The sequence below is a fragment of the Protopterus annectens genome, chromosome 5.part0 (assembly GCF_019279795.1).
Source record: "Protopterus annectens isolate FY-2018-M chromosome 5.part0, PAN1.0, whole genome shotgun sequence".
Lineage (NCBI taxonomy): Eukaryota > Metazoa > Chordata > Ceratodontiformes > Protopteridae > Protopterus > Protopterus annectens.
In genome coordinates this window covers 1,756,607,028-1,756,679,116 of record NC_056735.1, presented here as the reverse complement: position 1 = coordinate 1,756,679,116, position 72,089 = coordinate 1,756,607,028, and positions in this window count along the sequence as shown.

Sequence of the window (72,089 nt, the reverse complement as noted above, 5' to 3'; positions counted from 1 at the left end):
CTACAGATAACCCCTCCATGACCCAGGACCCCCACTCTGCCTTTCTGGAGACACTGGAAAACATGAAGGTCCTACCGAACACCCTGATACTGGGCAATTTCAATTACCCAACTTTAACTGGGAAAACTACTCAAGTACAAACTCCCAGGTCCAGCGCTTCCTGGAATTTATCAACTCAAATGCCCTTGATCAGCTGGTAAACTCCCCTACCAGAGGTGAAAACATATTGGGCCTGGTCATCACCAACATGGGCGACAGGTGTTCTGCACTGGAGGTCAACCCGTCACTGGTTAGATCAGACTATAAACTAATCACTCTGGATGCCCACACCACCACCCCCAACCAAGGAAACCACAATAAAAAACTTTTCTATAGCAAACTTCACCTTACTTAAGACAGAGTTGTTAAGTTTCACAGCCCCCCATGCTAAAGGATAACAGTGCCCAAGATGCAGGAACCTTTAAAAATGCACTCTATGAGCACCTACAAGGATGTATGGATTGTGCTATCCCTAGCAAAACCAAGACTCACTCCCCTAAGAGAAGGAACCAGTTTGGTGGATCCCTGCCATAAACAGGGTATAAAATAGAAGGAGGAAAATAGTTCAGAAAAAAAGCAAATCCCAAGAAGGAAAGACATCCCTGATCAGTATCAGTAAGAAACTAGGATCCCTCATAAAATCACCCAAGGCTAACTTCAAAAGAAAAATAGCCAAGGATTCGAAAGATAACCACAAAGCCTTCCTTAGCTATGTCAAGAATCTAAATGGCAACTCGCAGATATGCTCTGAGCTAGTGCAAAATAGTACAAATTATACTGAACCTACTGATATTACCAACATCCTGGCAGATAGATTCAGTGCAAACTTCACACCCCCCCCCTCACCACCAAAAGGGCCCTCAACAATACCAGGAAAGTGTAGTGTCCCAGAAATAACAGACACACAGGTGAAAACAGCCCTTTCAAAAGCCAAAAGCACAGCGTCAATGGGGCCAGATGGTGTCGCAGACTGCGTCTTGCATGAACTACAGAACAGACTAACCCTCCACCTAAACACACTGTTCAACCTCAGCCTCTCCACAGGCTATGTGCCCATAGAATGGTGCACAGCAACGGTTATTCTGCTCCACAAAGAAGGGGCCACAACTCACCCTGGTAACTATTGCCCCATAAGCCTGACTAGCCTGGTCTGCAAGGCTGTAGCACACATCATCATGGAACTGATTAACAAAGACATTGAGAACCTCCAAAAACTTGACCTGACCCAGTTCAGCTTTGTTAAGGGCAGATCATGCCTACTAAACCTGGTTGACTTCTTTGAGACAGTCACCAAGGTTATAGATGAGGGGAAGGTGGTTCACACAGCCTACCTTGACCTTGCCAAGGCTTTTGACACCATTCCCCACTCGGGAATTATAGAAAAACTCACCAGCCTGAACATAAACCCCTACGTCACGAGATGGGTTGCCAACTGGCTTACAGACAGAGCTCACACGGTAAGAATAGCGGGCTCCAGGTCTGACTAAACCTGTCACAAGTGGTGTCCTACAAGACTATGGCTAACCAAGTTCGCTGGTGACTGCAAACTGGGAGCCATAATTGACTCTCCAGCTGACATGGACATTCTCCAAAAGGGCCTTACTGAGATGGACACCTGGTGTCAAAGTCATGGTCTCAAGCTAAATGCCAAGAAAATGCATAGTCATCCCATTTGGGAAAAACAAAACATCCATATATTACCACATAGGTGGCAACCCCCTTAATACAGAAGAGGAAAGAAGACATCTGGGGACCCAGGTAGATAGTAATCTCTCCTTTGACAATCATATTGCCAAAGTAGTTAGGATATCCTTCTATGTAGCCCATTTAATTACTAAAGGATTTACATCTAGAAATAAAGAGGTTATAGTGCCCCTCTACATCACTCATCAGACCCATCATAGAGTACAATGCCCCATTTGGGATGTATCTCACAAGACACTTCCAACAGCTGGAAAGACCACAAAAGTACCTCACCAAGAGGATTACTGGCCTCAAACATATGCCCTATGCAGCCCGACTGGAAAAACGCCGGCTGTACTCAGTGGCATATCGCTTACTCAGAGGTGCTCTCTGCCTGACTTACAAAGCCATGTCCAACTCAGAATTGATGGGCATGCTCCACCTAAAGAAATCCAAGTCACTGTGAGCCACTCGCTCTAGTGAGCTAAACCTCACCAAAACAATAAATAGAGCATGTTGGAGGGATAGATTCCTGTCACAGAGACTCCCCATGCTTTGGAACAAAATTCCTAACTACATTAGGCAAAGCTCCTCACTAACACTCTTCAAGAGAAACCTTGACAAGTGGATGGGTAACAGAAAATACACCCCTGGGATCACTTCATTGGCTCTTCTTGACAGAGGCTCAGTTAATTAATCAATGGGGCGGTGAAACCTGACACACTCTGGGTAGGCTGATAAATGCCATTGGGCAGATAGCCTAGTACCTACCTATGAACCTATGAACCTATGAACTCAACCTGGCAACCATAATAATGCCTTTCTTTTACATCATCAGAAATACACAATCAACATCATGTAATTCAAAAAGAAAAAAAAAAACTCAACTGAACACCAAACACAGTCACCATCTTACACAGCTATACAGAAAAGCAGGGTGAAGGGATTCCATCTAATTTCAAATACAAGCACGTGGGCATCAAAGCATCCTTAACAGAAACATATAAAGAAATTGCTTATGAGTAGATTTTTTTAATTTTCTCTATGCGCAATTAAAATGAGTACATGTGCTGCAGTTAGAGATGCAGAGTAAAGTTAGGAACATAATAGCCAAGTGGACATGGGGACCATAAGAAGCCAAGCAACATAACACTTTTAAGTCGACACATTTAAAAGTTATTCTCATAATTTTCAAGCACTTAATAGTGGTCACCTTCCAAACCAAACAGAGCCATATACTACAAATTTCTTATACCTTCTAAAATGACAGCTATCTGTAGCTTAGAGAAGTAACTGTACAGGAGAATTTTACTTCATGACTCAGACTTGAAGAAGCTAGTAATGTTTTGCATTTTCATTGAGAAAAAACAGCACAAGTTCTGTTATAAACAAAAAGTTAAGAGGGATTCATGTTAACCCATCAAATGAACTTTCATCAATGTAAATACTGTAAAATGAAACTTCTGAAAGGAATTTTTCAGTGATCCCCTCTCTGTTTCTATCTATGTATGTCTACATCTCTATCCATAAGGATATATATATATATATATATATATATATATATATATATATATATATATATATATATATATTCATTTGTGTATATATATATATATATATATATATATATATATATATATATATATTGTATATATATATATATATATATATATATATATATATATATGTGTGTGTGTGTGTGTGTGTGTATGTCTATATATATAGGGTCTATATTAAATTCTCGAAAGCCGACAATGTCGAATCTGACATTGTCAACACGAGAATAGCGAAACTGCAGAACATCGAACAAGTAAATGGAAATCTCCCCAGTGGGAGATTTCCATTTACTTCAATGTAGTGTGGTCTCGGAGTTGGTATATTTAAGTAGTGGGGGGTGTGGGGGTGCAGGGGGGCTTGCTCCCCTCCCTACACTGTTTAGTTTTGTTTTTGTTGTTTTTTTTTTGTTTTTTTCTGAACATTTGATGTTTTAACAGTTTGATCACTAAAGGTTGACCTTTAGTGATTTGAACTGTTAAATATTTGATGTTCTAATATAGACCCATATATATATATATATATATATATATATATATATATATATATATATATATATATATATCTGCATTTAGTGCCACTCAGTGGATGACAAACACTTCAAACTACAATATATTCATCTTTTCATAAGTTTTTAGGTTCACAGATGTACACTAAGTTAATGACCAATAGGGGCCTTATAAGCCTACCCGTGCAACCCAATTGTGACCACAAATTTGATTTATATAGGGGATGATTTATTGATTGCCTCGGTCTATCAGTGAAATAGGTGCCAGATCAGGTGTGAACTTCCAATTACCTATGCAGTGATACACATTGTGCCCATACCAACATTATCATACCACCAAGTAAAATATGACTTAGTAAGAAATATGTTGAAATGGGCTTTGATTCATGGCTGTTTTCTACATATAGCATTATGTATCCATCTGTTTACTGAATACACTCACACACACACACACACACACACACACACACACACACACACACACACAGACACACACCATTTGCATGCATACATTCTTGCTACTCTCCCCATATACTTAACAAATGTATTAATCAACGTATTATGTTTTAATGGTCTCACCAGCAGCCTGGCATCACTCAGTTAAAACATTCCAATGCAGTTTAGTATTTAATGTTTCTTGATGAAAACATAGCATTAAGCAACCTTTTTGTTCCTTTCTAGCAATATAGGTTCTACATACAACAACTGAAAAATATTCAGACAAGTATTACTATGTCATAAAACAGCATTTATACCACTTCAGAGACTACATCTTATAGGATCTACAGAATATTTTTAGTTTCCAATACCATCTGCTTTGGTCCTATTGACATCCAGTAGTAATCCTAAAACATGAAGATAGAAATTATCCTGTCCTCCAAATTCCACTTACTGATCTTAAGTAATGCAGACTTTATTCGCAAGGGAAATGTAATTGTAAAAATCTACCCATTGATTACCAGGACTTGAATAAGTTCTGCCTGGAACTGTAGTACATATATTTTTAGATTGAAACACACACATTGTAAGAAAAAAAGAACTTTTTGTAGGGTACAACCTCCCCCTGCTGCTCCCCCACCCCCCACACACCATCTGCTACTTATATATGCCAACTTCAAGATCACACAACAGCAGCGAAAGGGAAAATTTCAAATCTCTGCTGTACTGTGACCTCCCAAGACATTATTTATTTATCTGTTTATTTATTTATTTATTTATAATACATACATAATACAGACATTCTTTGGTCAAAGCCATTTTTGATCACTTAGGCTGATGTTCAAAATGTTTGAAGAACTTCCTGGTAACTCTATTGCATTGTGGAAATCGGCAATTCATAGCAGAGCCCACAGTTACAATATTAAATAAATATTTTAATATTTGTTTATTTATTTATTTAAATGTATTTTCCATAGTAGTGCCAGAAATTCTCAAAAAAGATTAGATAAACTTTTACAAGAATAAAAAATATGCACAACAGAATAGAAGAAATTATGTACATTGATTTGAAAATATGTACAATAACAATGAAAACATGCATAATTTATACTGTAAATGAACTTCACAAATATAAAATAATTTAAAAACATTCTATATAATGGAGAAAACAGATGTGGAGTGGTGTGGACAGAATTTATATAGTAATTCTGGGGAAGTCGGCAATGAAGAGGAAATGCAAAAAACTGCAGGTGAGAGAGGGGATAGGCAGATGGTCTTAATAGTATGCGCTTATGTTATGTGTCCTGGGGGGTGGGGGTGGGGGAGGCAGGCACTTGCAGGCTGATTTATGGAAGATAAATCCCAGAGTCTTCATATCCATGCCCAGATTATTATTCTTGTTATTTATAACTAGAACCTTGTGTTACAACATTATCTAAGTACCATGTTTAGATTCCACCAAAGCTTTACATACAGAAAGTGAAAATAAAAACAGTCACCAAGACGTTTTTCAGTATATATGGCTACAAATCTAAGTCTGACAGTACAGACAGATCCACTGACGCAAATAGCTTTAGCCATTTTAGCTAGCATCCATACATTTGTTATGGAACGTAACAAAATGTATGTAAATCATGAACATTATATTATAAAATATGGTATGCACGCAATTGGTCAGCCGGTGAATGGCTGCCCGGAAAATGTTCGAAAGCCAGTGCGGTGACTTTGCATAACTGCGAATGCAATTATGTTGAAACACAAAACATACCCCCCTTTTTGACCTATGGTAGCTCTTGTTTAGGTGGTAGAACAGTCGGGAATGTCGAATTCTGAGTTTTTTACGACATTCCGACCATTCGGCATTTTGAAATTCAACATTTTGGTTCGGAAAAACAGACATCTGGCAGTTGGTCACGTGACCAAATGCATGTATTTCATTATTTATATATATATATATATATATATATATATATATATATATATATGCATATGGGTTCACTTCAAAATCCTGAAAGCTCAAAGTCCTGAATCTCAAAATCCTGAACTCAAAATCCTGAAAGCTCAAAATACTGGAAACTCATAATACTGAATCTCATAATACTGAAAAACAGACAGGGCACCAACACTGACTGTATTGCAGCAGAAATATATACAGAAACATATTACTCATCTACAATTATAGATGAGGTGCACCCCCCCACACCCTCTGCTACTTAAATATATCAACTCTGAGATCGCACTTCACAGAAGAAAATGGCAAACATACCATTACATGCTTCATGACTGCCTGTTGTAACCTTAGTCATGTTCCCTTTTAATATACTATACTACAACATAACTCATCTTAGTGTAGTGAAGTGCAATCTCAGAGTTGATCTATTTAAGTAGATGGGGAGTGGGGGGTGCAGGTGGGCTTGGCCCCCTGCTTATACTTGGTTTAGACTGATATGGCTTATCTTTTCTTTGTTTCTGCAATAGAGTGATTGTGTGTGTTTGTGTGGTGGATGGTGTGTGTGTGTGTGTGTGTGTGTGTGTGTGTGTGTGTGTGTGTGTGTGTGTGTGTGTGTGTGTGTAGTAAAACCATGAAATTCAAAACTTCCGGTATTCGAGGTTTTGAATTTCAACGTTTTTAGTTTTTGTTGTTTTGTGGATTCCACTTCAGTATTTCGAGCTTCTGAAGTGAATCCATATATATATATATATATATATATATATATATATATATATATATATATATATATATGGGTCTACTACCATAGAACGAAATTACACAACAACGAAAATGAAAAGTAACTGCCCACTAGCATGAAACCCCACCTGAATGAAACTACATTTGATGGAATTACACTACATCGAAATATTTCAAGGGGAGTAAGTTAACCAAAACCCTAAGTGATAAAACTACAGTCATGTCAGCTCTGACCAGCAGCAGCAGCTGCCTATAACACATCCAACATGATTTTACGTGCTGCACATTTAGCAATGGTATGCAGCGAAAAGTGATTTTTCAAGTGCTGTACAGTAAACAACAGTACTTTCTGCTCTTTCTACACTTTTCAAGGTAGTACACAAATCCACCCGCAACTAATAGCTGCTTTCCTTTTCTTGATGTTATAGTTTCATATACTTTTCCTAGGATTCCTGCTGGGGAGGTTACCATATTCGTCATATTGCTGAGATTGTACGTTGTACTTGGTATTACTAGCGTTTCCATTTTTAAAGGTTCCTGCATTTTATTGTTCGCACAAATGTTTTTCATTCAAGTGAATTTTCGTTCAGGTGTGGTTTCGTGCTAGTGGGCAGTTGCTTTTCATTTTCGTTGTAATGTAGTTTCGTTTTATGGTAGCAGAACCATATATATATATATATATATATATATATATATATATATATATATATATATATATATTATAAATATAGCATATATGGGTCTACTTCAAATGATCGAATGAACAACACATCATCGAGGATGAGATGATCGATGTTGTACAACATTGGACATTAAAGTAGAACAAATTGAAAAGACAAAAGTCTTCTTGTAAGTATTTGCAGGTGGGCAAGCCACCCTGCATGCCCCACACCCCCTGCTACTTAAATATACCAACTTCAATATTGCACTACAGTGAAGAAAACAGTAAATGTCCCATTCTGTGCTGTACGGTATCATTCTCTTCACTGTAGTGCAATCTCAGTGTTGGTATATTTAAGAAGCAGGGGATGTGATGGGTGCAGAGGGGCTTGCTCCCCTGCAAAAACATGAAACAAGAAGTTTTCCATTTTAATTTTTTTTTTCTTTTTGAGTTTGATATTGTAGACCTTCGATCCTCTGGTCCTCGATGATCAGAGAGTTGATGTTCTGCAATTTCAATACTCTGAAGAGGATCCATAGATATACATGCATATAGATAGCTAGATAGATAGATAGATAGATAGATAGATAGATAGATAGATAGATAGATAGAGATATAGATATATAGTATCAGTTTACTTCCTTTGCTCAAGTGAGGTTTAAGTCGACATCTACTTTGTTGGCACTCATTGGTCAACAAATCAGATGGTTGACAAAATACGTAAGATCAACAGTTCTGGGGGGTTAGGGAATATGCCTTTTACCTGGGGATTGTGCAATCTTGACGTTAGGATATATAATTAGCATGGAGTTCGGGGGTGCAGGGTCTTTCCCTTAGGGATAGCGGTGTTGATTTGGTTGACATGTTATTGGACTTGCATGCATTTGTTAGGAGTGTGGAACTTAAAAGCATTTTAATCAGTCATGTAGTTTGGATATGACTTCGTTTAAGAGGCCTACTATTTTTGTTCCATCTCATACCCCCCTTTTTACATCTGTCTGAGAAAGATCTAAGGGATTTTTCTCAAAACAGCATTTAGGTAAGAAATATTATAATTTAACACCAGATAAATTAAAGGTTTTACATATTTTACAGAATAATAATTAAACAAGCAGGTAAAGGGGAGGTATAGCAATATTTAATAAGTAAGACTATATTGAACCTACAAATAATATGGTGATGGACAGAAATGTATATAAAGAAATATTCAAATTTATCTTTCGGCTTTTCCCGGTTAGGGGTCACCACTCCGGTCCGCTAATGATTGGCAGTGGATTTTTATGGTGCCCAGTTGCCAGCCCGATGCCCAATCTTCAAAGAAGGCACACCCATTCATGCACACATCTACCTACATATCTTTAAACGTCACTCAGTAATAATTTATTACAGATTTTGAAGTCAAATATATATGAATTGTACATGTCAGGTATGTTGAAATCTGAATTTTTTGAATATATTCTGTAAGTGAGTCAATTCTATCTTCTGTCTATGGTCTTCATAAAAAAAATAAAAATGAAGAGAAACCATCATTGAGACCTATAGTATCAGGGCACAGATGAGCCACACAGTCCATCTGTTCACATCTTTAATAAACAGACTGTTAAATAATGTTCATAGATTAATATTTTAGGGTCTACTTTAGAAAATGCTGTATAGTATCAGTTATGAACAAGACAGATTTTAAACTTCAGCACTGAATCAGGTAATTCAGAAGCACATAGATCGGGGATGAGAAGCACATTTATTTCCCAATAATACCAGTATTTCTGAACTTTGCAACTATTCTCACAAAGGTCAGAGCTTTTGATATATATAGTTGACTGTACCTTGATCCACCCTGATACATTGTGCAATTCTTAAAATAGCCACACAGAGAAGAATAATGAAACTATTCATATGAGAGTCTGTCATTATTTATGGTCATGTTGTATACTTTTATATTTTATCTTTCATTTATAATTTCTGTAAAGAAATTCAGATATGTTTTTTTTTAATTAACTCTGCTTCTTTATATCATGCCATCCTATCAGTATGTCCCCTTACAGCCAATATCATGCATACAAGGGGTGTATATCACGTTGTCGAACCTTTAAATGTTCAAACGTCATATGGTTGACGCCATATGATTGAACTATTAAAAGTTTTAATATTTCAACAGAGATCTCCATACAGTGAGGAATGGGAAGATTTCCCTTTCTGCACTGTAGTGCAATCTCGGAGTTGGCATATTAAAGAGCTGGGGGTGTGGGGTTGCAGGGGGGCTTGCCCCCTGGCTTAAACCATTAGGGTAGGGGTTTTTTTGGTTTATTCTTTTATTACATTTTTGAACTTTTAAAAGTTTGATCATATGGTGTTGACCATATGACATTCAAACTTTTAACAGTTCGATAAGGACCGTAATCGCGAATACAAAAAGAGAGACCTGTATTGTGTGAAATACTGAAATGCCGAATATCCAAAAGAGTGCAAATTTAAATGTCAAAGTGTAATGGTTGACCCATCAGCTTTATAGCTCCGTAAGTTAAGTGTGCGATACATAGGACTTTATAGTTAGGATGTAGGTTAAGGTAAATGAATAGACAGGTAATGTATGTAAGATTTAGTGTAGTGTTAGAAGCAGGGTTTTATTTAACTGTATGTATGTGTATTATTTATTTATTTTGGGTGTATGTCTGTAGGGGAATTGTGCAGTAGTTACGGACCTTAGGGTTAGGAAGGGGTTAAGGATAATGCATAGATAGTTGTGTATATGGGGTTTAGTGTAGTGTTGTAAGTAGGGTTTGTTAAATGTATGTATGTGTATTATTTTTTTTTTTTGGTGTATGTCTGTAGGGGACATGTGTGGTAGTTACAGACCTTAAGGTTAGGGAGGGGTTAAGGATAGTGCATAGTTAGTTGTGTATGTGGGGTTTAGTGTAGGGTTAGAAGTAGGGTTTTGGTGCTTTACTTTAGGTTAGAAGTAGGGTTTGGTTACTGTATGTATGTGGTTTATTTATTTTGTTTGAGTAGATAGTATGTAGTGGGTGGTGGGGTTGGCCAACTACGACAGTTTGATATTTGATTTTTCGCTGTTTAGTGCATTTGGGATTTTCGCAGTTCGCGTTATAGGTGTCGACATTTAGGTATTCATGTAAAGGGTTTTTCGATTTGCTAATATAGACCCGACAGCATTGGGGGTCTTAACCTTTCTTTTAATAACCTTTCCAACTTTTCAGCCTCATATCTAGCAGCAGCAGTTTCAGACTGATTGCCATTAGTCATATTATTAAAATTGTAAAGGAACTATAAATACATAAATCCTTTTAAATATCTTAGCTTAGTGATTTACAGTGTGGCACTCAGTTCACCAAAGAAAGAATGGCACTTCTTTTACACGGTGACATTTTGTTGCTTTAAGTAGCAGTACCATCAAACTGAGGTTTCACTCTTTCTATTATTATTTTATGTTGTCCCTACACAATATAACAACAGCAAGTTTTTATTTTAGTTACTGGTAATGCAGCTAGCTGAATACATTAAAACAATCTGAGAATCTGGGGTTTCCTGGAAAAATTCATTATTCTATCTTGCTATTGATCTGATACTCATCCTGTACATTTTTCCTATTACATCCCATACAGTTTTATTTTATTTTATTTTATTTTATTACATATTTTAATTGACTGCCTTGACAAGCTGTTTGATTTTGCTTGAGTTTGTTAGCTTTACATTCTTACAATATTACAGTAGCAAATGGAGCTACAGATGGCTCTAACTTAACTAGCTGCTACTTAGCCAGTTATATTTGCTATTCATTACAGCCCAAATAACCCTCAAAATGGCTGCATTTTAACTGCCAAGTTTACAGCAGGAGCTGGTAACAGCAGGCAGAATAGGCTACATGCCCATATAAGAGCAAACAGTTTTACTAGGGTATTTTATACATCATCAAAGTAGATAACAACTAACATGCCTTATCCATTTAATTCAAGAAACGTCAATTATATGGGATGTTTGCTTCTCAGTATGTAATCAAGAGCCTGCGAGTTAAAATCAGCAGCAGTTAGCACAGGTTGATTGAGTTAAACAAACAGAATTCTCAATGAAAAGCATCACAAATTAAACATAATAAAATATTTTTTAACAAAAAAAGTAGAGGGACTGAAGCCCAAGCACCAGTCACCTATGACTAAGAACTAATTAACATATTATAGAAGGTATGTGTTTGAACTGCTGCAATATTATGAGGTAAGAGCAAGTAATAATGGCTTCAGGAGGCTCATCGATAGAACAAATAATGATGCTGCTAATTATTTTAATGGAGATGATAAAACTGCAAATTTCTATCAACAGTATTCTTGGATTCTTAAGAAAAAAAATGAGTGTTCCTAAAACAACCCCATTGGAAGTTTCTATAAAAAGCAGTTACATAGCTTGGCAACTATACTATAGGAACTATCTTGGAAAATTGAACTATCTTGGAAAATTATTAAACTGAATAACAAATTGTATTTTACACAAGAAAATTGCAGCAAACAGAGTTCTTGAAAATATGGTACAGTAAACAGATATTCAGATTTCCAATAGTGAGGCAGCATTATATGAAATTTAACTTAAGCTGTGAGAAAAAGAATTTCAGTAAAACAGAGTAACTAACTATTACAAAAAATAAATAAGTTGGACAACAGAGAATAAATAATAATTAAGAATAAAAGAATAAAAAAAGAATAATCTCAGAATACATGGTGACAAATACACAGGAACTATATGTTAATTTTCTGACTTCTTAGTTATAAATAATTCTTAATTTACAAGAGTGTTAGACACACAGTATCAAAAGAGTACACCTATCTTTCACAAAACAACCAAGTAAACGAGTCTCCCACCAAGAATTATTATTGTTAAATTTATCTATATTTGGATTAACAACTTCTTCTGACAGTACCATCTTCAGACAACCAAATGTAGCATCAAACGTCATAAGATTTAATAATGACTATTCTTAATGCAAAAATGAAATTCATGATGAGCACTTATCAGATCTATGAGAAATATGGAATTAAAATAAGTACCATTTTTTCCAGCCACAGACAAAATACGTCTTGCTGAAAAACATAATACAGTTGACTGCTTAGAAGTAATTCCTTTTGTTAAGTTAAAGAGTACTATTAAAAGAATAGAAGAGACAATGAAAATGTTTGCCAGCTTCAAAAGACACACAGTCAGAATGAATGGAAATTAATAGTTTTCACAACTAAGCCATCTTTGACATGCACAGATTGTGATATAATGCAATATTTATCATACTGAAATAAAATAAAAAGTTTCATGCAGGAAACCAATGCATAGCATCAGCTTTAAAAGTAAGATGTTGGTCTCAAAAAAGTAACAAAGCTGTAAGTTTATTTTAACTTGTTTTAGAATGCAAGAGCTATTTTTCAGATAAGACATTCATATATGATTCTCTAGGAATTAGAAAGTGCATGCAATTTTATACAGCTAAACAATTTCTTAAAATCTATAAGAATTAAAATTGCCGGACTGGTTGAGAATTGAATCCCTCTAATCAATTACAATAATGTATCAACCTTGCACAAAGCCAGATGATAACTGTCAGTAAAATATACCAATAAAGGGTTATTACCAGGTTGCTATTAGTTTTGCATATAGCTTAACTAATGTGCTGATAAAGGAAATAGAATGTCAACAGGAGAATTTGATAGGCTGAAAGAAAACAGTTATGTCATGTTGATATTTACCATTCAAAAATGTAGGTAAACTTTTGTATAAATGCTCTGTGGTCCAATCTTGGAACAAACTCTCTATACATATTCACTCTATTACTCACCCACAACACTTAAAAGAGAACTTAAACTTCATCTTTTCAACGTCAAGACATGCCCCTGCCATGACCCAACCTAAACTCCATCTCTCAGTTGTTTCATACTCCCACCACTAGAACTTCCTTCAATCCCCCTATTATTATACTTCTATCTACTATGAGGTTCCTAGTTAACACATCTTCCTCACACTGTACACTGGTTCTAATGTGTTGAATAGTATTTGTTTAATCTCTTTCAACAAATTCTGTCCAGTTTATGTAAGATGTAATTGTTTGTTTTTCATTTTTTTGTGCTCTAACTTTTGCATGTTCCTGAAGTTTGTACTAACATACATACTGTAATGTTTCTGTATGTAAATTGTATTTTTTTAATATGAGACTCTATTTTGTAATCTTGTAGATCTTCCCCTCTGGTCTCCACATATAATGTAAATTGTTCTGGAGTGTGAATCTGAATTTTTAATTATTAACTTCTTTTTAATCTGGAGCTTTTCTCCTCGGGTCTCCACTGAAAATGGACTACTGGCTTAGTTGGATCAACCTGGTTAACAAATGTCAATAAATAAATAAATAAATAAAATAAAATGTGGGAAAGCTTAAAGGAGAGATGCCTACAGTAGTTGTAGCTTGAATGAATAATACCTCTCCCACTTGTGAATTGAAGTCTGGATGAGCTTATAGAAACCTATATTTATGCCACAGGGCCTGTAATCTTTTTTTTTTGATGGGTAAATTGAAGGGCTTTAGTCATTTTAAGGTCTATGATAAGACCTGTAGGGAAGAAAATAGCTTCTGCCTTATATTGTAGACGCTTGAACTTCCTGAGAATAAATGCAATGTTTTTGGTCCTGACTGTATTTCAGGAAAGCCAGGACCACAACAAACTATAGGTAGAAGTCCTTGAATGTATTGTTAGGAGATTTGTGTTTCTTAATTGAAGTGTTATTGTGAACTGGATAAATTATGATCCTAAAAGCTCTATATTTTTCAGGTAAAAGGATATGAACTAGTTCAGTCTGCCCTTTAGTGCTCAGGGTTTAAGGACAGAACACTCTAAAAAGCCGACAGATGACAAATCACATTTTAGCTTATGGTATTTAGCTAACACCATCATTCATTAAAAATGAGTTGCACAACATTCTTCATTCAACTTTCCTAATCAACATATCTTCTTTCCAAGGAAAGCTGCCCTTGCCAAAGGGCAGATAATATTTTCTTCCCAAACTGTGAGAGGTATAGAGCTATGTGCTTTGCAAGGTAAAATGGAGCAGGGTGGGTTCCAAGGTAAAAAGCTTTCAGCCAAAACTAGAGGATCTCCAACTTTTATGGTGAACTTGGGTATTTGGAACATGTGACATTTTCTTTTATAGATGTATTGAAGTCATTCAGAGGGTGGTTGTTGATCAGCAAATGCTATGAGGCAGTGGTTCCCAAACATTTTCAATTCTAGACTCCCTTGTTGAATCCAGGTTTTCCCAAGGCGCCCACCCCCCCATGTCAAATTCTAACAAGTATACTTTGCAAAATAGCTAAATAGGAAATAGAATATTTGTTTCTAGGTAGTTAATAATATTGCCTTGTGTGGTGAAAACACTGTATTCATACAGAGTAGAAAATGTCCATAATGATTTTAAAAGTTGTTTTTATGCTTTATTTTTCATTTTGGCATTTTCTATCCTTTTGTTTTTAAGAGTCATTAATTAACTTTGTTTTTTCTTATCATCTATCTTGGGGTCCTGTCAGTTCTTGAACTGTCTGACAGTGTACTTTGCCTTTGTTCACTCACCGGGCTGGAAAGCAGTTAACTGGAAGATCTGGGTGGAAATGGGGTGACTGCTGCTTCCCCATCATTTGGATGGACGTACAGAGGTAGAGAAGGCATTCTGTTCCTCTTACCATTCTGTTATATTCTTGACTTCTTACTGTTTTGGATGTTTGCATTTAATTCTTCTCAATACTTCCACATTGTAGAGGACTAAAAACAAAGTACTTGTATTTGTCCATCTACCATAAAAGACAAATATCATTGCATATCCATCCAAAAAGCTAAGATGCTCCCCTTTAATCTGAAAGCAAGTTTCCTTTTGAATTACTGCAAGAATCCTGTTATTCATACTCAGTAATTAAAAAAAAAAAACATTTTATTAGTCATTAGCCCTATTTTCACACTTGCTCTTTGGGAAAATGCATTTATCAAATTGCTTCCATCCCATGGAATTTGCTTCCAGAAGAAATTATGAAAATAAAGTTGCCTGTGTTCTGAAAGTAACTTGTCGATTAACTCCATGAACAATGATTGGTACTTGAAAATGTAGTCATAGACCTAGGAGTTTTGGTTTAATAACTCCCTCTGTTTTTTCAATAGTTGTCCAAAAATCCTTTTATTTAACACAGCTAATTGCCTAAGCAGCCGCAAAATAAACCATGAACCAATAAGCTGTAACTAAGCTTATTAGTTTGCAATTTATTTTGAGGCCACTTAGGCAATTAGCTGTGTTAAATAAAATAATTTCCAGACAACCATTGCAAAAAGAGAGGGAGTTATTACTTCCTCTCTTTTTGCAATGGTTGTCCAGAAATCCTTTTATTTAACACAGGTAATTGCCTGTCCTAGCCTAATCCTTATGCCACAACTATTATGTATCTATTTATAATAACACAATGCCACTTATATGGAATCAAGGCATAAGTTAATCCCTTCTCAAAATTTGCTAAGCCCTCCTATTCCAGTAATTTCAGTCTAGTTTACATTTTTCCATCCCTTGTGAAAAGTTTGTTTATTCTCAGTTGTCTACCCACATTCAAAAATATGAAATTATATTCCCTATCAGCATGAACTTTGGATAGGCAGATTTACACCAACAGCATTGTATAAGTTAGCAGACAATATTTTTCTGAATGCCAATAAAGGCAATTTAAGAGGTTCACTCTTCACTAAGTTTACAAAAGTCTTTGATCTAGTATAAGCGGCCACAAAATAAACCACAAACTAATAAGCTTAGTAACTAAGCATATTAGTTTGTGGTTTATTTTGTGGCTAAACTTATTAGTTCGCGGCGCCCCTGTGAGGAAGCTGCAGCTCCCCAGGGTTCCGCAGCGCACACTTTGGGAACCCATGCTATAAGGTCATTAAATATTTTCTTGTTTATATTGGGTAGTTGGTGTGATGGCAGCATTGCTATTATCTTGATTTGTAAGGGAAATTTCATTTTGGACATTATGTCCTTTGGGCAGTACAACAGGAATGGAGTCAGGCATGATGGTGTGCAATTGCTTTTACGTGGTTTCACATGGCGTGGGTTAAGTGTTTTCATGGTACATTTGGCAGGTATTGAACTGGGAATCATTGTGAAGTTACTACTGGTAGTTAGGTAAGTGAGAATTTAGCTAATATACAGAGGTTATGCTAGGTTATAAGGTTATGGTTTGTTATGTTAGCATTGGAGAAGGATCAGTAGTTTAATTTCCATTAGACAATTGGCTACTTTGGTTATTTAAGTGATAGGGCTTTGGGAGGTGATAACACAGATCTAGTTTGGTTAGAGACGATGGAGTACACCAAATGATATTTGGCTTAAAGCCTTTTAATGGGCAGTTAAGTTGTTGGAAGTTTGGTAGAAAAGAGGGGGAACGACCTGGTCAGGCTGGTGGGCAGAGAAAAGGTGCTGGTTTGCCTTCTTCTGTTCCGCCTCTGATGTTGGACGTTCATTTCAATGAGTTGGGAAAGGAATGTGAGCAGTTGGACACTGCTTGATAAGTAAACTAAGCGAGTGGAGGTAAGGACACTGCTTATTTGGTTGTATCTTTAATTGAATAAGTGGTAAATGAAGTGAATGGTAAGACGCTGCTTCATGAGTAAAGTAAGCGAGTGGCGGTATGGATACTGTTTACTGTTTCAGGATGAGTGAGGTCACGCTGTCCTAGTTAACACTGCATGGATTTTATGTTGTGATTAATATCAATTATACAATGACTGGCCATTAATATTCAAAAACGAGCATGCTGATTGGCCAGCCCAACCAGCATGCCCATTGTAAGTCCGAGAATATGCTAACGGAAAAAGGTCCGGTCACCCGGACTTTTTCCGTTAGTATATGTCCTGATTTTTTTTACTTTTTTTGCTATTCAGAGGTAGCAATGGAGAAAGGAAGATCTCCATTGCTTTTTTTTAAGATATCTCGCTATGTTATACGAGTTGAAGAGCATGTATAACATAGCGAGATATCTTAGAAAAAGCAACAGAGATCTTCCTTTCTACAGATAAAGAAAGATCTCCATTGCTTTTTTTAGGCTATATTGCTATGTTACATGAGTTGAAGAACTCATATAACATAGAGAGATATCTTAAAAAAAGAAATCTTCCTTTCTCCATTGCTACCTCTGCACAGCACTGATGTACTGGGTAAGCATGGGAACATAAGTCCCTTACGCATGCACAGTACATCAGAAATGCCCAGGATACCAGAAAACGGTGGAAAGGCAGCACAAAGGCATTATACAATGACATTATTTAAGAAAAGTAAGTATTTTTTTCTTAAATGATGTCATTGTATAATAGCAATAACCCACGGCTGGGTCTGGGCAGTGCTGGATTTACCCACGTTTGGCTTTGTTTGGTCACTCAAACTTTGCCCTCATGACCAAACCACACCAACCATGGGCAAATTCAGCATTACCCACAGCCAACAGTGGGTTATTGCTTAACTATACTATATGTCAGTTGTTCATAGGTTCATAGGTTCATAGGTAGGTACCAGGCTATCAGCCCTGGGGCATATACAGCCCAGCCATAAAGGTACCCTGGCTTTTGCCACCCAAGAAAATTATTTTCCTGTGCCACTGTCGAGCAGAGCCACAGAGGTGATCCCCGGGGTGAATTTCCTATTTCCCATCTAATCATCAAGATTTTTCTTGAAGAGTGCTAATGAGGAGCTTTGTTTGATATAGAAATGTAGTTTATTCCAGAGTATGGGAAGTCTCTGGGACAGGAATCTATCCCTCCAGCATGTTCTGTTTATTGTGGTGACAAGGTTTAGGTCCCTAGAGCGTGTAGCTTGGAGGGATTGGGATTTCTTTAAGTGGAGCATGTCCAACAGCTCAGAGTTTGACATAGCTTTGTATGTTAGGCAGAGATCACCTCTGAGTAGGTGATATGCGACGGAGTAAAGCTGGAGTTTTTTGAGACGGTCTGCATAGGGCAACTGTTTGAGGCTGGTAATCCTCTTTGTGAGATATTTCTGCGGCCTTTCCAGTTGTTGTAGATGTCTTGTGAGGTACATACCAAAAGGGGCGTTGTACTCTATAATGGGTCTAATGAGTGATGAGTAGAGGGGAACAATTACCTCTTTTTTTCTGGATGAGAAACCTTTTGTGATGAGGTGTGCCACATAGAAGGATTTCCTGACTACTGTGGCAATGTGATTATCAAAGGAGAGACTACTGTCCACCTGGGTCCCAAGGTCTCTTATCACACTTTTGGTGTTAAGTATACTACCGCCTATGTTGTAGTTCATGGGTACAGAGTTTTTACCAAAAGGTGAACAGTGCACTTTTTGGCATTGAGCTTGTGGCCATGGCTTTGACACCAGGCATCTGTCTCAGTGAGGCCCTTTTGTAGGATGTCCACATCGTTAGGAGTTTCGATCATGGCTCCTAGTTTCTAGTCATCTGCGAACTTCATTAGCCAAAGACCTTCTGTGTTAGCCTGTACTTCAGAGAAGTAGATACCAAACAGGAGAGGACCCAGGCCTGAACCCTGTGGTACTACACCTGTCACTGGTCTGAAGTCTGATTTGGAGTTTGTTACTTTCACAGTGTGGGTTCTGTCAGTGAGCCATTTGGCAACCCATCTTGTGACATAGGGATTTATACCTAGTTTAGTGAGTTTATCTATAATTCTACAGTGGGGGATGGTGTCAAAAGCCTTGGCAAGATCTAGATAGGCTGTGTGAACCACCTTACCCTTGTCTATGGCTTTGGTGACTGCTTCAAAAAAGTCTATCAGGTTTAGGAGACATGATCTGCCTTTTATAAACCCGAACTGGGTGGGGTCCAGAGTTTGGAGATTACCAATGTCTTTGTTTATAAGTTCCATGATGATACATTCCATGGCCTTGTAATTAATAAATATTGATTAACAAAGTTATGTTTATGGAGCTTTAATAAAGGTTGTCAAATGTCATTCGGTGTGATGTGTTTTTTGAAGGGGACCTAGACAAATGAGGTTTGGTAACAAACCAAGTTCTCCAGGGACATCTTCAGGTGAGGATTAAATAAATATAGTAGTGGGAATTAAGAGGGTGGGGGGTAAAAGGGTTAAATGGGAGTGAAGGATGACTAGGAGGAAATGAGCTAAGGGTAGGGAGGGCCTTAAGGTGTTTTTGCAAGTGTAGCTAGGTAAGCAATCGCATTTTGGCACAAACGTGCTATTCGCCCTCCCTCCTTTTTGGTGGAATAATGGGAATTGTTATTTTATCAGTGTGGGTAGAGTGGCAAAGAGGAGCAGGCTTGCCCCCTTCTGTTCCCCTTCTGGTGTTGGATGTTCATTTCAATGAGTTGGGAAAGGAAAGTGAGCAGGTGGACGCTGCTTGATAAGTAAAATAAGCGGGTGGAGGTAAGGATGTTACTTATTTGGTTGAATGTTTAATCCAATAAGTGATAAATGAAGTGAGCGATGGGACGCTGCTTCATAAGTAAAATAAACAAGTGGAGGTAAGGACCCTGCTTATTTGGTTGGATGTGTAATTCAATAAATGGTAAATGAAGTGAGTGGTGGGATGCTGCTTCATAAGTAAGGTAAGTGAGTGGAGGTATCAGTTATAATTAATAAATATTGTTTAACAACATTTATGTTTATGGAACTTTAATAAACTTCATCAAATGTCATTTGGTGTGATGTGTTTATTGAAGTGGACCTGGACAAACCATATGGATAACAAATGAACCCCCAAAATACACCGAAGGGTTTCGATTTTACTAATATTTATGAGGGTAAATGCAATTTATATGGCTTGAGCAGGCATTTGTTGGTATGGTGCAGCAATATGTGATAGTTTTTATTTAAAAATAGGTGCATTTAGTTTTGAAAATCTGAAAACTTATTCAAATGCAATGGCGGATGGAAAACAGTGAAGCAAATATTTATGAAAAGCAAGCGGGGAGGATATCCCTAGTAGATTTATGCAATTAGTTTCATACTCCGCAAATATTTTGTGTGTTTCCACAAATAAAGGTAGGGAAGCAGAATGATTTAGGTCTACATGTATCTTATGGGAACCCATCATTTCATCAGAATGTTTAAATGATGAACCAGAAACGATTGCACAGGAAAGGTCAAAGCACAAAACATTGACCCTTTGAAAATACAGTAAATGTTGTAACTGGAAGGACTCAGTGCATAAACTTGCCTACTATTTTGTAGAGTGCATGGGGTACAGGGGGGCCTGCTTCCTGAAAAAAAATGTTTTCTGTGTTTTGTGGTTCCAGCTTTTTGGTGTAATCATTTGTGATTTGGCATGTACTGCTTTTTAGTAAGTGACATGAATCCATACCTTACAGAAAATGCATGAGAGGTATATAAACCTTATAAGGGTATACTTGACTGCAAGGTTTTAACAATATATGTTTTTGTGTGATAATTAATATATCAACACCGAGACAAGTGATCTTGTTCACTGTTATGTTTCTCCCATGTTTATACTGAAACTGGAATTTTATTTTTTAACAACACTTCTAAGTGAAAAACTGGAATAAAGAAGTATTTTAGCATTGTGATACATATGTACAAAATTATTGGCCAGTCTTTCTGAAATAAATATATGAATGCTATAATTCTATAGTCAGTGTAGAAATTTGAGAGAGCTGTTTATGCCTGCATGTACTTTACCTCACGAGTGGAGTGCATCATGCTAGACCTTTGCTTAGAGTTCTTTTGCATAATATGGAGATGATGTAGTAGCATCAACATTTGAGCTATAGTACAACACATTTGATTGACTGATCCATATTTATGTAATAAACTTGGATGTTGGTAATGGCAATATTATGTAATCTAACATGAGTGAACAGATATTTCTCTGCAATGCTGTCTAAAAAACACATACGCGCACACACACACACACACACACACACACACACACACACACACACACACACACACACACACACACACACAAACACATGTGAGTGTACACATATGTATGGAATGAGTTTTCATTCAAATGAATTTTCAGTCAAATGGGTTTGACCTATATATATATATATATATATATATATATATATATATATATATATATATATATGTGTGTGTGTGTGTGTGTGTGTGTGTGTATGTGTGTGTGTGTGTGTGTGTGTGTGTGTGTGTGTGTTGTGTGTGTGTGTGTATGTGTGTGTATATATATATTATATATGTATGTGTGTGTAAATATATATATATATATATATATATATATATATATATATATATATAGTCACACAAACATATATAAAAAGAGATAAGCCCTTTCACCTTTTAAACCATGGTTTAAGTTAAATCAAGAGATATGTACCTATTTATATCTGTCCCCCTCTATGTGTGTGTGTGTGTGTGTATACGTATGTGTACATGTATGCAGTCTCATAGCCACGACTCATTTGATATGCAGCTGGCATGGGTTTCTACTCAAACTGGCATGAGAGTTCAAGCAGAGTAACTACAATGTCTGAAGGGGTTGAAGGGGACCATGTGGGACTTTTATGGTTTGAGTTGGGGTGACTGGGAGATTTATAGTTAGAGTTCGGCAGCCAGGTTTGAGATTAGGATAACAATCTGCTGGAAGTTGTACGGTTAAGGTTTGTGAATGAAGTTTGAGATTAGCGATATGGGGCAGGTAGATTTTTTATGTTTAGAATTTAGTATTCTAGCTAATTGTATGCATCTATGTAGTAGGAATGAGCTGTATGTAGTCAGTTCAGATAATTGCCATTTCATACAAGTGACAGTGAGCAGATGAACCACAAGTTAATGTCCCATGAATACCTGGGGTACCGTACATTTATATTGTATATATTTTTTTCAGAGGCATATGGTCTATTTGCTGGGAAAGTGTGATGCTACAGTTTTGTAGATATGTTTAAACTTCTTCCTTACTATCCCTTCATGATTTTAAACATTTGCTAGTTTAGTTGTTTCACTGTCCTCTTCTGATTTCATTGCTGTTTTCAGTCATGCCGCCTGCAATTCCTTGTATTTCCCTTTTTGCATGAAATCTTGAAATCCATACATTTAATTTGTAATTTATAATTCAGGTTTCTCATAGTGAGCATAATGTATTTCAACCAGTAACAGTCTGGGTCACATTTCATAGATGATGGCAAGCAGAGAAAAAATAAATAATTGAAAGTATGCTTCCAGAGTTATGTAAACAGACGAAAATAAATCACTTTAGCCAGTTATCATAGCTAGCAGCATTAAGCTTAATTTCACTCCTGACTTTTCTGTGTTAAATGAACCTTTCCTTCGGAGCACTTTTGTTGATATTGTCATTGCTAACATGACTAATAAGAAAAAGTATTCGTTCTAAGTGGTTGACATTTCATTGCAACCATACTCTGCTTTTATGGCAAAATAATTTAGGTTATACATCTTCAGTCTATGTCACTTAACTCAGCATAACTATATAAGAAAGGAACAGTTTTCATTTCTGAAATGGACTTTTCTGTTCTGACTGAATTAGAAAAAAAATCCACAAAACTATTATAATTAATAACAGTGTTATTGCAAGCATTCTTGATTTATTATTACCCAAGAAGCATAAGTCTTTAGGATATTGTCACAGCAATCAAACTTTATACATTACAATGGATAGCTCTTGGCAGTGAGCAAATGACTGCCTTGTTCACTTATAGAAAAAAGTATGATTAATGCTCTTTGTTGTCTATTGGACCACTGAACACATTCAAAATAAATTTTGAGTTAGTATTTCTTGTTTTTTTTTTTTTTTTTTTTTTTTTTTAATATAGCAGCTTAGAAGTGTTGATGGTTCTGTTTATTTCTGTAGGTGTGACGTATTATGCAAATTCCAAATTTTCTAAAGACTGTAACTATATCAGTAAGTAAAAGTGGTATTTTATTGCCCACATCAAAAGCTTGATACTTTACTTCTGAAATCCAGGAACAATTTAATGACAAGCACAAAAGTATTATGAAAAGCAAGGCTGAAATTCAGAAACAAGGAGGCTGCTCATTCTTTCAAAAAATGACAGTTCATTTTTGCCTTCAATCCCTCCTGAAATACAACAAAGAAAGGAAACAAAACAGTGGGAGTTGCCCATTGTAGTGGACACTAGAAATGCACATCTTGCCAAAAATAACAGGGTACCTATGATTCAAGGGAGCATGAAAAAGCAGATATTTAGTGTAATACAGCATTATTTGGCTTGTTGAATGTGTGATACCCCTACAGATACTGTTGCAAACTAATATGAAGTAAATAGATGCTACTTGACAGACAATATTTAGCCATACGTCTCAACCTCTTAATAGAAGAATTCTGGACAAAGCCAAAACTAATGGGTGAATGCAATCTCTTTTATATATATATATATATATGTATATATTACTATAATAAACTTAGTACTTTGCTAAAATAACAGGTTTTGCATTATCGTGCATTTTCTGAAGTTTATGAAGTCTGAAACTCAGATGTTAGCCATTATTCAGTGACATAAATTCTAAATGATTTGCAAGAAAACCACAAATTGTGTGAGGAACATGCCAAAAATTTGAGGCAAACATCTGGACAATCTGCAGAATTCTGGATAGGCGAGTAGTATCCTTTTAGTTTTGTAAGAGTATTTAAAATTCAGCCTACAATTAAGCTGGCGAGGAGTGACCTGTCACATGTGTAAGAAAGGCCATCAGTTCTACTTTAAAATTAATCATAGGTAGCATAAAAAATGCCTGTCTGAACAAAACCCATGGAAAGTAAACTCAGGGAACTGGCATGTGCATGCAATACAAATGAGAAAGAAATGTGAGATGATGGTAAGATCTCTAGAGATATGTTGCAAATATACTTTCCAGAAAGCCAAGAGAAATATCATGAGAGGTACTGCATGGAATTTTTGTGTGCTTCTCTGCACTTGTCTATTCAAAATAAATGCAATTGTTGTGATAGAATGTTTTGAAATGGGTGAGAGACCTCATGTCAACAGTTTCAAACATCTTGACAAGATTTTACTAATGGCATTTCCTATGAATGCCTCCTAATTATAAAAATCCCTGCTAAATATAAAAAATGTAATTACTCATGTCCTTTCCAGTATGATATTACAACACAATGAGCAACATATTTTTTATTTGAAAATTAAAACAATATCATAAAAAGTATTGCATTTCTTTCTTATTACTTAACCATTTATTGTATTTTACCAAAAGACCTGAAATTTTGGACAAGACATGCAGCTGATAACTGCAACTCAAAAAAAAAAAAAAGTTTAGCATTTTTTTTTTTGTATACTTCAACAAAAACATGTGAGACCAAAGGTGCCATAAAGTTTTTTCATACATTTTCACAAAATGACACTCTACATTCACGTACCCTATCGAGTGATGACCATAACAGCGGATGGAAGACTTGAGTGGTCTGAATTCTGACTGTGCTCCCAAGTGCAGAGCATATGTACCTGTTTGACCAATATAAAGAATTCCTGGAATCCACTACAAGAACTCGCATGCTACTAGCTTAAGAAACACTTGCTCACTGCCACTTGCTCTAATTGCTCTAACTGTCAAGTGTCCTAACTCCCATCAGCCCAACAGTCCAGTCTAGTAAATTATCTATCTCTCTCACCAGCTGACCATACTGAATTACACAGCCCTACCAAAACACTAACTCTAATCATCAAAACTCCCACCCGGACTCCAACCCTAACCATAGGACACCCATCCTTTAGCCAAGTCCCTGACTTCTCCCTAAACTTTCTTGTTTTCTCCCTGCCACTAAAACAGCACTCCTATTCCATATCCAATCTCTCTCTTTCCTCTCCCTAAACTTAAACCCTTTCTTGCTCTCTAATCCTAAAATCCCCATTCACTCCTTAACCATAAAACACTCCCCCACTCCCTAAATCTAAATCTCCCTTCCTGCTCCATAAACCTACCCCCCTGCTCCCTAACAATAAACTCCCTTCCCATCACTAAACCTAAAGCTCCACTCTTGATCAGAACCTAAAACCTCAGCCTGTTCTCTCCTTCCCATGTCCACAACACTAGCCTTGAACAAACCAGAACACTGTGCACTGTATTCAACTTTGAGCATTTGTTGATGGCCATGCAAGCTATAAGTCACCCAAGTTCCTGGCTTCAAAGTAGTGGTATTCAAGCACCTGGGACAAGGGATATTTAAGTAGGTCCAGATTCCTGCTCTTCAGTTTAATGGTAACAAACCTCCCTGGTGGAGGCTGAATATTCATTATGGAACATTGTACTGCAGTGTGACAGTACTCATGGCTGAGGCATGTATGGAGGCATGGCTGAGATGCTGCAGAGCTCATTGCATGTCGGCCCCATGTACATGATGAAAGCACAACAAACCAGGGGAATTAAGCTGCAATGTGATGCTGCTGCATATACCTCATTTTCTTCAATCACATCACCAGCTCCCAACATGGAATGGGAATATCCCAGAGTAGGCTACGGCAGGTTTGGTAGATCTGATGGACAAGGAGAGGACCAGGGAGAAGCTGACAGTCAGCTACAGAGAGCCTATAAAAAACCCCACCAAAAAATAGAGTGACATTCTAGACCATAAAGTTTGTTAATAAAAGTTACTGAACAAAAGAATACGACTTCACCTGTGGTGCATGTGGCTAATGCACATTGTGAATTCACATAGGTGGCTGTTCAATTCCAGCAAAGGACATCATTACATGTGAGCACTGATACGACTCCTACAACATTGTATCAAGTTATTTCTATCCATTTTTGGAGGGTTGGGGTTTGGCATAACACTTAAGGTGTTTACCTTGCAGACGCAAGTTACAGACTTTGAGTTTCAACTTTGGAAAGCATGGCTAGGCTAAAAAAGCCCCCTGGGGTCATTAGCTTAGTAATTACCTCTGAACCTATAAAAGATGTCTATGAAAGAGATATCTGGCACATATAATTTCATGACACATGAACTACAGGAAGTTACTTCTCAAATGGACTGTTCATGTATCACTTTAAGCAAAGGACAGTCAGCCTGGTGATGAAAAAAAGAATTCCATACTGTTGGAAATACCTTTAAAGAAAGTTTGATTGCTATAGACAATTTCTCTCCTGGAATGAGCAAATTAAGTCAGCAAGTGGTCTGTTCTTTACTAGGAGATCCAGAGACTTAGAAGCATAGCCAATGATGAATAACCAGGTTTGAGAAGAAACAGCTACTCTGTTTTCAACACCTGGAAAGAATGCAGTAGACGAGATGACAGGTTAGAGTCACTTAAGGGAGATAATGAGATTCCACTGAGACAGACTCGGCTGGTAAAGGAAAGGTTGTACAGTTCTTTGCACATGAGAACCTTAAGCTTGGATACCTGCAGAGTTCTGATTCTGATGAAAAGTTAGGGTGCTATTCAGGACAAAAATATAATATGCTTTGAACCAGCTTGTTCAAAACATGGATACAACAGCGTGTTAATCATGACATTTAGGTTTCAAATTGGAAGCAACTACTTAGGGAAAATCAGAAAATGAAGGCTCCAGCTCAGCAATTGTTCATCAAAAATTGCTGTACCAGACTTTAGTTATCCACTAAATCATGATATGTAAAGATGGTGGTGCCATTACCCTTGGTGATAAAATAACAAGGGTCAAGATAAATGAATGCCTGAAAAAGTCTTAGTAATCTAGCAGATTACAGAGTGACGTTGATGGACATAAGACTCAACACAGGTAGCAACCTTGTCCTACTTGAGCTAGCAAACAGTCATTCTTGCCACTTCTAACATCTCTGAGAACTCTTTGAGGAGAAGAGATCTGGCTGCCAAAAAAGGAACTACAGCTTCAACCAGTCTTTCATTTGGAAGAAACCATCCTGCCAATTTGATAGAACACTCAGTGTTTAACCAGAATAATTCTGAATAAAGGGAATGATGAGCTAAAAATAGTCACGTTTGTATCAGCATGAAATGTAAAGATTGAGATTTGCTGTTTCTCCATGGGACTTGGCAGCAGATAAAGAACAAGAGAATAGGGAAGATGAATAAAGGAGCAAGCCCTATTTCTGTCAAGAACACACAAAACCACAGCACTGCAAGCAGGCTGGGGTCTGTAGTACTCTTTCTGAAACATGGCTGGTACACTATTCTGAATAATGAGAAGTTCCATTAAGGGTATTGAAATGTAATTCAAGGTCACCACCAAGAGTTTTAATTGCCCAGAGTAAAGGCTACAAAAAAAGATAATGCTTCAGCTGAAGGTTTTTCCTATCCATATAATGTTTCTCTGCAGAAGACATAGATTAAGTCAGCCCCCAGGATTGCTCAGACATTATACTGCTGCAGCATTTTTATGATGTCATAAATGAAGACAGGGTTATAGGAAAGCTTCCACAGTTTCGAGGGTAAGGAACACAATTATCACCTCAAAAAGATAAGAGGCAGGCACACTTCTCCAGTAAGCTCCTATTGTCATGGACCATTGTAGACTCCAAGTTCTATATAAATTTCCAGTAATGAAACCAAACTCTGGACTGTATTAGGGAAAGAGGATGAAATGTAAAATTCATTGTCTGGATGTGGACGGAGACCCAGTAATCAAGAGAATGGTAACAAAGATTTAACACAATAAGGAGCTCTAAATGAATGATGATTGTGAAAGACATGGAAATAAACTTAGGTTTGCAAACCCACAAATCCATGTGGGCCGGAAGAAATTTGAAATTCTATGACTGTCATTAGCCATGCAAAGACTTTATGCTACAACCCAAGAAACTAGATCTCCAAATTTCTGGGATTTCATAGCCTCTAAAGCGAAGAAGGCATGATGCTTGACTCTACCAAGCAATGCAATATTAATTAGATGCATTAGAAGTATAGTAGATGTTCTCAGTTTTATAGTTGCTCTAAGTGATTGTAGCCAGTACAAAGTTCAGAATACTCTTCCCAACAAGAATCATAGACAAGGGCCAACAGTTACCAGTTACCAAGACAGGACATATCTGAAGACTCTATTGTTGCAGGTGTTTTATAACCACAACTATTTTCTTAGTAGATACCCTTAGAATATAGTAAAGGCCAAACAGAACTATGTTATTTTGAAAATGCTGCCCATCAACGCAAAGTGCAAAAAGTTCATGTATGCCTCCTTGATGATGGGCTCCTGGACATCACGTGAGGAAAATTGTTGTTACATATTAGTCAAATTGCTCATATCTCTTTTCATCAGCCCACAAACTAAGAAAAAACAAACACAGGGCACAACTGTGAAACAATAAAAACTTTAATAAAATGCAGATTAAAACAGTAAAGCAAAGCATCAGCCCACAAACATCAAATGATAGTAACAACAACTGCTACGGTTAATAATATGATTTGGGAAGCTTCATACTTCAAAGTTTGAAGTCTGTGGTTGTTTTGGTTGACTTTCAGGGAAGGACAGTAAGGAAGAAGGAAATTTAATTGTGTTTTGTTTTTCTAATTTGCAAACCTAGTTTGAATATTATGCTTTCTATAATAGAATGCTAAAGAAGTGCATTGGGAATATTTTTTCATGGGGTTTTTTGCACTTTCAAAACAGCTGTGCAGCTGTGGAGCTGTAAGCTTAAGTAAGGGGATATGGCGGTGTCTTGCACGCCTCTATTTAGATGTTTGGAATTTGATGCAGCAGGATGTGGTCATCCTACATTCATTGTTCCCTCATAGATCTCTCTTATTTCTGTTTTACCAAAGAAAATCTGACTGGGTGCAAAGGCCTCATGGCAAACTTGAAATAAATAATGGGAATGTTAAAACTGCTTAAGATCAGCTCATCTAACTTCTTGGAGTTGAAAAATAGCCATGGCTAGAATGTTCACCCCTGCTTTTTCTTCTCCTCTCAGAACAATCCTTTCTGCTCACATGGAAAGCATAGATTAAGACTGCTTATAAAGCTCATTCAGCACTAACTGCCTTGCCAAAACAGAGTACACTAAGATGGAGCAAGCATTTCATGCTGTCATACTCTTTATATGATGCAATTATCACTAGGCCAACATAATACCTTTCTGGAGTTGGGTGAATTTGCAGAACTGCTGTCTATCAATGTTACCTTAGGGTGTAATTAGGACTGCTGTGGGGGTTGATGGGCAGATGTCCTCCTAGATTATCTCTATATATAGCTACTAAGGTGCAAAGCAATCTGCTGTTTAGCAGGCCTTTTTTACTGGGTACTTGTCTTACTGAAGAATGACTGAGGAACTTTAACAGACGAAGAATGCAGGGAGGTATTCATATTTTCATTGATGGAAACACCTTTACCTTTGTTTTGGATATTTTGGATATCTCCAATAGTATTCACAGAGGTATGTCCAAAAGTGTGCGACTCCTAAAAGAAATATCTGTGATACACTAATTCTGTTCATTTTAAATAATATGACCATTAGTCATGCTGCAAAGTAGGTGTGGCAGTCAATAGCCAAACACCTTGTCCTAATGACTGGAGTGCAAAAAGAACAAAGTGGAACTACTGTTAATATACAAAAGTAATGGCTTTCACTTCAGCCCCTGCCCCCTTTTTCCATAGTATGTGCAATGACAACATTTTTAAATGAGGCAAAGGATGCACATAAATTAGAGTCTGCAGAATTAAGATGACAGAAGAGTAAATCTCGATTCCAAAATGGCTGCCATCCTATAAGCAGTGTTTTCACAGAGCTCTGCCACTCTCCTAAAATCTAACTCCTAATCTTGAGGATTGAAGCTCTTTTCAAACCACAATAACTTTACAAAAGATTTAAGAAGCTTACCTACTGCACTTACCAACATTCTGAGACAGCGAGAGAAAATCTGAGGTGAAGGATTGTGCCTGATTTGTGGGTCTCCTTTACTAGTAGGCCGGATTACATGTACACTAGGCCTCGGAGGCCCTCCACTCCTGTGAAGAAAAAAAATCAGTGTAAAGATACTAAAACATGTCAAAAGAACTGGATCACATGGAAACTCAGACTACTAAAGCAAAATTTTCAACTATTGCTTCACCAGAAAAAGAAGTCACCACAAAAAGGGCTAGAACTACTAAACAACAGGAAGGGCCTAAAGTAACACCAGTAACATCAAAAGAGAAACCGGACTCAAACTATATGGAAGAACTAAAGACTGCTCTTTTACCTATTCAAACAGCAATCCAAGGCCTCTCACACCAACTTAAATCCTTCAATGAATCTATAGAGAGAATCTTAACCAGGATGGACAAAACAGAAGCAAGGATGATGGAAAATGAGATTAAAATCGATCAGCTACAAAAAGAACAAAATAAAAATGACTCAAACATAAAGATCATACAACAGAAATTAATTGATCTTCAAGCCAGATCCAGACGTAACAACCTTATCATTAGAGGCATCCCAGAAAATATAACACAAACAGACTTGTTAGAAAGCATCTTTGAAATTTTTTCCATTTTCCTGGATAAAGAACCTCTATCAGACAAAATAATCATTGAACGTGCACACAGAGCCCTAAGACCAACAAGTGACAGCACTACCCCAAGACCAATATATGTTAAGATTCTAAACTACCAACATGTGAATAAAATAATAGTTGCTTCAAAAAAAAAGAAATTTATACTATGGAAAGGCTCAAAAATATCCCTATCTTCGGATCTTCCAACCCCAATCAAGCAAGAGAGACAGAAATTAGCTCCCTTCTGTGACTACTTGATTAAAAAACAAATCAGATTTCAAATGAGATATCCGAATACCCTTAATTTAACCCATCAAGGAGTTCAGCTTTCAGCACGTAACTATGAAGAGGCAGTACTCATATTTGAAAAAACATTTAAAGAGCGTCCAGACAAACATGTCATAGAATTCCCCACACACTCTTTTTCTTTTAGAGTTTTACAAATAGTGGTCCCAAATGAAAGAGGTGGGGACAAAGAGAACCAGTTGGCACTAATGGAGCTCGAATGGATTTTCCGTTTGGGCGCACACATTGAACCAGGACTTAATAGTCAGGTGTCCATTAAACCCCTGTTAATATCTAGGAAGTAATAAGTTCAGTTTTTATATTCATGATAGACTTATATTATTCACACATTTTTCATTTTCTTATATGTTTTTTATATTTTTTATTTGTTTTACTGCATATGCATAAATGTAGATATTGCATTTACAATGAATTGAGTCAATGCAGCATCATCATTTGAAGTAAACATTTTTTACTTCTTTTACATGAGGTATATGAAATGTTTACTGTCATCTTACAAATGCCTTTATGCATGTATAATACTGTTATTAGTTATCAGTGATAAGTTCTATGTTTTGCAAGATTTAGATATTTTACATTTTATATAATTGAATAAAGTTATACTAACTAATATTTATCTACATATAGTTCGTATATATAAATTTGATATGCCTTGAATAGCAGTTTTATATGAGTTTTTAATTATATATATTATCATAGGTTTATAATTTAAGTTGATGTATTTACATGTACATATTTTTGTTTTATTGTTGTTTTAATGCGTGTCAAAGATTTATATAAAAACACGCAAAGTGCATTTTGCATATTTAAAAGAATGTAACAGCAGTTTCATCTCATGTATTGAGTCAGTAAGCGCACTCTAATGGTTAAAACGTTTACTGCTTGAAATGTTAGAATGTTTTTTAGTTTCTAGTTTGATTGAATGTTAATTAATTAATTGGTTAATGAGCAGACTTTCCCGCCTTGGAGCGGTTCTATAAAACCCTTATACAAACTCAAATGATTCATCTGAAGAAGCGTGGATGGTACCACGCGAAAGCGCTCATTACTTTTACTTCCAATAAACCGTTTGTTCCATCTTAAAGATTGTTTGTGGACTTTGTTCCTGGTAAAGCAGCCTTTTGCATGTATTGGATGTTCCGAATGTGCGTTGGTACTAAACTTTTTCTACACTGAGACATACATAAATTTGTTATTGAAGTTTCTCCTCCATGAAGGGAATAGTCATTAAAAACCCTAAAATTTATGACATGGACCTGGGATCACTGGGCGAATTGCCCAACCTTCATATAATCCCTAATCGGGAAACTTCCCTCCCTCGTATGTCTAAGGAGAGCTCCACGTAAGAAGATCAATACCTTAACTAACAATATACAACACTCATATATAAGATTTGAAAGGAGATAATAGAAATATGTAACTCTGCATGTATGTATCTTTATTTGGCAGAGGTTTAAATATGTGATAAGCACTGCATGGGCTTTGCTATGCATTTTGGTATATGGTGTGTTAGAAAATATTATCTGGGAACAATACCTTTATCTTATTTGGTGATTCCAAAATCACGTTACTTTAGTTTCCCAGACCCTTCCGGGCTTAGGGGAAGGTGGATAGGCACCGGGATTAAGCGGGAAGGACTTAGCATACTTGCCCTCATGATCATAATACAGTGTGTTAACAATATACAGTGTTGTTTCTTTTCTGTAAGATATTCCCTAGAGTTTAAGATACTCATTGTATTCATATGATGTGGAACATAGAATCATGGAACATTAAGGGTATACAATCACCAAAAAAAAAACCTACTTATGCATTTAACTTTGAAATCCCCCTCGAATATTACCTTTCTGCAAGAGACTCATTTAACGAATCAACAATGGGAACAAGAAAAATCAAGACCATGGATCAAAAAGATTATAGTGTCAGAAGGCACTACAAATAGTTCAGGAGTAGCCATTATTATCAAAAACAATTTTGGGGCAGATATTGAAAAGGTGGGGTCAGATGAAGAGGGTAGATGGTGTTATTTCACTACAAAACACCCTATATTAACCAAACCTATTCTAATTATAAACATATATGCCCCCTGTACATCCCAAGAAACTTTTTTCATAAAATTGTACAACCTCATCACCTTATTTCCTAATCATTATTATATTATTGGAGGAGATTGGAATTCAGTACAGGACCCCAAAACGGACAGATCAAACCCCAAAGCGAGATTTAACTACTTAGCCCACAAAACCATTATTGAATTGAAAGAAGACTTCAATTTATTTTACCCCTATATATTTTCGGACCAGGTACAGAAAAAGAAAAACTACACTTTTTTCTCCTGCTGTGCCAAAAGCTGGTCTGGATTGGACTTTTTCCTTATGTCTTTGGCATTCTATAACATGGACATTTCGTTCACCTGATCTCCAAGAACACTTTCAGACCACTCGAAGATCTTTATAAATATTCACCAACATACCACGGACCCTTCAACCAGAACAGATATCAGTTGGAAGCTGAACCCCAACCTTTTAGGGAGAGAGGAAATAAAATCTATAATTAATGAATATCTAGACAGTTTTCTCCAATCAAAGGACTCCTTCCAATATCCCATAGACTGTGAATGGGCCACAATTAAGTCAATGATTAGGGGTGCATTGATAAATAAAGCTGCATATTATAAAAAACTTTGGAACAAAAAAGAAAGGGAATTAACTGCCCAACTCCATAAAGCAGAAGAAGAGTCTCAAATACATCATACTACAATACTGGAGGAACATATACTCCGACTACAAAAAGAACTTGTCTCCTTACAAGCAGATAACCTAAGTTTTCATGAGATTAAATCCTTAGCATTATATGCAGATGTAATACATAGTCCCTCTAGATTTTTGGCCAGAGTGATCAATCAATCTAAATCCTCTACCTTTATACCAGAAATACAATTCCAAGGCAAGGAGTACCAGAAACCTACTCAAATTATTAAAATCTTTGAAGATATCTTCTCCCAAATATATGGTCCCTCTGAGAATATGAGTGATGAAACAGAAATGCATTCCTTTCTTAATAACCTAACCTTTGCCAAACTAACAGAGAAACAAAATAAATTTCTACAGAGGGATATTAATTCACAAGAAATTATTTCTGCAATAAAAAACCTTAAACCCAATAAATCCCCCGGTCCAGACGGCTTTACGGCAGAATTCTATAAAACTTTTAATATGAAAATAGCGAAAATCTTAAAGTTATTGTTTAATTATATTATCTGTAATGGGTTTAGAGATATCCATTTAAACGCCTCTAGAACTGTCCTCATCCACAAACATAATACAGACGCAAAAAATCCGGGGAACTACAGACCTATCTCCATGATTAACTTAGACATGAAAATTTTAGCCACAATCCTGGCCAATAGGCTCAAGGCCGTTATATCATATATTATTTCTCCCGAACAATCGGGTTTTATTCCAGGTAGACAAACTAATGATCAGACCTTACTCCTAAAAGCATTGATACATCATTCTAATTTAAAAAAACACCCGATATACGCTTTAGTAGTGGATGCATCAAAGGCGTTCGATAGACTAAGTACTAAATTTTTATTTACTATTTTACCATACTTTAATATCCCAATCTCTTTTATAAACAAATTAAAAATTCTCTATTCTACAGCATATACCACTTTACAAATCAATAAACATATATCTAACAGAATCAAAATTGTTAATGGGGTTAGGCAGGGCTGCCCTCTTTCCCCTCTCCTTTTTAACTTATATATGGAACCACTTTTCATGCTTATCAAACAAGATACCTTTCACCACCCCCCTAATATATATAACTCAAAGATTTCCCTATCGGCATACGCAGATGACCTGAACATATATTTCACCCTCCCCAGCTCTGACCCAAGTAAAATAATGGCTTCTGTCAAAAGAATCTCTAACCTCGCGAACTATAAGATAAATAGGGAAAAATCCTTAATATTCCCTTTAAATATTCACTCGAGGTTACCCAACATTACACTATCTACAGAAATCAAATTCAAAGATCAAATACAATACTTAGGTATTCAATTTTCGCAAGGTAACCACAGTTACTATCAGGATAATGTAGGCAGGTACTGGTCAAACGTACAAAATGATATCTTAAGATGGTCTAAACTCAAGCTACCATTTTTGGCCAGAACAACAGTGATTAAAATGAATATTCTCCCTAGGCTTCTCTACTTATTTCAAGCAACTACTAACACTCTCCATAACAATTTTTTTAAAAAAATTATAACAACTATTTCTAAATTCATCTGGGCCCCTAAATCGGTCAGGATTAGCTACACAAAGCTTATATGTCCCAAGGAACAGGGGAGACTGGGCCTACCAGATTTTAAAACTTATTATGAGATTATTAACGCTAGTAGAATTTTTAAAATAGCATCCTACAAGAAGAATAAGCCGGCATGGGCTCCACCTTGGATGTCTCTATATAATAATTATATTAAAACATTAAAATTCAACCCTGCTGCCCTCCCATTCATAAATGAAGATAACTTAGGGACCCTAAAACATACAAAAAACATAATATTTAGTATAAAATCCATACAGACATTCTTTAAATTGATTAACCTCTTACACTCGTTTTGTCTTTTACAACCACTTCATTTAAACCCTAATCTTAAGTTAAACGGTAACATGCTAAACCTAGACCAATACCCCCTACTACTAAATACCTCTATCTCAGTTCTCTTCCCCTTTAGACACCAATCAATACCTGACATGAGAACTAGTCTCGGCCTACCATATAAGTACTTAATGATACTACGACAAATCAGAGAATTAATAAGTAAATACCTAGAACATCCACTAGTTTCGGACAATGATATCTTAACATGTAAAACACTAATAAATCTCCTCCTAAGTGAGGAAAAAATGATCTCAAATGTGTACAAAGTCATAATGACGCTTAGATACCAAAATAAACTAATTGTCTCGAAATTCTGGTCAAAAATCAACCCTGATATCGATCAAAACCAACTCGCAAAGGCTATAAACTTAAGCATTAAATCGATTCCCTTTAACAAGATGAAATACACCCAAATGATGATAGTAAACAATGTGTATTTTACCCCCACGACCCTGAACAAAATTTTCCCTAATTTATCCCCTGAATGTAAATATTGCCCGAAACAATCGGATGATATCCTGCACTCGTTTTGGAGCTGCAAATGTTCCTACAAGCTATGGTGTGCCTTGAGGGTGATTCTTGAAAAAATTGGTTATGAAAAATCCACTCTGTCATGGGAATTTACCATTCTCCATATTCCCCCCCTTGGAGTATCAGAAAGAAAATGCAAGGTACTGATTCCTATATTTATGTTAATCAAATATTACATCTCCCTGAATTGGAAAAACAGAAACTCCTTATCTTGGGAAGGATTTAAACATATAGCTATTAATTACCTTAAGGCACATAAATACCTGTTCCACAATATTAAACACAATCCAGTTATGAAGGAATTTTGGGAAATCTTATCTGAACATATACTTAAATAAGTACTACTATCTTACAGATACCAATAGTCTTTAGCACGCTGTATTTGAAGTATATAGGATTGGATATGGGCACAGTATGAATTGTATATAGTTGGTGTTTTCAATGTTCTTATCCTATTCACAAGTTTCATATTGTATTTCTCATTTGGATGTATTGTATGTAAGTGTTTCTGTCATGTTATGTAAGATTGAAAAATTGCAATAAAAAAGAATTTACAAAAAAAAAAAAAGAAGAGTAAATCTCATTACTAACCCTGGCCATCACCTTTTATTTAGTTTAGGAAACTAATGGCAACATGCTAAATTGTCTAGCTTCTACAATAAGTAAAGGAAATAATAAAGAATGAACTTTGATGTATCCAGTGTGAAGATTGAATGAAGCTGATACAGATAGGCTGCATTTTTTATTACTGGTGAAGCTCATTGTGACAATAAGAGGTACTGTCAGCCATGCCAGGAGAAGTAGGGCAGTGGATGTATGACTTGTGCTAGCACAGCTAGCTGGAATTTTGTAAATAACTATATGCCATTTGCATATCAAACTGATTTGTGTAGATGCTTGTGCTGAAAATGTATTTGTGAGGTTTGCTTGTGTTAAAATGTAACAAGAGTGTACTCTGCTGGAATGAGAAGAAATGTATATGTATTATTGCAACTGAATTAAATAATTACTTTTTAATAGAGGTTACTGAAACAGCAGAGGTTAAGAACTAGCTTACTTTAAGAAAAATAAGGGAAATGTAAATGAGATGTTAAACCGTTAAAATGGCAACCCACAGTGTTGAATAGGACCGGAGAAGATGGTTCTGGAAGAAGCCTTTGTTCCTTAGCTGAGTAAAAAGAGGGGAAGCCAAAGGCACTGCCATAAACATTTAGATTGTATTGTAGCTGTCTATGCTAAATTCCTGTCTCATCTTCAAAGGGGATACTATGAGAACTTAGAGTCAGGTGACCAGATGAGGTCATTCTGTAAGCCATCTTTGATATTATATTTTACAGGGAGTAATCTCTGAGTATGGAGTATTCTGTTTTGGGGAACCTAACTAGAAAGAATGCTCATGTATTTCATTGTGCTTTGCTCTATCAAGTAAGTTATTAGGGAATAGTAATTTTTCTAGATTCATTCGGGAATATAGTAAAGCTTAGTTTAGAGATTATTTTTCTTTATTTTTAAGAGCTTGTCCATCAATCTTATTTTGAATATTTCCTGTGATTAGAACTCTGTAGTTTACTGTAAATATATATGTAATATTTTCTTGTTCTTTTATTATTTATTATTAAATATCTTTAAACGTTTAATGTGGCTGGTCCTTTTAGAAAGTACTTAACTTTTGAGTGCTTATATTTATTTGATTACACCATGTAGGCCACTCCTGAAGGCCTAGCTGCCTTGGTCAAGTACAACAATTTATATTAGTATTAATATTACGCAGTAGGATTGGACACCCTTTGTTAAGGACCTTAGAGTAGCTGATTGTGGAGTGCCTGGTGGTGGTGATAACTATCTTAAACTCTGGGTAGAAGGAGACATTGCAGGTAAATCTGTGCCAGCGTCTGTGTAAAAAATCAAATCTTACAAGCTCTTATCTTATCTTGCACAGTGAGACAATTCATGCCACAGAGCCGAAAGATCCACTGACATTTCCATCCATTGTAGAAGGCCAACCAAAGTAAAATCAGAAAAGGCTAAGTGTGTTCTGCAGCTTCTGAAACAGATCTACAACTTTTAACTTTAAACAAGTTGGCCTCAGACATTCAATATATTCTGAATGTCTCTTCAGTACAGTATTCATGTAGTTTAATAGAAGGTGCCATAAAATAAAGGACGAATCAGTAAAAAGCAAGTTGTTCCTCTTAGTTACTGTTTAATATCATACAATTATTATGAGACCTGATTATTTTCTTTTGGTAAATCTAAGAATTTCTTCCATATTTTTCCTCAAGTAATTTTTTCTAGCATAGTTTTAATGACTGGCAAGTAACCTTTTATTTTTCAGATTTACCTTATTACAGCCATTCCATTTAATTTATCCTACCTCATATTTGAACCAAAGAACCCACTTCACTTTTGATGCCACTTACAGTTTTTTGCCTGTCATGTTTCTCACCCTCTTGCTATAGCAATTTGCTTCAACTATCTCATCACATTTTCTTTTGTAAGTTACACGACCGAATTATATTTCTTATAGGTACTGTTTCAGAAATATGTTATGTAACAATATTTTCTTTTATAATTCTCTCATTTGAAATAGTTTCTTGCTTGCTTGCATGCCTGTTTAGTCAGCCTTTGTTAATAGAGGATGCAATTTAATATTTTAGGTCATCTTGCATAGATGCATACATTACCCTTCAGGCAGTGTAACAGAAAAATAAGAAAGGCACTCAAGATATACTGCTGTGATTTATAATCTCATGCTACAAATTGGGGTGCATTCTTATCATGCAGTATCTACTAGTCACTATTCCACGAAATGCAGATATGCAGATTTGGGACAATAGCTATGCTGTTCATTACTTCATTCAGCATCAGATGCTATTCCAGCAACAGATATCATTCAAGCAGGAAATGTTCCAGAAGCAGATATTATTCCAGGTACAGCTATTATTTTAGTAGGAAATGTCATTCCAGCAGCTGATAACATTCCAGAAGCAGACATCATTTGCTGGTTCTCATTGTGTTACTATTCTGAATGAAAATTGCATCACTGTATACAGAATGATTCAGAAAAAAAAAGTACAAACTTCTCATCTTTCCAACTTCCTTGAGCTGTATATTGGTTGGCAGGAAAGCAGTGCTGCTCAGTTGCTGAAATAAAGAAAATTATCACATTAGAGAAAGCACACGTGGTTAATGTAAAACATGCATTTACTACTCACTGTGATCTCTCTCCAGGAAAAGATGTGATGATATTGAGGAAAATTCATTCCCAGAGTGGCCAGACCCATAGTTTGGGATAGTGGTGTATGGCTGAGGAAAATTCATTCCCAGAGTGGCCAGACCCATGGTTTAGGATAGTGGTGTATGGCTGATTCATTAGTGACCCTTGCCTTAACTAGAGTATGTTAGTGTTCAGTGAGCATTTCACACAGTCATAGCAAGGCTGTAATGCCCTCCATGCATTTACACCAGCTACTACACAGTGACTAAAGCTGGAAGTGTCTTTATTTACATGAAAAATAAATATACCTCAAGGCTAGTTAACAGGATGATGCACTTGAGCTTCTCTGTGTTCAAATCACCATAGGGAAAATCCCATACCACTTCCTTGCAAGCTATAGGCCGCCTCTATGACCCAGGAAACCCATAACATATTTAAGCTTACTGGAAACACTCACCAACCAGTGTAATACCATATGTATGAGTGACTTTAACTACCCCACTATTAACTGAAAATCATATGTGACACCAAAAGTGCAGGAACAGAGATTCTTGGATTTTGTAAACACAAATACCCTGGACCAGATTGCCAATATGACAACCAGAGGTGCAAATACAGTGGGTATGGTCCTCACTTAAATGGGAGAGTGCTGCACACCATCCTAGTATAATCTCCTATCTGGTAAGATCAAACCACAAAACAGCCTCCTCTGAAGTAACAATAAAACCCAGAACCCCAGCTAACTTTGGAATGTTCATCAACTACACTAAGGCTAACTTCTTACTATTATATGATAACTTGGCAAAATTTTAAGCCTCTCTAAACTCTGAGAAAACTACTGCCTATGTGGAACTTTTCACAGAAACCTTATGCAATCATGTTATCAGCTGCATAGAGGCAGCTGTACCCACCAGGAATAAGTGCAGAACTAACTCAAAAAACATGCCACCCTGGTTGAATCCCAACATCAATAGGTTGTATAACAGAAGGAAGAAAATCATGGCAAAAATTAGGAGATGTAACACCCAGCAGGATAAAACCACTCTAATCAAACTAAATAAATGTTTCAAAGGACAAATAAAGTCTACCAAATCCAAATGTGAGGTAAATTTGGCAATCCAGGTCAAGGACGGCCACAAGGCATTCTTTAGCTTTGTCCAAAGCCTTAGAGGTATTACACAATTATGTGCAGAGCTCGTTGTAAATGGAGCTACCTATACTGAGCCAAAAGGTCCAGATGGAGAGATAATAAAGTCAGCAAGCAAAGGAGAGTAGGATTACTGGAATTGAATTCATCTTCAAGTCTTGGTGAGTACCTTCATGAGGTGTGCCTGGTTTTACAAAATCTCACCAAGATGATACTGATATATAGACTGTATTTTATATAACATATATCATGAACAGAAGTAGGTTAAAAAATAAAAAAGACAGCTGAGTACAGAATTCCCAGGATAAAAAAGTGCCCAATCCTGGTAGGTACACTGGTGACAGGACTTGAAAAAATGACAGTGTAGAATCCTCAGGACACGGAAACATTCTTACCATGGAGTTAGGCCAGGATCAGGGGGAGGATGCCCCCCCCCCCCCCATTGTAGAAGAAAGTAGTAATCCACAAAAAACACAAAAATGGACAGGCCAAAAAAGAGTCATAGAGATAATAGAGTGGACTATTGAGAATAAGTAAGAAATGATGTATTGTTACTATTATGCAAGAAGTCCATAATTTCCAAATAGAAGATACTGAAAAAGATAAAGAGAGAAATTAGAGGAAAGAAAAATAATTGCACAAGAAAAACCGTCAAAAGCTTTAAATGCAAATTTATGTTCATTAATACAACATATTCATGAAAACATTATATAGACCAAGAAACCTTGGGTCATTTGGAAGAAGAAGCAACTGACGAAGTCTGAAAATATAAACAATAAAACCTAAAGATTTTTAAAATGTATAAAAAGAAACATGGATGTGGGAAAGAGAGATCTGATATGATATAATATTTATGCAAAGGAGAAAGCCAAACTAATTAATACAAAAAAAGCAGCTCAAAAGACATTTGAAGAGAAATACAGGCAAAGACACCCAGATATGGAAAACTTCACAATACACAAAATAAAATCTCAGATGAGAAACATACAACAGAAGGTTAGTAAAGTAGAAGTTAAACAAATAAAACCTGAAGCTATGGAATACCTGCAGAGTGAAGGATTTAGTGTAGGAAGTCTAACACAGGTTATGTCACAGCATGATAGAACAAGGAGTCCCCAAAGTAAGGAGAAACACGTGGAGCAGGAGACATCTGAAGAAGAAATATGGACATTTGAAATAAAAAGAGATTAAATATGCTGCAGTATTTATGCAAAGGAGAATGAAAAACTAATCAATACAAAAAACAACAAAACCTAAAGATTTTTAAAAGGTATAAAAAAGAAACATGGGAAAGAAAGAGACTTTGATACGGTATAATATTTATGCAAAGGAGAAAGCTAAACTAATTAATACAAAAAAACAGCTGCAAAGATATTTGAAGAGAAATGCAGGAAAAGGCATCCAGATATGAAAGATTTTACAATACAAAAAATAAGAAAACAAAGGGGGAAAGTAGAAAATAGGATTAGCAATGGAAAAGTTAAAGAAATAGAAGCTGCAGTTATGGAATACCCATGACATGACAAATTTAGTGTAGAAAATCCATTATTGGAAAATTCACAGCATGCTGGAACGGCGAATGCCCAAATTAAGGAAAAACAGATTGAATAGGAAACATCTGATCAGTTGCCACATGAAGATACTCTGGAACCTTCAGCAGGAAACCAGTAACCTAAGTTCATTTGAAGTTGTATAGCAAGGGAAGGAACAGAAATGGTGGCAACTCTGATGCAATCAATATTGTGGAGTGATAGCCCAGTGAGTTCCCATATGCTAGAGCTATGAATGAAGCAGGATGCAGCTGAAGAAAATATGTCACAGGAAGATGTTCTGGAAATGTCTGTAGAATAAAGACGGGAAATGGAGAGTGAAGAATGTGCCCTCGGTTTAGAAGAAAATGATCTAAGGGAAGATCTGTTTGATTTAATAGTGATGGATAGACATATTATGATCAATAAAAGAAATGGATTAGATAAAGTCAATAAGATCTAGAATGTTATAAGTCTGATGAAACAAATGAACACAGCAATATGACTATTAACAGAAATGTATGTGACATAACAGAAGTAAATAGGATATATCACAGTGCAGCTGAAATAATAACAGATAAAGTCTTACCACAAAAATACAGGGCAATAAGGGAAAGGAACGGAAGAAATCAAATGCCATCATGGAATTATCAAATAGAGAAAAATATAAATCAATTAAGTGTCAAATGTTAGAAGAGTATAGATGAGGAAATAGATAAGCAAAAATACTTAAAAAGATAGATGTGATAAAAGCTATGTGCAGCATTAGAAAAAAAAACAGGATTTATTGTACACTATTGCAAATCAGCACAGGAAGAAAAACTTAGTAGGTATGCATATAAATACAAATTAAAAGTACAAAATAAGTGATTCATTGATGACCCAAAAAAGTTTTTTCAAGAACTGGAAAACAAAGCAAAAAGAATAAACACCACCAAAAAAAAGAAGAAATAGACACATTTTGAAGAAATATCTTTGAAGACCCCGTGGAATATAACTATGATGCTAAATGGATAGAAGTAAAAGAAACAGTTAAGAAGTCCAAATGTACAGGATATAAAATGGGATGAAGTAAGAGCCAGAGAAATTGAAAAAAAAAATTTAAAAGATCCTAATTGTAAATTCCTAGGCCCAAATGTGATACCTAACTTCTGGCTAAAGGTATCAACATCTTAACATGAAAATTTAGCCCTGAGTAAGATCTACTTATTTGATCACCTCAAACAAGCACAAACATGGTTAACAATAGGAAAAAAACAATTCTCCTCCTTAAGAGTGAACATGCTAGCTATCTTAAAAACTTAGAGACCAACAACTTGCCTTCCAACAATGTATAAATTATACACTGGGATTGATGCCGACAGAGTTTATAGTAATTTAAAAGAAAACTCAGTTATGACAATAGAAAAAAAGAGTCATTTATTATTAAATAAAGTCATAATGGAGAATTATAAAAAAGGGAAGAATCTAAGTGTGGCATGGATAGATTACAATAAAGCATTTGACAGCATCCCTCATTCATGGATAAAGGAATGCTTACAGACATATAAGATACACCCAATGTTGATCAATTACATTGCAGTGACCATGAAACAATGACAAACCACTTTTAACTAAGCCATGACAAAGGACAAATTTTTAGCCCAGGGATAAAACTTTAAAGGGGGATATTCCAAAGTGACTCTTTGTCAATGTTGCTCTTATGTTTTGTTCTTAAGCGAATAAGCTCTCTACTTAACAGATTAGGTCATGGTTGCAATTTAGCTCCCAGAAAACAGCAACGTATAAGGACCTGTCATCTTCTTTTTGTTGATGATTTAAAACAATATCAGATGAGGAACTGAAAGCACAATTGGAAGTGGTCAAAACTTTCTCAGATGATAAAAAAATGTAATTTGGTCTTCATAAATGTGCAAAAGTAACATTTAAAGCAGGAAAGCTGCAACACAAAGAAAATATCTGTTAAGGACAGATATGTGATATAAAGGAACCTGAGCAGGAGAGTATATAAATATTTGGGAACAGATGAAGAGTCAACATTAAAACATGACAAATGTGAACAAAATTCAGTAAGAAATATTTTAGAAGACTAAAATAAATACTGAAAACAATCCTTATATCTAGGAATAAAGTTCAAGCTATAAACCGATTTTTTCTTCCTTTGTTCCAACTTACAGTTTTGGGGTGATTAACTGGCCCCAAAAGATGTTGGTTCATTTGGACAGGAAAACATGAAAAATACTTCACGCTTATCAAATCATATATATAAAAATTAGTATAAACCAAGATTATATATTCCTTGTTCTGAAGGCGGTATGAGCCTTCTTGAAAATGACTACATGTATAGATCTGCAATCATTTGACTACATGTATATCTGCTGACTTCATCAGATCCAAAGACAGTGAATGTTTTGAAATATGATGAGAACAAGTTCAAGATGACTTTTGTGTTTAGCTTAGCAGAAGAATATCAGTGTTAAGTGGGAATGAAAACCAAACCAGAAGTAGACAAAAATCAGGCAGCAACTGAATGTGCCAAAAAAAAAAAAGAAAGAATATAATAAGAAGGATCAAATGAGAAAGCAAGAAATGTGGAAAAGGCATAAATATAGCTGCAAGTACAGAAAACTCCTGAAACGACTTCATGTTGATCAGGATGGAACACAGGAATGGTTAAGGAGAGGTGAATTTAGGCCAAAAGGTGAAAGTTAATATTGGCAGCCCATGATAGTGGACTACGTACATGTTGGTTTACAAAATCCATTAAACATATGGGAGAAACAGACAAATGCAGGTTCTGTAAAACAGAACTGGAAGAAATTGCACATCTTTGGGCTGTGTATGATACACTAATGGCAGAGCTCCTGTATAGTGAAAGGCATGCTAATGTGACAAGACTGTTGCATTGGAGATTGTGCAAATATTACAATACTGAAGTAGTTGAGAAGCATCAGAAATGTGAGTCACAAAGTATTATAGAGGATGATGAAGTTTATATCACATGGGGCTACCCATTACTGATAGTTCAAAAAATAGATGTGAGAAAACCAGTGTGAAGATAAGTGAAGGCTGCCAGCCTAGCTAGATGGAATCTGTGGATAATTCTGTCATTTGCAAATATTAATATAAGCCACAGGCTTGTTTTCTTAAATGTGAAAGGACTGTATTGGATGTTGAACTGCAAATAAATGGAGCAACAGTGCACTCTGCTGTAAGAAAGCTGATAAGTCAAGCATTGTGAAATTCATTGATCTAAAACTCTGAGCCGAGATGTCTAGAGTGAGGCATTCCACCTATTGTTTTGAGGCCAGAGTTGATGGCTAGAATTTACATGTATAATTTCTTTTATTGCTCTGCCTTCCTGACCTGCTGCAAGATCAAAAGGTCTATTAACCACTGAGTTCTGTTAGCCTGGGAACCAGAAAGACTCGATGTAATCTGAAATTAATTACTGGTACTTTGTTATCAATTTAAGGACAGAAAGAATGAGGGCATTTGAGCATTTGTCTTGAGAACATCCAACTCACCAGCACTGCCTGTGTTCTATATGTATGTTTATTTTAGAACTGTCTTTTCTCTTAGATATAGCTAGGAACTAGGAAGATTAGATTAGTTTTTTTCTGTATTGATGTCAGAACTTTTCTACTGTATTATTTTAAGCATTTATCTGTGCTCTCTGAACTCTTGACTAGCACTGTGTAGTAAGAAGCATCGTCTTGTGTTTAAGCTGTGGAGTACATTTCATGTATATAGTGATACTGGCCAAGCCACTCCAATAAGCCTTGACTGTTCAGTTGCACATACCATTTGGATAATAATATTGCACAGTATAATTGGACACCCTTTCATAAGGGTCTTTCAGTAGCTGATAAATATTAGTGGGTGGTGGCAAGTGATACTCCTGTATAGTTTGGGTAAAAGGGGCACAGCTGGAGAACCTGTGCCAGCCTTCCTCATGAGTGTCTGTGTGGCTGTATATAAATCTTATCTCAAAATGTGTGTGTGTCAGCTACTTGGGCAAGGACATGAAGCACTGGTTGGACCAGAGATGGTGCTGGAAGTTTTAGCTTGCCCACTAGGCTGAGATCTGAACCAAATACCTGTGCCAGTGGGGAGTCTTATTGGGGACTTGGAGTGAAAGGGAGAAACCAGCCTCAGACTGATTGTCATCTACCTCTGTGTGCTCTTAAGGGAAATTGCACGTTTCTGTGTGTGTATTTATTATCCTTTCCCTATATGGCCACCCCTCACTGGTGTTAGTGGTGAGGATTGAGGCTCCTTAATTGCTGGGCCAGTGCATGGGCATCACAACCACATATAATAATCAATGAAAAGAAGATAAAAGTAGCATTGATCATTCAAAGTGTCTTATGTACAGAGAGACACAAAGTCATAAAATACCATGATTTGCAGGCAGAAATGAGAGCAATGTGGAAGAAGGATACCCAAACAGTTCCAATAGTAGTAGAAGTAATGGGTCTTATAAAAAATAATTTGCAGTCTTATTTTGATATGCTATTGATACATGTAACTCCATATGCATTGCAGGAGGAGTCAATTCTGGGTAAACTGTGACTGCTGCTAAGAACACTTTTGGCTAAAATCAAAGATTGAAATGATACTAAGTCCACGAACTTTAATCATACTTTGACTTAGGAATGAGGTCCATTCCCATAATGGTGTTAGAAACCCAAAAGACTTGGAGAAATTAAAGTAAGGATAATCCAGAAGATAGAGCAAACCTACTGGCAGACAAATTCAACTCTAACTTCACCACTCTCTCCCCCTCTTAGTCTCCCCTCAGGAAACACTGTAAAATATAACTCCTCCTACTACGTCTAGAGAACAGATCCTCAATACTCTGACTCTAAGGCCAAGAACACTGCATCGATTGGTCCAGACAATATGCAAAGATGCTTTATAATTGCATGAGACATAACCTATTAGGCCCTCTGGTATCACTATTCAGCTGTAGCCACCAAACAGGCTTTTTACCCAATGAATAAAGAACAGCAACAGTCAACCATCTGCACAAAAGTTGGGCATCTACAGACCCTGGAAACTATAGATCCATAAGTCTCAATGGTGTCATATGCAATACCAGGGAAAGAATTATCATGGAAATTATCAACAACAACATAGGAAACCTCCAGATACTGGGTCCAACCTAGTTTGGTTTTGTCTTGAGCAGGTCATGCCTACTCAGCCTGGTGGACTTATTTGACAAGGTCACCAAAGCAATGAAAGTGTGCAAAATGGTTCACACTGCCTACTTTGACCTGACACAGTTCCCCACTCAGACATTGTTGACAAACAACTCAAGATGTTAGGTACAAACTCTTATGTCACCCAGTGGATAGCCAGATGACTGACATACAAGACCCAAGAAGTTAGAATTAGGGAGTCCACCTCTACAAAGAAGCCAGTCACAAGCAGAGTCCCTAGGACTGCTCCTTTTTGGCATTTAATTCTCAGAATCCAAAGCCAATGTCAAGGGCCTCTGTTTGATCAGATTTATAGACAATAGCAAATTAGGAGCAGTCATAGAATCCCCCACCGAAACTAATGTATTCAAAGAAGGGCTGACACAGACAAGTAACTTGTGTCAGAGCCATGGACTAAAACTAAAACTAAATACCAAGAAATGCATGATAGTGACCTTTGGGAAGTCATCCACCCCAGTAACTATCATATTAATAGCACACTTGTAAGAGTTGACACAGTAATCAGAGACTTTGTGACACACATAGACGGTAATTTAGCCTTTGACCATCATGTGTCTACAGTAGTGAGGAGATTGTTCTATGTGTGAAACTTATAAATAAACAAAAGTATTGCATCTAGGTTCAAGGAGGTCATTGTTCCACTGTATTCAGCATTCATCAGACATATCATTGAGTACAATGCCTCCTTGGTATGTACCTATCCAGGCACATCCAACAATTAGAATGTCCACAGAGATTCCTCACTAAAAAAATATAGTGCATAAGAACCATCTTCTATGCAGACCACCTCAAAGCTCTATCCCTATAGTCGGTATCGTATACGTAGGCTGTTGGGGGGATCTATGGCTGACATACAAGGCATTATCAGACCACAACCCTGATGAACATCCTACATATTCACAAAGCAAACTGCACCAAAATTACCTATTCTAAAGAGTTAAGCCTTGCCTGTGATATAAACAGGATCTGCTGATTAAACAGGTTTGTATCTCAGAGATTTCTCCTTTTCTGAAACAGGATCCTCTTCTATGTGAAGCCAAGGTCCTCCTAACCCAGTTCAAGTCTAACTGGGACAATTGAATGCAGAACAGGAAATTCATCCCTGGTTTAGCACCTATGTCTCTAATGGACAAAGGCAGCCTGTAAATGGTTCATTGACTAAGCCCTCGCTTACACTTATCAAGGGTACCAGAACTTGACAGATTTGGGATGCATGGCTAGGCTTAAAAAGCCCTAGTGGTTATTATTTTATTTAACAGGAAAGTCCAACTGGGACACAGCCCATTTTTAGCAGAGGTCCAGGGAGAAACACTCCAGATGCATGTCTTTGGAATGTGGGAGGAACATGGAGTCCCTGGAAGAAACCCACACAAATGCAGGGAGGACATGCAGATTACACAGAGAAGACAACCCAGCTGAGAACTGAACTGGAGAATCACTTGGTGTGAGGTGACAACACTAACCACTCCACCACTGCTCCACCTAGTAAACACCTATGAACCTGTGAACCTATTTCAGTACCATCTTTGCAACTTAGAATGTTTTCTGCCTTCATTTTTCCTGTGTATTTGCATGGTACGTATGTCATTGTGCCATGCACAATTCTGTTTTAAAAAGTGATTCACTGTTTAAAAAGAAAGTTACATTTGGGGAAAGAGTAAAACAGTATCGCCACTTAAGATGGAGCACTGGCAGTAATGCCATATTTTAAACCTGCATTAAATCTTGAAATCATAGTGTTCAATTTTTGAGGCATAAATATTTAATAATTATATTTTCAAACATCTTAATGAGTTTGACAGATGTCTTTTCTTAGATCGTACATTTTGATTAAAATGCATATTTAATGCTCCCTATGCAAACCTACATTGCCAGGAAGATTACATAGTTAGATAAAATCTGCTGTTGTATGATGCTCTGAATTCAGCAACAGATTGATAAAACATTTTTATCTTGTGTTTTTGTGAACACAGAGTCCAATATATATATATGGAAATATGGAGGCAATGTACCCACATCAGGGGTTTACATGTGGCTAGGGCCCTCCACGCAGATGTATAGTTTTGTGATTTATTGTTTTGAAGTTAATATTGCAGGAGGTTTACACTTTATGGTTGTACAAGTGGCTGTTTTCTTTTGTTTTACTTTGTTAGATGTAATTTCAGTTTTCCAGTTAAAAATGTATGGCTATGTGGCATTCATTTCTAATTGTCTGTGGCTAATTGCTTCCACAAGGATGAATTTTAGCTTGACAATGATCAGAGTTCCCAAACTTCATTTCCTGAAACAACCTGTTGAAAAACATTTTTTTAATTTTTTTTTTAATTTTTGCAGGGGAAAAGTCCCCCCCCACACACACACACACCCTCTGTACTTCTAAATATCAACTCCATGGTTGCACCAGCTATCCCAAAAGACATCATATCAAGACTATCTCACTTACAGTGACTTCCTATGATGGAACTCCTATTCTTTGCAGGTTGAATTGGTCAAATGACTCTCGAGAAGTCAATCTTCGTCCCCCCATAGGTTACACTAGCTAAGTATACCAGTAGTTGACTTTTCTTGTCAACTATATGAGGGTTAAGTATTATAATATTTGACACTTGACGATGTGTGTGTGTGTGTGTGTGTGTGTGTGTGTGTGTGTGTGTGTGTGTGTATATATATATATATATATATATATATATATATATATGGGTCCACTTGAGTTGATCGACAAGCCGAAACACCGACGCTAAGAAGACCGACTCGAGAAGACCGACGAGACAGATGATCGACAAGGTGAAATCCCGACAGCCGAAACACCGACATGGGCAACGTGTGAGCACGAGTCGGTAAGTGTGCGATAGTGAGGGATTTAGCATTAGGGAGCGGACAGGTAAGTGTGAGATAGTGTGGGATTTAGGGTTAGGGTGTGGGAAAGGTGAGTGTGCGGTAGTGTCGGACTTAGGGTGCGGGTAAGGTAAGTGTGCGATAGTGACGGACTTTAGGTGTAGTGGCGGGTTAAGTGAGTTAGGGTTAGGGTGCGGGTAGGGTAAGTGTGCGATAGTGACGGAATGTAGGTTTAGTGGTGGGTTAAGTGAGTTAGGGTTAGGGTGCGGGTAGGGTAAGTGTGCGGTAGTGTCGGACCTTAGGGTTAGGGTTTGGGTTACGGTTAGTGCATGTATAGTTGTGTGTAATGTGTAGTTTACGTTTTGTGTGTCAGTGTTTTGGGTGTCGGTGTTATGGTGTTGGTTTTGTGAGTTGTCGGTTTTGTGCGTTTCGGTGTTTTGGTGTCGGTGTTTTGAGTGTCGAGTTTGTGGCGTGTCAGTGTTGTGATAGGGATCCATATATATATATATATATATATGTGTGTGTGTGTGTGTGTGTGTGTGTGTATAAATATATATATATATATATATATATATATATATATATCTATATATATATATATATATATATATATATATATATATAAATATATATATATATTTTATATATATATATATATATATATATATATATATATATATATATATATATATATATATATATATATATATATATATATATACACATATATATATATATATATATATATATATAAAATACACGTGCACACACACACACACACACACACAATAAATATAAATGTAGGCAGGTATTCATGACAGTAAGAATTCAGTTCCTCTTTTTGGTGTGCATTTAACATTTAATATCAATAAGCATAGTTTAAATTCAAGCATTCATAGGAAATCAAGTTTTGCCAATATATATATAAACACCAGTTCACTCATCATCTAAGTTAAATTAAGAATAATGCTATAAAAATCATTTCATCAAATTTTGAAGGATGCATCTGAAAAGGACACATTTTACAGATGTTATTTCACAAATTTCAAAACAAATAAATCATGTGCACATAACAAGGCACCAAAGGAAATAAACAAAGAAAGAGTTACTAATAATGCAATTATTTGCTTTTGCATCCTTATAAACTCAGTTAAAATTCTCAGTAATGAAAATAAATATGACAACAAAGAACTTTGTACGTTAACAATGATATATGTGAACAATCTATAAGTAAAGGTCATCATGACAGAGATATAAACACTCCAAAAAAGTATTATACATAAATATCAGCATAAACACATATTCACTCAGGCTTCATCAGATACAGACCAATAAATTAGATACACTCCCATATTTAAAAAAAAAAAAGACTTTATCACATGATCCAACATATCTAGTTAATTACTTAAAATATCCCCGGGATTCAGGAAGTCGTATTTTCCGTGCAGGAACAGTGTAGCTGCTCCTTCATGGAAAATGGCCACTGAGTGATTCAGGATAGTGCCGTTTTCACGTGCACGAGTGGCCCTACACTGTTCTAGCATGGAAAACCATGTGACATGCAAATCACCTGATTTGCTCATGAAAACTATGCAAATAAGGTGATTTAGTGATTCACCAAGCTGCCAGGTCTCCATGCTAAAACAGTGTCAGTGCAGAAATGTATTCGGAAAATAACTTGAGTATATTTCTGCAACTGACAAAACGGATGCATGACAGCTCGTGAAAAAGCATGTATTATGTACATTAGACATGCCAATGGCCAAATATAAAGCCATTGGGATTGAAGATAGATTAATTGTTATGAAAATTAAACTTTGTTTTGGCTGATCTCTGCTATTTAAGCATAGGGCAGCAGTGCACAAATGGGATCATGCCGAAAAAAAAAATGGCAAAACTCAATTTTAAGTTAAAATCTACATTTTGCCATTATAGTCAATGGCATGTAGAATGTAAACAATACCAGGGAGCAGTAGTTGTCAAGGGGAAAAGGTCCGTTTTAGTGCAGTAACTATGACCTATACACTGGGATATGCAAATGAAGGGAGTTATACTGAATCACATATTTCTTCAAAGTGTCAATCTGTACCTAACCATGTAGGTGCAGCAATACAACACTGCAAGTCTAAGAGCTGGATGACTTCATAAGGGGGTGTATCATGCTTGCTGTAAGCTCATTGGAGCTCTGTGGCTTGTGTTTGCCCTTAGCTAAGCACAGCTAAGGAAGGGGGTGTGTCAGATGTGTCTGAGCACTGTCTACATAGCCTAAACGGGTGTGCTTGCTGAGCACCAGGTTTTAAACATTAAAAAAAAAAAAAAACACTGGGTATGCGAGGCACGCCTCTGGGCTTAAATAGGGAGGAAATGGGAAGGGGAAACAGCAATAGGAAGGCAATCAAGGAGAACTAGCATAGCTGGCAGGTGGAATGTACCATAATCAGCCAATTACAGCACCCCAGACATTATTATAAACTATGCTAACACCTTTCAGTCTGGTTTTTCACACAAACTCTACACCACCGTTGTACACAGATGGGGGATTTTTAACTGGCAAAACTAACTAAAAATGTTAGAGGCTGGTGCTGCTTTACTCCATCAATATGTGCTAGAGACTGAGGGTGGTGAAGAGGAGAATGCTGTCAAAAGACCCACAGTGAAGAGGAGGAGAAGAGTGTACAGACTCAGGGTAACCTACCAGGGCCTACATTAGCTGGAGATAGTGGAGTGCTATAGAGTGGACAGGGACATTCTACAGCAAATCATCCAGCTGTGCTGTGCCCGCCTCGCACACAGAACCAACATAGGGGAACCTATCCCAGTGGATACCAAGGTATGTGTAGGCTTAAGAATACTAGCCACAGGTACCTTTCAAAGACCAACTGGGGATATCATGGGGGTCTCACAGGCATCAGCGTCCAGGATACTCCACCAGTTCCTGGATGCCATGACACCACATGACAATGAGTACATATATTTTCCTAACACCCGTGAGGCGTTGACAAGTAGTATGCATCTCTTCTACCATATAGCAGACTACCCTGAGGTAGTTGGTGCTATAGACTTCGCGCACATCCACATCAAAGTACCACCTGGTGACCGAGGTAGGGTCTACATAAACCACAAGGTCTTCCCCTCCATCAACTGACAGGTTATGTGCAATGCCCAGGGCACTATCATGAATTTGTGTACTGGCAGCTCTGGAAGCTACCAGGACTCCCACATCTGACATTGCTCACAGCTGTATCAGGGGTTTGCCAGGGGGGACAGCACATATGGCCATCTAGTGGGGGATGCTGGGTATGCACTGGAGCCATGGCTGATGACACCCATCAGAAATGTACACACACCTGAACAAGAACACCATAATGAGGCACATGCACAAACCAGGATCATTGTAGAGCGTATGTTTGGGATGCTCAAGTCATGGTTCCGCTGCCTTGACATATCCGGTGGAGCCTTGCAGTACTCTCCGGCTACATGTGGACAAATGTTCATATTATGTGCCGTACTACACAATATGATCTTGTGAAAACAGCTGCAGCAGGAACAGCACAGGGCAGGGCCACACAGCCCCCTCACCATTGCCAAGACCAGCACCGACACAGAGGGACTCAGAGGAGAAACTTCCTGAGCCTGCCCCTCTAGGCAGAAGGAGGCATGTCCAGTATTCCCAGGTCTTGGCAAAGAGGCAATGCATAGCACATACACTGACACTGTAGGGAATGAGAGACTGATATTTCTCTTCAACTCGCACATACAGTAAAATGGATACCAAACATGACACTACCTGTGCTTTACCATGCATAGCAAGTGTACTGCGTGCATCCAACATAGACATAGTTAGCCCTCCAGCACACTCCTCAGTACTGACCCAGTAACAAGGTAAGTCACACTTCCTATCAATTACTGAATGGAGTAGTATGTTCTGATAGTTGTATGTATGTATGGTATAGCTGCAAGCATGCAAGGGAATTGGGTGGCTGAATGGGATAGCAGCAGACAGCTGACAGCTATATGGGAAAGCAGGAAATCCATAACAAATACTGGTGTTAACATACTAGACAGTGCTACACAAGGTGACAAGTCCCACTGCAGTACATGTAATGGCCGAGATAACTGTGGGTGTCAATAGGTCATGCACATGGATGTCACTGAGGGTCAAATACCCACCACCAGCCTCACCCAGCAGGCCAGGTGTGGATGACCATAAAGAAAGGCCAGACTAAGGGCCCCAAATGATGGCAATGGTGAACAGCCCCCCTCCAGACCTACACAGACATACTACTACAGGTCTGGCCGTTGCATTGTTCTGAAGAGTAAGAAGTCTGAAACTGAGATTTATGCCATTAAAATCTAACATGTGTATTCTACTGATATGCCTCCTTTCTGCATGATAGGTCACAATACAATATGAAATGGAAGCCAACAGAGTAACCAAAATACCAGTACAGCCATTGTAAATGTTTAAAGTCCTCAGGTGTGCACCCCCCCCTCCACATTCCCATATAGAAATGTAGTAACATGTAAGTTTGAGGAGTAATATCACTGGAGCACAGATTGCCATAGCTGTCCCAATCTACATTGTTGCATGTGTACAATATGCAGGGGTCAGTGTGGTAAGTTTGTTGTGTGTTTAATATTGCCTGGAAGTGGTCAGCTTGCGGGCCTGGATGGTTGTGTCACAGTGGCCTAGGTACAGTACAGTGGTCGACAGGGCCATGTTCCAACAACTGCAGTGCCAACCACACTGCTTCTCATCTACACCCATGTCAGCAGTTGTACATACTCACTGTCCAAATGTCAATATCTGTCACCGTCAGAAAGCTGGACATACCATGAATGGGGGCCCATACATAGAAACAGTACACAGGTGGAAGTAACCTACACAGAGTGCATATAAAATAACTGTCAACTGCACACAACTTTGGAATTATACATGGAGGTTAGCATCACATTAGTTGTCCATCTTGTATGGAATACTGGTAGCCTGGCCAATCACTGTAGACCACAGAAGGCAGAGTTATAAAGTAATGACAGGCTGCCCATGTCCACACACAAGCCAGCATAAGGGGAATGTCCCAAGTATAGCTGTGAGTCAGGTGCCAATAGCTTCCATATCACACATGCACCCAGCTCACCCCACCATCAGCCACAGGTTTATCACAGGTCATATCCTTGCTGTAGGGAATGAGTACAGCATGAACCCAGCTCTGTATGGGAATACATACATGATGCTGCATGCTGAATAAGTGTCCCATGCAGGTGTGTCCCTAGCTGTAAGCAGCAAGCTGACCACATCCAGACTCGTGGATCAGTATGAACAGGAAGGATTGACAAGAACACCTCAACCACTTACCACTGTCACACCAGGGTAATCAACTATCTTGAAACCTGGGAATGTATGACTAACAGAATGCACTGGCCTGCCACAGAAGGCCTTCAGCACTCTCAAATGGCCTACAGTCCTCTGGCAAAGGCCCATGCCTCACCCATAATGCAAATGTATGGAATGTCAGGGAGTCCTAACCAACAACCTAACACAGTAAACAGAAAGCAAATGCAAGACCATGCTGACAAATGCCAGTAGCATGCCTCCATGTGTCCTACTGCAAGAACTGTGGACCAGGCCATAAATACTATTGAGATAAAGGCCCAACTATAGGGATACTTCAGAAATATTGCTTTCATAATGCTAGGAAGAGGAGAGAATAACGGGGGGGGGGGTAGATGGATATCATGGAGTGTGTGAAGTTGGAAACTCTAACATCTGCCCATACTACCCCCTGACTGCAAACCCATGAATGAAAAGCCACAAAACTGCTTGTAAACCACAATATGAAGGTAAACCAACCAGATATATGAGTCCTGCCTATGGATAACATGAGCGTATCTGTACAGCTGAGAGGTAAGGCACCAACAGGATATGGCCATTCCATTTAGTTGAGAAAAGCACAAGAAGGGGATCCCCAGCCAGCATACTACCAAGGTGCTGGACCATTTACACAGAACCAGCCATCTATTGTCTGTAGCTACCCCTCCACAATGACAGGAGTGTGCCAGAATCTGTAGTCTATATGCCTCAGACTATTGGTCTCAGCTTCATTCATCTTGTATTTCCCTGGTAAATAACTGTGAGCAAAGAATGATATCTGTCAGTAGTTGGTGATATGATACATCACAGTGTAAAGTAATGACATATGTCAGAAAATCTATGCTACAACCAACCATGTTACACAAGCAGCACAGACAGCAATAGTTACAGTATCCCCGTACATTACTCCCAGTGTGTCTCCATATTAGCAAGCTATCTACAGATATCCTGCAGAAACAGATTGGTAGGTGTAGCTGTAGCACAGAAAACCTTGAACTGGAGTCCAATTCTCCCTGGAATGGATGCACACACTCAATATAGGTCATACTGGGCATGCTCCTACACTTAGAGAAATGAAGCCCATGTCTGAAAACACAGTGAACTACAGGTATCTGTTATTTGCAGATGTCTGTGCACACACACCAAAGTGTACACCATTGATACTTCACACACACACACACACACACACACACACACACACACACTGGATAGGAATACTCACACATATCTAAGGCCAACATAATATAATATGACAAACATACACACACAGAGACATGGGGAAGAGAGAGACAAACAGTGACATAGATAATCTTATTATGAGGCCTTTCCACCCAGTACACATCCCATTGGCCTATATCATGATGTGCTGATGTCATCTGCTGTAGAAATTCCTTTTATTAGCCCTCAGCCCTATAGTCTCAGTGGTGCTTGTGATAACTGTGTAACACTATAGTACAAATAAGTATCCATGTAGCAGTTGTAATCTCAGTTCTGTCAAATGTAAAGTTGTGTGTGAGTGTGTGTGTGTGTGTGTGTGTGTGTGTGTGTGTGTGTGTGTGTGTGTGTGTGTGTGTGTGTGTGTGTGTGTGTGTGTGTGTGTGTGTGTGTGTGTGTGTGTGTGTGTGTGTGTGTGTTTGTTTCTGAATGAATGAGTTTGAGGCCATTCACACTCACTACACTCCCTTTACCCCTCCTTTAGCACTGCTGCTGATGTCACTCACCTTCAAAGATATCTCTGGACAGCTCTCCAGCCTATAAGCTCTGTGGCACTTGCGATAACTGCGTAATACTATAATGTAGCAAACTAGTTAGGTAGGAGTTGTAATCCCGCTCATGGCACTGTAAAAATGTGTGTGTTTGTGTGAGAGAGTGTGTGTGTGTCTTTGTAGAAACATGATTTTGAGGCCATTCACACTCACTACACTTCTCTTTCTCGTCCTTTAGCACTGCTGCTGATGTTACTCACCTTCAAAGATACCTTTGGACAGCTCTCCAACATATAACCTCTGTGGTGCTTGCGATAACTGCTTACTACTATAATGTAACAAACTAGTTAGGTAGGAGTTGTAATCCCACTCCTGGCAACTGTGAAAATGTGTGTGTTTGTGTGAGAGAGTGTGTGTGTGTCTGTGTGTTTCTTTGTAGAGGCATGATTTTGAGGCCATTCACACTCACTACACTTCCCTTACCCCTCCTTTAGCACTACTGCTTATGTCACTCACCTTCAAAGATACCTTTGGACAGCTCTCCAACATATAAGCTCTGTGCCGCTCGTGATAACTGTGTGATACTGTAGTGCAAAACACTATTTAGGTAAGAGTTCTAATCGCAGTACCAGCAATTGTAAAAGTGTGAGTGTGTGTGTATATCTGTAGGTTGAAGTATTTTGTGTCCATACACAGACAGTACATTTTAAAGTGTAATACTTCACAATGGCTGCTGATGTCACTCACCTTAGAGGTATGTTTGGGCACTATTCTACCTATAACCTCCATGGGTGTAACAATATAGTAGCAATAACTATATAGGTAGGGGGTTTAATCTCATTCCTGGCAAGTGGGTGTATATAGATTTCTATATGTATGTGTTTGTACCTTAAATATGTTGGCCCTGTTTACACCCAGTGCACTTCTCAGTGCCGTACTTTCACAGTCCTGCAGATATCATTCACCTTAGAAGTACCTGTCGGCAACCCTAAACCATGTAAGGTCAGTGGTGTGTGTGGTAAATACATAACACAAAGGTCTGAAAACATAGTTAGACAGAGGTTTGAAACTCACTCCTGGCAAATGTAAATGTGCGTGTTGGGTAAAGTACTTTATGAAATCTCTCACCCACTACATCACCCAATGCCAGTATTTACAAGGGCTGGTGATGTTCCTCTCCTTAGAAGTACCTTGGGACAACATCCATCTTATAAACTCCGTGGTGCATGTGATAAATGTGTGACACTGTAGTAGCAATACATAGGTAGTGGTTTGAAACTCAGTACTGGCAAGTGTGCATGTGTGTGTGTGTGTGTGTGTGTGTGTGTGTGTGTGTGTGTGTGTGTGTGTGTGTGTGTGTGTGTGTGTCTCAGTCATCAGTATTCTGTGTGGGGGTTGGTGTGATTGTCCAATGGGGGGTGGGTTATGCTAAATTATTATATTGCTGACCTAGTATATGTCCCAATGTCCATATTACAAGGCCAACAGTTGTCAAATACTGTAGAGGTTGCTGTAGACAATCCACAGCCCTAAATGTGTAGTGCCATGTGCAATGACTATGTGACAGTATGGAATTTTTAACAATATAGGCAACCCGTTTAATACTCAGAGACCACTCTCCACCCAGGAATCACACACAAACACACTTGGCTAGGCATCAACCACTATATCAGTAGTTCTCCTGCAAACTGCCTCACAGATAGTACCCATGGTGTGATTGCAGTCGACTCCATATCAAACCGATGACCCGACATGACTGATGTCACACAGGGTATGGACCCATGTCCTCTTATGCTTGGGATCTACACTTATGAGGTGCAGGAGAACACAAAGGCACCCTGGCTGAAAATGTTTGCATACAAAATTAAGGTGGTGGTAGCATTCTCAATCCATGTGATGTTGACATCATGCACAAAGGCCACTTGACACCTATGACTGTTGTCAGAACCCTGGACATTACCTCAATGCCAAGAGATGTGCCACCATTACCTTGGGGAACACCATGGCTCACATGAAGTAATACATTGGTGGTAGTCCACTGAACAGTGATGTTGTTATAACAGAATGGGGAACACCGGTTGAAAGTCAGCTGCCTGTTGACCACAACAGTGCCACTAACATCAGAAAGTACTTTGATGTGTTACATCTCCTGACTAAGTGTGTGTTATCCAGCAATTAAAAGGACGTGGTTACCCTGTACCATCCCTTCAGTAACCCAATCAATGTGTACAGTGGCCCTTTTGCCATGTTCCCCACTGGACACCTGCAACAACTGTAGAGTCTGGGAACATACCCCACAAAGGGAATACCATGCCTTATACACATGCCCTGTATGGACGAAATCCAATAACTCCAATGAATTCCCATATCATACTGTCTATGTAGGTGTAATCACTACCTCAATTACACAGCCATGTCTCATCAAAGTAGGTCAGGAATGCTACATCTAAATATATCAATCTGTCCACACAACATGCCCCAGAGACCTCAAGTACACTTCCATACTTCAAAGAACATGCTTGTGGGACAGGTGCACAACACAAAAACTGTCCATGTTATGGAATATAAATCACATACATGTGAAGCAGTGCACATCACTGGTCATCCACAATGGAAATCTGGATGAGTGGATGAGGAATACAGTACCCACCCATGGGGACCAATCCAGTGACTATACTCCTGATCCACACGGACTATTGTCATAAAGACTGATGCCGGGGTATTCCATGGAGCTAGCCTTGTAGAGCCTTCAAGCCTATTCACTACTACACACCTATGAAGCAATGAACCTATGGATCTCAGTATTGGCAAGTGTGTGTGTGTGTGTGTGTGTGTGTGCGTATGTGTGTTTGTGTGTGTGTGTGTGTGCGCGTGTGTGTGTGTGTGTGTGTGTGTGTGTGTGTGTGTGTGTGTGTGTGTGTGTGTGTGTGTGTGTGTGTGTGTGTGTGTGTGTGTGTGTGTGTGTGTGTGTGTGAGCATGAATAGTAATCCCATTGTGTTTGGTTGATGAATATCCCCTGTGGCTGTAGTTATTAGCAATCAGAGGTGTGTCCAGACAACACTCACCATTCTCCATTCTACAACAGATGTAAATCAACATATACCTAAGTACACCCTCAGCTCTATAATATGTGAGGCATATGCAATCACTGTGTTACAGACCTGGGGAATCTGTGCAGATACAGCTGTATCCTGCCTAAGACATGGTGGATGTGTTACTACACTGCCATACCCCTTAGTCTTGTTGCAGGGCCACATCCTGGTGACACACAGACGCATAGAACAGAAACAGGATACAGCATGTGAGAACACATTCACTCAGCCTTTCACTTGGGGGGAGAGAGGGGTAAATCTGGCACTGAATGTGTTGCCAAGACTGTGGCCAATATCTGTTGTCTCAGGATAGGTATTACCATTGTGCAGTAACTCTCAGCAGTTGTGTTAAATGCTGTGGAGGTTGTTGATGTAACTATCAAAGGTTGTTGTGATTGTCAGTGTCTGCTGGATGTCTGCCTTCATAGATGCCTCTAGGGGATTCCATGAGGGATCCCAAATTGTGTTTGAGGCTAATAAGGGAGTTGAAAAGTCATGGGACACCACCTTTCTCTGCAACAGTGTCCTCCTTCTGTTGTACACTTTAGTAATGACAGGGGACCATCACATTGTCTCCCAGTATTTAGAGGACAGTGTCTGGGTTCTGTTGGCTCTGGCTAGTACCAAGCATTCATGTATCTGTTTGTACAGTGTATATGTGTTTGATTTGACAGTCATACAGCTATTTCCTATTGCCATGGGCACAGTGAAGTCATCCACCCCTGTTTTCATGGCTGCAAAGTCAGCTTTGGAGAAGTTATGCAAAGTGATTAGCTTTTGGGGGGTGTGAATGACATGTTGAGTCCCATGTTGATTACAGCCTGTGTGTATCTCAACATGCTGGGACTGACAACTGTGGATGAGCAACAATTCCATATTTTAGTAGTCAACACTGGTCAAGGTTGTTGCATCCTCTACTGGGGGTCACTATGAGCCAGTCCAGGGCATTGGAAATTATGAATGTCAGGAAGTGTTGGGCCACTGTACTGGCACTTGGCTACTTTCCCCAGGTGATGGAGGGGTAGTTGAAGTCTCATACTATGTCAGTGTTGCGTTGGACCATCATAGATGGCAGGGTGTGGAGGAATGTGTATTGACAGTCTAGGGACATAGATGTAGACCCATAGCAGGCTATGGTCTGGATTGCACTATTACACCAAGGCAGTTGTACCGGATGTATTCCCAATGCATCATGCTGGGATACTAGTCTGGAGGTCTTCCTATCCATAATGAATATGGAGACAGCACCTCCGGTGGAGGTGTGGTGTGGTCCATGTTTGTGGGCTGACAGCTATGGAATGCGTTATAACCTGATACTGCAAGTCTGCTGTCTGCTGCTGTGAACCACCTCTCCATTACAGCAGACATGTTAATGTCCTCCATTCCGAGTGCCTTGAATGACTGCATCCTGACAGTTAGATGTCAACTGTTGAGCAGCATGACCCTCAGATTGCATACATTTCTAGCTGTTATGGTTGTAATTAAATTAGGAATGCTGCCTAATAAGGCATCATAGGGTTGGCAAGACACATAGCCAGTACCTGGAAACCCATCACTGACAGATGTAGGACATCTGTGGCAAGTCATTGGGTTCTGTCAGTCATGTCATCCCAAGCAGAGAGGTACTGGATCCCCTACAAATGACACAAAACATGTAAGCCAATGTTGCAGTCAATCATCTGTTGATAGTACTACAGCATAATTCTGGGTGATGCCGGTACACCTGCCTGGACCACCTAATCAGAGAGTTCAACCATGTCTCTTTTCATGTAGTAAAGGGAGGTGTGTCCCAAGTCATTCACACCCACATGGATACAGAGTGATACTCGTAGTTGTTGTGGAGTGCCATGCCGGGCTGTGTCATGTGTTGGATGCTGGTGTGTGATAGATATTTGGCTGTTACCTGCTCCATATTCAGCATAGTGAGTGGGCTATGTGTGTTCCTTAGTATTGAGTTACCCATGATCACTGTATTGTGCAAGGTGGTTAACCTTAGGAGCTTAGGTTGAGGGGCACACTGTGTAGGTTAAATATGTGTCCCTTGGTATGTGCCATGTCATGGTGCCTGAGTGGGTGTCTGTCTTGCTGGTCTGTGCTGTTTGGGTAAATATCCATTGAGTGCCTCTGGGAAGGTGAGTGTGTGGCTTTTCATTGTATGCCATGGCTGTCAAAGTGGGTGTCATGGTGAGCTATGTGTTCCACATGGTGTGGTGCAGGTGTTGAGCTTATCATCTTGACCCCACTAGTCCAGTCTTTTCTGCAGAGTGCATATGTCCACATTGGGTGATATATGGGTAACACTCACAGGTCTGAGTGTCTGGAGTTAAGAAGGGAGTGTTGTCTGTGTACATGAGGCAGTTGCAACAGTGCCTCATAGTGGACAAGTGCACCAGGTTAATGGGTGAAAGCACAGAAAACTGCCCTTTAATCATGCCAGGAGGGGTGGATATAACTTGAAAGTACTGGGGCTACTTCTGTGATGAACAAGTACTGCTGATAGCTCTCAGGTGTGCCACATTTCTTGATACAATAGCCTGGTGAAGTGTCAAGCCATAATGCTATTTGAAGTGCAAGACAGAAACAACTAGCATGATGTAAGGGTGGAACTGAAGGCAGAATTTCTGCCACCTGTAATACTTTACCTCAGCTGTGCCTTTATCAGCAGCTTTGGCCATGTGAAAGTTCAGTAAGCTCAGTAGCTCATGTAAATACAGTGGTAACTGCATAACACTGTAGTAGACATAACTATATAGGCAGAAGTTCTAATCTCAATACTGGCAAGTGTGTGTATGTTTGTGTGAGAATCATGTAGTGTGTGGGTTACACCTTTTTTGACCTGTGTACTACCCTTTACACTTCCCCTCACTCCAATTTAGTAGTCCTGTTAATGTCATCGACCTTAGAAGTACCTTTTGGAGTATGTGGAAATGTATAATCTCTGTGGTGCATCTGATAACTGCGCAACACAATAGTAGAAATACCTAGTTAGGCAGGAGATCTAATACCAATGCTGGCAACTGTGTGTGTGTGAGGATCATATTTCACATTTATATCACGTTATCGAAAGATGAAAATAGCTAACGCTATTTCATCAGCCCCAAAACATCTAAACATGAAAATATCGAACATTCAGAACAGCAAATTTTTTTCCATGGAAAATATTTCCTGCTCCGAAACTCATAAACACAACTCAAGCACATTAAACAAACAACAAGCACACACATACACTTAAATTCCTACAGCTAACGCTACACTAAACTAAACATGCACTACTATCTACCCACTAACCTTAACCCAAACCCTAACCCTAAGGTCCGTCACTATTGCCCACTCACCTAACCTGCGCCCTAACCCTAACTCACTTAAACCACCCCAACCCTAAAGTCTGTCACTATCGCACACATGCCTAACCCGTGCCGTAACCCTAACTCACTTAACCCACCCCTTACCCTAATATACAAACAATCACACACTTACCTGAACCCAACTCGTAACGTTCCACCACAGCGCTAAGAATAGCAAAGCCACAGAAACGGCCAAGCAAATTCTTTCCCGAGGAAAGAATTTGCTGTTCTGCAGCTTCGCTATTCTTAGCATTTGCTGAATAGTGTTCAATATCAGAACATTCAAAGTTTTATTACTTTGATGTTCTGATATAGACACCATATTGTGTGTGGCTTATACCATTTTGATATGTGTACCATACATGGCTGGTGACCACCTCCAGCTGCCATTACTTTATATAGTGTGGTAACTGCATCTGCCTCACATACAGCAAGTTAAACCACTGTACAGTCCTCTGTACATTTGCGTCTGGAATATCCAGATGTTTCCAACCTACATGGTTAGAAGTGTTCTGTGTGCCTTAACAATGCCCATGTATCTGATATTGTAGCCAAATAGGCCACCGTGAGTGTACTGATACATATGGCAGCTTGGGGTATCATACCTGACTGAAACATCATGCTGATATGACATCTGCCACCCTCACAAGTGGCCAGCCTTGTAGGTGCAATACATGAGTCCGAATGCTTGGTTTTACAAGAGAACTGTTCACGTGATGGGTCACACTGAAGGCTGGAAGAGGTATGGACTGACATATTGTGGTCCTTATGTGTATGTAACAGGAATACCTTGCATCTTAACAGTGGTGTGTACGCAATTTATATCAACTGTATACCATGAATGTGTCACATATGTCCCTACCTTACGCCATTTGTTCAGCCCATTTTGCTGGCATCTGTCCAGACATCTTGGCTCTGACAAATCGTGAGGTATGCTACAGGAACCTTGAATTCATGTCAGATAGGCCCCAGTGGTGACCACTGTGATGCAATGCAGTTAACCCCAACACAAGTGAACATGCACATAAAGCAATATAGCTATTACATAAAGCAATATAGCTATTACTGATAGTTGTGTGCATGGAAAATTGCATGCCCTTCACATGGCTGGGATATTGACAGGCAAAGTCAAACAGAAGCACAAACCAGTCCAAAAAACAAAAGTAGCCCAAGTGAAGCAGCTGGATTGGACCCACTCACCAAAAATAGATGACTCAGTAGTATAAATCACAAAACCACTTTAACTGAATCAGTTCATAAATCCAGGAACAAAATGGATAAGTGCTTTCATCTAGATAATCTAGACTTCATCAGACAACAGTTAAAGCATAGATACTTCCTTTTATACAAACCAAACAGGATGTGACATAATTCAAAGTTAATTAGGGCAGATAAATGACTTTACATTAAATATTCATGAGATTAATAAAATAAAATAAAATTAGATAAAATGAAATCCTAAATGTAGCAACAAACTGCAAGACACAAAACCCCACAGCAGTATAAATACAAGTTAAATACATTAAATATAAAAAATGAAATTACAAATTTATAAAAAGACTGATGGTATGCAACAAATAGAATAAAAAACATTTAAAACCGTGTAAAATAACAATATGATATCTGTGTGTGTAACATGATATATTAAACAGTAATTATTTGTGAGGTCATATCACTTCTCCAATGCCTTTAATTTCAGTAAGGGACTGATTGAAATATTTTCGTTTAAGCCTGGCTAGTTCCCTGCATTCAGGTGTAGCTGCCAATATAATTCTCTTTTTTCCAACAATAGTGACCATGCTCCTCTTCTAACATCAGTGTTGATACTGTCTATAATGAAGAATAAAAATGTATGATTGTTGTTCTCCATTATGTGCTCACTTAATGTATTAGTGTCTTTAGTATTTTTAATATCATATAAATGTTCATAGATGCTCTTCTTCAGCTTCCGGTCAGTGTTGCCAAAATAGAAACATGAACAGACAGTGCACATAGCACAATATACTACTTTCTCAGAACAATAGTTATATTTCTGCCTGATCTAAATTTCTACATTGTTAACACAAAATATATTACCTCTTTTACAAATTTACAATAGTTGCATCTACCACACTTACTCATGGAACCAGGTTTTTGGTGAAATAGCAGGCTCGTAGCTTCAAAAATGTTCTTTAAATTCTTTACTTTTGTACTTCCTTCCAAGTTATTGCCTGCACCTATGCATCCCTGTACAGCCAATATTGCAACCTATTATGTGATTTGTGTATTGATGCTGTCCACCAAAGGAGATTACTCTACCTTCGTGGGGGCTGGTTATCAGGTACTGCTGAGGCCATATACCTACAGTGGAATATAAAGGGTACACACCCCTGTTACAATGCCTGGTATTTGTGCAATTGAAACATAACACCACAATAACTCATTTCAAAACAATTCCCACCTTTAATGTGACCTATAGCCTGTATAATTCAATTGAAAACATAACAATCTGGTCTGTGAAAACATATGGAAATAATAATGAGTACAATAAGCCAGTTGAATGAGTGTACACACCCTTAAACTGATATGTTGTGTATGCACCTCTTGAGATGGTTACAGCATTCCTTTGTCTTGGTTTTGGACTCTAACATCATAGCATATCTTCACTTGGCAATAGTTGCTCACCTTCCTAGAAATACCTTTGATTGTTTTTCAATGGAATTGTACAGGTTAGGGGTCACATTCAGGATGAGAAACATTATGAAATGATTTTCTGTGGTCTCATTGTCATACAGCACACAAACCTTGCATTCCAACAGGGGTGTGTACACTTGCAATATCCACTGTATATAGATGTTGATATAGCTGGTTATGGTAGGCATGGACAGAGGGCCATAACACAGTTGGACACTTCTCCGAGTACTTCTTGATAATCATGCCTACTCTAGTACCCATATCTGTGTCAGGGCAATGCAACAACCAGTAGCTGTACACATTTATGTCTGTTGTATGCACTGACACTGATATTACACACATTTGCAACATGTACAACCTATGTACCTGACTGCTTGAAACCCATGTGAATAGTTTTGTGCCTTCCAGCTGAACATATGCATACATACATACATGTGCTCGGGGATACCTGGTATACATTTCTGTTCTATGTTAGTATGGTACACTGTATTTACAGTCTTCTCAACCTGTTACAGCAGTACATCTGGACAATGGCACACATAAATGGGTGACAAAGGGGACATCAGTATTGATACTGTATTAATATAGGTGCACCATACATTACTAAGTTGATTGCACAGTACCATTTGACATCACTGTGATAACCTGGATGATGTCTAATAGTCACAAGTAGGCTATTATGTTACATTGTCATTGCTCACAGACTTGCCAATGGTTTGGCTGACATAACACAGGTATATGTGTATGTGACTACAGATATCAGTCACAAATGTCCTTAATGTCGAGCAGAACATTGTACAGCTGAATGTTATTAATTCAATATATCACATGCAGTTCAACACACATGTCTGCAACAGTACTTTACTATGCACATGCCCTATATAGGTCTCTTAGCTTTACAAGACAAACATGTATCGTGCTCATATTCACAGGTAACATATGGATATGGACAACATCCCATTAACTGGCCTAGCAGTGGCACAGTCTCAGCTGTGTGACAGACACCCCAGTGGTTGTCATATGTGAGCTGTCCTTTCCCAGGTTGAGTCAGCCTACTGAGCTGTGATCCTACCTTGCAACCTCTTAGAGCATCACATCTGGACAAAACCTAAAATGATGGGGGGATAAATAGGGACAGACTTTAAATATTCCTGTTACAAACTTAGGAAGTCTGTAGAATGATATATTTTGAATTACCATGAATATTCTTCAGGATGTGGAGTCTTAAACTCAAGTGTTTGTCATTACTTGACGACTTCAATCCTTAGCTATTTGCCGGAAAAGTACAGATTTCAGGAGAAACAGGCAAAAAACTATGATGGGAAAATCTGGACATTCTGTGAAGATCTGTACAGTTGAGAGGTATGGCTCTGATCTCTCCCACTGTAGAGAGGGACAGATGCTATGGCCATAGCAGCTGTTCAGCAGGACATTAGTACAGCAAGTCTTGTTGGGACATATATTCTTCCAAATCATATTTCCCATTATTACAGACCAAGTACTACATTTAATTACATGCTTACATGTTCCACTTACCTTTTCTTTTTTTTCTTCTCTTTTCCAGTTTATATTTTGCTTTCTCTCTCTCTCTCTCTCTCTCTCTATCTCTATCTCTTTCTTTCTTCCTCTCTCTGTGCACTACAGCGATAGAGCTGCTTTGAATAGGTGGCAGCATGGCTTTTGTAGGTGATGCTCATGACCAGGTGATGCCCTGTGCACCTATTGGTGTTCCCCACTTGCTAATTGCATGCAGAGCAGCTGTTTAGTTCTTCCAACAGCCAATGTCATGGCAACACACTCTTATAATTTACTACTCCATGTGGGCATTGGCCCTTTCCCTTACTTGTGAGGAAGACATCCTGGAGTTGTGTGGGTTACTACCTCTTACAACAAGACTTGTGGAGACACGCCAACTAAATGGTGGAGAAGGTTCAAGACTTAGGGGCAGAATGTGAGTATTGCTGTTATATGTTTGGAATACTGCTAGTTTAACAGGATTTGTCTGCACATGCTACTTCTGCATGGGTTTCAGTCTGACAAAGTTATGTCTCTGCATAGCACTCAGCTGTAGGGCTACCCACATAATGGCCACAGGTTAGCCTGTTATGTTTGGTCTGTTCCCCAGACAGGTGTTGTTCTTGACAAATCAGTAGCAGACTCTGGTGATTGGAATCTGTAAATGCTACCATCCATTTGTTTTTCTGACTTTATATCCCTCAGAAAAAATATGTTACAACAAACCTTGTTACACCAGCAACTTTCTCAGTGTATAACAGCAATAATTCAATTATGGCCATGTATTTGGGCCACTGTCCACCAACTATGTCAAGCTTTGTCCAGATGTCATACAGTAGGAGGTTGATAGGTATAATGGTGTATCCTTATTTAGTGCTGTCATTCCTGCTGAGGGGAAAGGCTGGAAAACATGTTGAAGTCTGTACATTCAAGAGGTTGGTGTATAGAGAATGCTCTTAGATGCCGTTGTAACATATTTTATATGGGGTAGAGCAATGCATGTTTTAAACATAGGCTGTTAGAACATTTCAGACATATTACTGATAAGAAAGATGACAGTTCTATAGTAGTACATTTGAATAAATCTCACCAAGGGGACAGTAATGGGTTCCAAGGTATTGTTTTGGAAAAGTTCTGTTCCTCAGTTTGATGAAACATTCATAAAAGGACAATTGTTATGTATAGATTCAATGTATTAATATTAACTGTGATACTTTATCCCTTGGGGGTTAAATGAGCAGTGTAATTGGAGGCTGTGTATTTAATTATGTAATTAAGTGTTAGTTGCTTCTTGTGATTAAGGCAAGTATTTCTTATAATGTTTTACTCCTTGAAAGCTTTGGCCAAGACATCACAGTAGAATAAACATGTGTGAATTACTGGCTGGTTGTATTTGTCTTTGCTATGTTCAGTCATTTTAGTTGTTCTGCTAAGAGGTTTTTGTATGTCTGGCCATTGTGCATGGCCTATCATGATTTTGTAGCAGTGTACTGTTCACTTATTTATTTGGACTACGGGGGGGGGTGAGTGTCATGGGTCCTTTTGTATCCAATTGTGCATGCTGCCCCAGTTATGGGTGGGTCTATCAGCAGCAGCAGCATATGTTTGTATGGGCATTTTTGGACATGTATGCATATATATAGATATATATATATATATATATATATATGTGTGTGTGTGTGTGTGTGTGTGTAATTATATGTTTGTGTATATGTATATGTGTATATATGTATGTATATATATATATATATATATATATATATATATATATATATATATATATATATACATATGCATATTTATATATATATATATATGTATATATATATGCATGTATATATATTTAAATATATATATATATATATATGCATATATATATATATATATATATATATATATATATATATATATATATATTATTTATTTATTTTACATTTGTTGACCAGGCTAGTCTAACTGGATACATGTCCATTTTCAGTAGAGGCCCGAGGAGATAAGCTCCACTATAATCTACATATATATGAGACAGACAAAAAGTTCAAAAAAACAATCTAAAATACATAAACTTGAAAATATCCTTCAACAAGTCGATTTATACGGAAACTAAATACTACTGTGGATGCATACAATGTTTAGAAAGGCAAAAATACAGTAATGTTACCATGAGGAAGTCTTAGATAATTTACAAAGAGGGGAGTGAGAGGATGAATTTACTAAAGTCAGCAAGGTGGGTGAGTGGAGGAGAGATGTAAAAAAAGGTAATACTGGGGGGGGGGGTTAGTCTGGGTTAGTACATGGACATAGCCATTGTAATTTTAGTTGAAATTTTAGTTGTTTTTTAAAGAGTGGTAATGATGAGAGAGATGTCAGTTTACTGGGAAGATTGTTCCAGATCTTCCCCACTGAGTTTGAGAAAAGAGAGTTACCTGCCTTATTGTGGGATTTCTGAATGGTTACCAGTAGTTTATTTGCAGATCGAAGGGTAGTAAGGTTTGTGTAGGGGGAGATGAGGTTTTTGAGAATAGGAGTATTATTAGGTTGGTATAGAATATTATGGGTAATGGAGAGTTGTTGAAATTGTAGTTGGTTATTTAGTTCGAACCAACCTAGAAGTTTGAGATTTAGACAGTGATGAGTTCTAAATGGGGACCCTGTAGCAAACCTGGCAATATTGTTATAAGAAGTGATCAATTTGTTTAGGTTGCTTTTGGAAAGATTAGTAAAAATAGGTGAGGCACAGAGGAGGGTGGAGATCAGATGTGTCTGGGCAATAGTAGCTCTAGCATCTGGGGTGAGAAAGGGTCTTATCCTATACAAGGATCCAAGTTTTCTGTTTACAGTTTTAATAGTAGCATTAATATGTGAGTCAAAGTTGAGGTTGTTATCAATTATTACGCCTAAGAGTTTGGTAGTTGGGCCAGGAGCTATGATTGTGCCATCAATGGATGTAATAGAGAAATGTATTGGGGTGGATTTTATAGTAGGAGTGAAGAGTAGTAGTTTGGTTTTTTTGGCATTTAGGAGTAGACGACGTTGTTGGAACCAGTTTTCTACTAGGTTAAATACTGTTTGGGTGATGGAGTGCAGTTCAGATGAGGTGGAAGCTTTACAAATCAAAGTGGAGTCATCTGCATATTGTATGCAGGTGGGTAGAGGTAATATAGTGGAAAGATCGTTAATGAATATGGAGAAAAGTAGGGATCCCAGGATCGATCCTTGAGGGACACCAAGGGTAATAGGGAGATGTTTGGATAGGTTGTTGCCCCACAGGACAGCCTGCTGTCTATTGTCCAAGTAGGACTTGAACCATTGTAAAGCTTGTGTGTCAAGTGAGAATGAATTTAGTGTGTTGAGAAGTATTTGATGGTTAACCGTATCAAAAGCTTTAGATAGGTCAATAAATAGTGCAGAGAAGAGCATGTTATTGTTACGATGTTTATTTATACAGTCCGTAAAGGATAGGAGGGCAGTGGTGGCACTATGGGATGGTCTAAAACCATGTTGACAGTCAGTTATTAGATTATTTTGGGGGACGTGGTCAAGAAATTGTTGATGTATGCATTTTTCCATGATTTTGGCAAGTGGTGATAGTAGGGCTATAGGTCCATAGTTGAAGAATTGTGAAGTGGGATTATGTGAGAGATTTTCCAGAGGGAAGGGATGTAGCTTTCAGTTATAGTTCTATTGATTAGGATAGAAATGGGATAGGCAAGAACTTTTGCAGCAGTTTGAAGGAATTCAGGTGGTAGGAGATCAGCTGAGGGAGTACAAGGTTTAAGTTTATTAAGTAGAGTGTAGATGCGGGTTGTTGGAATAGGTTTTAGGTGAAAGGTAGATGGTAGGAATGTTAGGTAGAGTTAACAGGTGGTAAGGTGTTAGCTAGAGACTGGACAGTTTCTGAAAAAATGTAT